This window comes from Bombina bombina, chromosome 7 (assembly GCF_027579735.1).
Source record: "Bombina bombina isolate aBomBom1 chromosome 7, aBomBom1.pri, whole genome shotgun sequence".
Classification (NCBI taxonomy): domain Eukaryota; kingdom Metazoa; phylum Chordata; class Amphibia; order Anura; family Bombinatoridae; genus Bombina; species Bombina bombina.
The window spans coordinates 597409112-597481200 of record NC_069505.1 but is presented as its reverse complement, the minus strand read 5'-3'; the positions used below and the strand labels follow the sequence as shown (position 1 = coordinate 597481200).

Genomic DNA, 72089 nt, shown 5'->3' with positions numbered 1-72089 from the left:
AGCAGGTCATCTATATAACGGACTAATAGCTCGATCTTATTGTGCCATGGGTTCATAGGAGTATAGATGTAGGTCATTTCCCACCATGCAACGAAAATATTTGCAAAAGAAGGCGCAAATTTTGCACCCATGGCGGTGCCACATATTTGTAGAAAAAATTCCTCATTGAACATAAAATAATTATGTGACAACAAGAAGTTTAAGACACTACAAATATACTCAATATGCTCCTGTGAATGATGTGATTCTCTATTGAGAAAAAATGCAACAGCCTGAATACCTAAAGATTGAGGAATAGAGGTGTACAATGAGACTATGTCCATTGTCACCCATGAAAAACCAGGTTTCCACGATATGTGATCGAGTGTTAACAAAAGGTGTGAAGTGTCCCTAAGGTACGACAACTGTGACACAGCTAGCGGCTGTAAAATAGTGTCAATCCATTCTGCCATAGGCTCAAAAAGAGAGCCTATGCCAGCCACAATGGGCTTACCCGGGGGACACTGCACATCCTTATGGATCTTTGGAACGTGATGAAAGATTGGACAAATGGGAAATGCAGGTACCAAAGTGTCAATATCAGTATTTTTAAATAAACCTAAACTTATACCCTCTTCAACAATCTTGGTAAGTTTGCATTGAAAAAGTTTAGTGGGATTACTATCAAGTTTCCTATACACTTTTCTATCATGTAGCTGCCTATAAGCCTCATCCATATAGAATTGTTTGTTCATAATAACAATGCTTCCCCCCTTATCTGAGTTGCGAATAACAATATCCTCTTTTTTAGCCAGATGATTGAGAGCCTGGCGTTCTTTGAAAGACAGATTAAGGGGGGAAGCAGTGTCCCTAACTTTTTCTTCAAGTTCAAAAATATCTTTTTGTACAGATTTTTGAAAGGCATTAATCATAGGACCCCTGAAATGAACAGGGTAAAAATCAGATTTGTGTTTTTTAGGAGCAGGTATTGCTGTAGATGTATCAGGATTTCCGCTATATAGACTCTCTAAATCTGTGACCGCACAGGCATCTATAAAGTTTAAGTGAGATTTAACCCTATAATTATCTTTGGTAGAAGAAATGGCATCAGAGTTAGACAAAATAGCATTGTCCTTGAAGCTAGAAAAATATTTTTTCAGGGACAATTTCCTAACAAACTTATTTATGTCAAGGAGAGTGTTGAAACAAGAGAATTTCCTGGTGGGTGCAAACCCTAAACCTTTTGATAATACTTTAATTTCATCTGGTGTAGGATTATAGTCAGAAATGTTAACTACATTATTTTCAGTTATCCTATTCTCAGTATCAATAGGAATTTCAATATTATCAATCAATGTCCCTTCTTCTTTTTGTTCTTTCCTTCTCCTTTTATTCTTCCATCTTTTTCTTCTTCTCTTTCTTTTTGCAATGTTCTTCTTGTTTTTGGACGAATATCCGGCTGTTTATCTTCCATCGTCAGTTCCCCTAAAAAAGAAGCAGAGGAGGGAGAAGGAGAGACAGGAGGAGAAGAAGAGGGAGTAGAAAGAGGCGAGATAGAGGAGGTAGAGGATAAGGAGGACAAAGATGTAGAAAGAGTAGACCCTCCTGGGGTATTAGAAATCGCTTCTGAGTCTGAGGAATTCCCATCATCAGTGCTAAAGATGACTCTTTTTTCTTGTTTTCGTTTGTTTTTTAGAATAGATTTGGGCACATCACTTGTACTTCCTTTGGCTTTGTTCTCTTTTACCGTTGGTTGTTGCTGTTTTAAATTTTTGTCTGAATTTTTGTTTTTCTTCATACTGTTTTGTCTTCTTTGTTGTCTAAGTGTGGCCCAGTTATAAACTCTGCCCTCCTCATAGTCCTCTTTATCTCTAATAAATGTGTTACTTTTTCTAACTGCCTGCTCATCATCCAATTTCTTCATATTGGCATCCATGTTGGATTTATATTTTAAATAAATCTCATCTTTCTTTATAGTTTTAAGTTCCTCTTTGACCTGTGTGATTGTGGGTTTTAGTTTGTCTCTTTTTTTTGTTTTCACTCTTATTAGGATGTTGATCAGTTTAAGGGAGCATTCAGTTAATGCTTCATTCCATTCATCCTGATCTTCAACATCTTCAAATTCAAAGGATGGGTATTTCCTGATACGTAATCCCCTAGGCACACGCTGTGTATCAATGTATTTCTGGAATGCTATTATGTCCCACATGTGTCTCAGATCCATACTAAGATTATGTTGTAGTTTTTTAAAAATCTTTTTTATATCTACTACTTCTTGTTCATCCTGATTTTGTGCATAGATTTGTTCAAAGTATTTGATCTTAGTCCCCATATCAAACAAATCAGATTCCATATCACTGTGCTCTATACATAGATCATTTCCAGTATGGTTATAGTCTGCATCTGCAGTCTGGACGCAAGGAGTCTCATCCACATCCAAGCCTCCTGTATCTATCCCTGCCATGTCTGAGTAAAAGTAGTAAAAGTTACTGAAATACGTGCATGCAAGTTGCTATATTATGACCTCGGTATAATGAAAAGGAAAAAAGTGTATTTGATTTATACACACTAGTCAAAGAGAAAGGTGAAACAATTAACAGGGGTATTTTTCAAACCTCCCTGTACTTTTCAATTGTAATTTGCGGAGAATCTATATGCTGGTGACTGCAGAGTTATAAAGCATTGCAATGAAACAGCTCTTTCACCAAACAAAACATTAGAACTCCAAATACATGAATAACTTCAGCGTACTTACTAATCAGTAGTAAGAAATCACCTTCCCCGGTTGTTGTTTTCCCAAGCGGTGACAGCGGGCCAAGCGTAATAGAGATGATCCAAAGTAGCAGAGAAACAAACAGTGAACACAGCCAGCCGGTCATCCGAAAAACCGGAAGTCAATCCATAGATCAAACCGCGGAGCAAAGCGGCATGGAAAAGAGTCCCAAAAGCAACTGCATGCACGGAGAGCCGTAGCCGGAGAGCAGAGGATCAGGTGCCAATAGTAAAGTGGAAAAAGGATGGCAGGCTCTCAGTTCAGAAACTTGAATAAAAACTGAAAATTTATTAGGCAGTTTAAAAAGGGTATACAACAGACATGGCAGATAAAACAATGCAGGGTATCTTACATGTTTCGCGCCCCCTACAGGCGCTTACTCATAGATGAGGGACTGTGTGAGAAACCCCATCTATTTATGCAGTGAGAGTCATAGACTTAACTATTTCCTTGCCTCACCGCCATAAGAAAAAAAGGGTTTAAAAACAGTCTGCAAAGTAAGATAGATATACAGGTGGAATCTCAAAAGGCAAGTGAAATAGTTAAGTGGATGAGAACAGACTGCGTTCAGAACAAATTCAGCAGATAGTAATAACAATGTAATGAGACACTAAGGACGTATTTAGTCATAATAAACTAGATAAAAAAAATGATTTTGCTGACTCAGTAGTTTTTTCTACAGAATATAGTCAACAATACAGGGAGTGCAGAATTATTAGGCAAGTTGTATTTTTGAGGATTAATTTTATTATTGAACAACAACCATGTTCTCAATGAACCCAAAAAACTCATTAATATCAAAGCTGAATATTTTTGGAAGTAGTTTTTAGTTTGTATTTAGTTTTAGCTATTTTAGGGGGATATCTGTGTGTGCAGGTGACTATTACTGTGCATAATTATTAGGCAACTTAACAAAAAACAAATATATACCCATTTCAATTATTTATTTTTACCAGTGAAACCAATATAACATCTCAACATTCACAAATATACATTTCTGACATTCAAAAACAAAACAAAAACAAATCAGTGACCAATATAGCCACCTTTTTTTGCAAGGACACTCAAAAGCCTGCCATCCATGGATTCTGTCAGTGTTTTGATCTGTTCACCATCAACATTGCGTGCAGCAGCAACCACAGCCTCCCAGACACTGTTCAGAGAGGTGTACTGTTTTCCCTCCTTGTAAATCTCACATTTGATGATGGACCACAGGTTCTCAATGGGGTTCAGATCAGGTGAACAAGGAGGCCATGTCATTAGATTTTCTTCTTTTATACCCTTTCTTGCCAGCCACGCTGTGGAGTACTTGGACGCGTGTGATGGAGCATTGTCCTGCATGAAAATCATGTTTTTCTTGAAGGATGCAGACTTCTTCCTGTACCACTGCTTGAAGAAGGTGTCTTCCAGAAACTGTCAGTAAGACTGGGAGTTGAGCTTGACTCCATCCTCAACCCGAAAAGGCCCAACAAGCTCATCTTTGATGATACCGGCCCAAACCAGTACTCCACCTCCACCTTGCTGGCGTCTGAGTCGTACTGGAGCTCTCTGCCCTTTACCAATCCAGCCACGGGCCCATCCATCTGGCCCATCAAGACTCACTCTCATTTCATCAGTCCATAAAACCTTAGAAAAATCAGTCTTGAGATATTTCTTGGCCCAGTCTTGACGTTTCAGCTTGTGTGTCTTGTTCAGTGGTGGTCGTCTTTCAGCCTTTCTTACCTTGGCCATGTCTCTGAGTATTGCACACCTTGTGCTTTTGGGCACTCCAGTGATGTTGCAGCTCTGAAATATGGCCAAACTGGTGGCAAGTGGCATCTTGGCAGCTGCACGCTTGACTTTTCTCAGTTCATGGGCAGTTATTTTGCGCCTTGGTTTTTCCACACGCTTCTTGCGACCCTGTTGACTATTTTGAATGAAACGCTTGATTGTTCGATGATCACGCTTCAGAAGCTTTGCAATTTTAAGAGTGCTGCATCCCTCTGCAAGATATCTCACTATTTTTGACTTTTCTGAGCCTGTCAAGTCCTTCTTTTGACCCATTTTGCCAAAGGAAAGGAAGTTGCCTAATAATTATGCACACCTGATATAGGGTGTTGATGTCATTAGACCACACCCCTTCTCATTACAGAGATGCACATCACCTAATATGCTTAATTGGTAGTAGGCTTTCGAGCCTATACAGCTTGGAGTAAGACAACATGCATAAAGAGGATGATGTGGTCAAAATACTCATTTTCAAACCAGGGACCCCGAGGGGAACCTGAGAGCGGGGTGCGCTGAGTGAATCCAACTAACGAAATAAACGAAATTTACCACAACCATATGGCTCCTGTGCAGTCAGGTTAATAGGCTCCTATGAAATTGGACGGATTCTTGCGAGATTATGAAACCAAGCGGTGTCAGCGGCTAAGCTCCTCTGGTTCTTGGAGTGAAGATTTCTGAAATTTAGGAAAAAAGAGGGCGCCACATAGCGTGATACTGTTTTTACAGGCTCAGAGAGACAAGATGTTCTAAAGGCTTATTGGTAAGCTTTGCACCGTTCTGTGACTGGTGCTATCAGGCAGACTAACACTCTCAGTGGTTAGCACACTGGGTGGCCTCAGGTGTAATACAGGCAGGTGGATCTCAGCGTTACTTGATTGGAGTAACTCCGCGGCTATGCAGCACGTATACTGCAAATTCCAATGGGTATTAGAATGTACACCCCTTCAGGTTAGATAAAAGAGCATGAGACAACTTCCGTGTAGTAAAGTTAAAAATCTTTAATCCATAAACAATTTGCTACGCGTTTCTAGACCAATGGTCTTTTCCTCAGGCATAAAAACAAATGGATCATTTGTTTTTATGCCTGAGGAAAAGACCATTGGTCTAGAAACGCGTAGCAAATTGTTTATGGATTAAAGATTTTTAACTTTACTACACGGAAGTTGTCTCATGCTCTTTTATCTAACCTGAAGGGGTGTACATTCTAATACCCATTGGAATTTGCAGTATACGTGCTGCATAGCCGCAGAGTTACTCCAATCAAGTAACGCTGAGATCCACCTGCCTGTATTACACCTGAGGCCACCCAGTGTGCTAACCACTGAGAGTGTTAGTCTGCCTGATAGCACCGGTCACAGAACGGTGCAAAGCTTACCGGTAAGCCTTTAGAACATCTTGTCTCTCTGAGCCTGTAAAATACTCATTTGCCTAATAATTCTGCACTCCCTGTATGATGAAATTATAGGGATCATTAAGAAGCATATGCACATATTGAAGGCAGATAAGACCTTATATCCTTATACTAGCAACTGTAAATTTGTTCCTAAAAAGTCAAGGACACTTTCCCAAATTTTGGCTCCCAGTCAAATTACATCCAGCACACAAAAAAATAGTGGAACTTGGCTTAACAAAAAGGGTACTTTTAAATGTGGACATACAATTTGCTATACATGTCCTAATGTAAAAACAGGTCACCAATTTTGTAGCCATACCACTAGTGACATTTATGACATCAATTTTTATGCAAACTGTAGTTTTCAATTTGTAGTATATCTGTTAACATGCAAATTTTGTAATTGCCAATACGTTGGTAAAACGACTAGAATGCTCAGGACCAGATATAGCGAACACGTCAGAGATGTCAAAAATTACAGTAAAGATTCTGCAGTAGCGAACCATTTTAATAATTACCATTTTACACATATAGCAAACCTCTCAGTCCAAATTATTGATATGGCTGTAGTCCCTACTAGAGGAGGGAATAGGGCTAAGATCCTGGAAAAGAAGGAACTTTATTGGATCTTAAAATTAAAGACCCTTGCCCCCCTAGGTATGAACAGAGAATGTGACCTAGATTATTTTATTGACAATTAATATGGGGGAATGTGGAGTTTTCTATCATATTTCCATTGTTCCAGTGCTGTATTTATCTTTTGCATATGATTGTTTTCAGGAATCCATTTTCACTCTTTGCTTCTTAATAATATTATTCTTATTCTTTTTCTATTGATATATCTCAGTATATTCATGCCCTTATGGTTGAATATGAGTTTGCATTTAGGCTAAAATGAGTTCTTGATATGTTTCATACATTTTGGTCTTTCCTTAAATTTAATATTCAAATATTTATTCTTATAGCATCTTCCTAATGATTATTTGAATGTTCAATGTATGGAGTTTGCTAATACTCTTTTTCATGTACTTGTTTAACATCTAATAATTCTCATTACATTGTTATTACTATCTGCTGAATTTGTTCTGAACGCAGTCTGTTCTCATCCACTTAACTATTTCACTTGCCTTTTGAGATTCCACCTGTATATCTATCTTACTTTGCAGACTGTTTTTAAACCCTTTTTTTCTTATGGCGGAGAGGCAAGGAAATAGTTAAGTCTATGACTCTCACTGCATAAATAGATGGGGTTTCTCACACAGTCCCTCATCTATGAGTAAGCGCCTGTAGGGGGCGCGAAACATGTAAGATACCCTGCATTGTTTTATCTGCCATGTCTGTTGTATACCCTTTTTAAACTGCCTAATACATTTTCAGTTTTTATTCAAGTTTCTGAACTGAGAGCCTGCCATCCTTTTTCCACTATAATAAAAAACTAACCTCCCGCACAAAGTATTAACAAACACAGAAACAGACAACCCCCACATCGCAAAATAATAAAGTAATTAACACCTAATCCGCAAATAGCATAATTAACCTATTATCCCCTAAACCGACAAACCCCCACATCGCAATAAACCCAATTAACCTATTAACCCCTAAACCGACAAACCCCCACATCACAATAAACTTAATCAACCTATTAACCCCTAAACCAACAAACCCCCACATCGCAATAAACCTAAATAACCTATTAACTCCTAAACCGCCAACCCCCCAAAGCAAATAACTAATTTAATTACTAAGCCTCCTAACCTAACACCCCCTAAATTAACCCCAATACTAAGTTACACTTAAATAAAACCTGACATTATATTACAAAAAAAATCTAAAATTACAAAAAATGTAACTCTAAAATTACAGAAAAAAATAAACAAAATTGTAAAAAAAAAATAAAAAATTAAACCTTATCCCTATGAAAATAAAAAAGCCTCCCAAAATAAAAACACCCCCTAAACTACCAAAAGCCCTTAAAATGGCCTTTTGTAGGACATTGCCCTAAGTTAAACAGCTCTTTTACATTTAAAAATTACTAAATCTCCCCTAACAGTAAAAAAACCAAACCCCCCCAAATAAAAAAAAACTAACACAAAAAAAACCTAAACTATCCATTGCCCCTAAAGGGGCATTTGTATGGGCATTGCCCTTAAAAGGGCATTCAGCTCTTTTTCTGCCCTTAAAAGGGCAATCAGCTCTATTCCAGCCCATTAAATCCATAATCTTAAAAAAAAATAAAAAAAAATACTAACACTAAGTCCCAAACAGGTACTCACCGTTCCTGAAGTCCGGCGGGGAAGGTCTTCTTCCAGGCGGCTCCATCATCTTCTATCTTCATCTGGAGCGAAGGCGACGCGGAGCAAGGGTGCGGAGCTGGCTTCCCCGATGCGTGGATCCTCAGCAGCGGTCCTCAACTGCGGCAGTCCTCTGTGCGGTAGTCCTCAGCGGCATGGAGGCTCCTCTACATGCGATCGTCCGTCGCACACTGAAGATTGAGTGCAAGGTAACCCATTGTTATTGGGGTACCTTGCATTCCTATTGGCTGAAATTTTGAAATTAGCCAATAGGATGAGAGCTACTGAAATCTTATTGGCTGATTTGAACATATATGTATGTATATGTGACTTTACAGCCGAGTTTTCCAAAATGTATGCAATATTTGTATTTAATAAAGTGTTATTCCAGCCCATTAAATCCATAATCTTAAAAAAAAATAAAAAAAAATACTAACACTAAGTCCCAAACAGGTACTCACCGTTCCTGAAGTCCAGCGGGGAAGGTCTTCTTCCAGGCGGCTCCATCATCTTCTATCTTCATCTGGAGTGAAGGCGACGCGGAGCAAGGGTGCGGAGCTGGCTTCCCCGATGCGTGGATCCTCAGCAGCGGTCCTCAACTGCGGCAGTCCTCTGTGCGGTAGTCCTCAGCGGCATGGAGGCTCCTCTACATGCGATCGTCCGTCGCACACTGAAGATTGAGTGCAAGGTAACCCATTGTTATTGGGGTACCTTGCATTCCTATTGGCTGAAATTTTGAAATTAGCCAATAGGATGAGAGCTACTGAAATCTTATTGGCTGATTTGAACATATATGTATGTATATGTGACTTTACAGCCGAGTTTTCCAAAATTTAGATACACTGTCTTTACACAATTGTATTAACATCTAGAAGCATAATTACACATAGTATATGCTTGGACATGATTTGAGATTGGACAAAACACCATGCAGCTAGTACAATGTATACATTCAATATGGTTATTGTCCTACTACTTAATAAATAAATAGATATTATTGTTAACTAGACTAATATAATTGAAACAGCTATAATTTTAACGACTATAATCTTAGCATAGTACATCATATAGAGGGTTCATTATATGAATTCCAGACTATATGTAACATATTGTGATATAATTCCCTTGAGCGGAATATAGGTATAGAGACATTAAGACTTTTATGTATCGTGTCTTAGGCATCCTAATCAATAGCCTAGTTTATCTTAGTCTCCTGTATGTATTTGATATCTACATTTAACAAACATGTGGATAAGGTAGTTTTTCTATTCATAAATAAACTATTGAATTATGGTTCAGTATGTTAAGATATAGCAATTGAGTAACACATCTAGAAAGATGTATAGTACTGTTAAATATAGATGTTATTATATAATAAAAGTGTTAATAATAAACAATGTCCTAATCAAAGCTATAAGCGAAGACATTGTTAGTACACTATTTATATCTCATATTACAGGTTTAATAAAATCAATTATATAAATCAATTTGAGATAGTAGCTAGATATATGTACAACATCTTCATAATATAGCTTCAGTATGAAAATAGTAAATATATTCTGCATATACAGATTATTATTGTGTGGAAAGTTTGTTATAACAGATGTACCACTTCAAAATTAGCATTAAGCCCCTTAGGGTAGATACAATCCAGATGGAATATCCACTTGGATTCTACTAAGAGGAGTCTTTTTTCAAGATTCCCCCTTCTCCAAACATTAGACACCTTACATAAACCCATACATGTGAGACTGATGTCATTACTGTTATGTTGTTCCTTAAAATGTTTGTATAAAGGTAGATCTTCCTTTTTCCATTTAATTTGGAGAAGATGTTCTCTAATTCTATCTTTGAGTTTCCTGGAGGTCTGTCCTACATATTGTATTCTGCATCCACACTATATTAGACAATGGACCCCTCTGTCATCACATCTTATTATGTCTTTAACCTTAAATACCTCGCTGGTGACTTTGGATTTAAAGTTGTCTGTTTTTTACTGTGTTTGCATGTTTTACATTTGTGGTATTAGAGGAATTTCTTCGTGTTTGTAAACTAGGGGCCAAGATTATCTTCAAGTTGCATGTTTTTCTATATAGGAATTGTGGTGTTTCTCTCTAGTTTTTCTCCAATTATACTATCTTCTTTAAGTATGTGCCAGTGTTTACTGATTATTCTTTCTATAAAATATTTTCATTGTTTTCAGCTATAAAGGGGCCATTTAGAATTTCAACATTTAGAGTTTTTTATCTTTATTTTTATGATCTTTATTTTTATAAATTAGCATGAATTTTCTGTCCATATTCCTAACCTCTTTGATTCATCATATCCCCGGTCTAGAAACTTCTCTTTTAGAAGTGTTGACTGTTCGAGCCAGTGTGCATCATTTGAGCAGTTTTTTTCTGACACGCATCAATTGGCCTTTTGGAATGTTGGATAGCCATTTCTTATGATGACAGCTAGTCTGGTGTTTGTAATTATTACAGTCTACTTCTTTGAAATAAGTAGACATTTCTATCCACTACTGGTGTTGATATCGAGATCCCGGAAGTGGATGTGGTCATAACTATATTCATATGTGAATTTTAGATTTGCTAAATTGTTATTCATGACATTTATAGTATGTTTTAGATCTTCCACACTTCCTTTCCAGATCATCAAAATGTTATCTATGCATCTTCTATATAGGACCAGGTCCATGCTAGCTGGACAAGAATTCCAAAATATGGTTTCCCATTTTCCTATATATAAGTTAGCATAGCTAGGCACGAACCTGGTCCCCATCACTGTTCCGCATATTTGTTTGTAAAATTTCCCATTAAAGATTAAATAATGATGGTTCAAAATGTTGTCAATGCCAGTTATAAGGAAGTATTTTTGTTCTTGTGACATATCTGATAAAAGTAACTTAGGAAGAATATTATCAGAGGCAAAAAATATAGGGATTATTAATGAAAAATAATTAAAATATTTATCAATAAAATACCCCAAAATACTTGTATTTTATCACCTACCTATGATTCACAAGTCTTTAACACAATCACCAGGTAGACCAATAATTTCTGGTATTGGTTCAATATCAAGCAATTTATTAGAATACATTGACAGAAATCTACAAAGATTTGTTAAGCAATTACCTTTATATCTAAAAAAATCTACAAAAGTTTTAAATATCCTAAATGATACTGTGTGAGTGGCCAACTACATATATGTAACTTGTGATGTTACATCACTTTACACCAGTATCCCCCACCCAGAGAGTTTAAAATCTGTTGAATACTTTTTAGATAAAGATCCAGATATGCCACAAGAACAAAAATACTTCACTATAACTGGCATTGAATACATTTTGGAATATATTTATTTCAGCTTTGGTGGAACACAACTATGCGGAAGAGCAATGGGGACCCATATGTAAGTCCCCAGTGATGGGGATTTATATATAGGAAAATGGGAAACCATATTTTGGGATTCTTGCCCAACTAGCGCGGACCTGGTCCTATATAGAAGATGCATAGAAGACATCTAAAACATACTATAAATGTCATGAATAACAATTTAGCAAATCTAAAATTCACATATGAATATAGTCATGACCACATCCACTTCCTAGATCTCGATGTCAACACCAGTAGTGGTAAGATAGAAATGTCTACTTATTTCAAAGAAGTAGACTGTAATAATTACATACACCAGACTAGCTGTCATCATAAGAAATGGATATCAAACATTCCAAAAGGCCAATTGATGCGTGTCAGAAAAAAATGCTCAAATGATGCACACTGTTTCTAACAGTCAACACTTATAAAAGAGAAGTTTCTACAATGGGGATATGATGAATCTGAAATAGACAAAACGGTCAAAGAGGTTGGGAATATGGGCAGAAAATCCATGGTAGTTTATAAAAATAAAGATCATAAAAATAAAGATGAAAAAACCCTAAATGTTGAAATTCTAAATGTCCCCTTCATAGAGATTTAGAATTGTATCTGGTTCTCTAAGAATATTAGAAAAATCTTCATCAGAATCATAAATTCCACCATGAATATTGAGTACTGATCATACAATCAGACCATGATTTTGCATTTCTTTAGTCTGTGTCTCAGAGCTGTCTTCACGTCTTTATTTTTTAAGCTGTATATCAGCGGATTAAGCACAGGGACCGCTGCTGTGTTAAATAATGCAAACATTTTGTTCCCCTGGACGTCCTCTGATGAAGTGGGTCTTAAATATTGACAAGCAAGAGTGACGTAGAGCAGAGCAACCACTGTAAGGTGGGAAGAACAAGTTTGAAAGGCTTTACGCCTTCCAGTACTGGAATTTATTTGTAAGATAGTGATAATTATAAAAACATAAGGGATAAAGGTGAGAAGGGAAGAAAAACATGAAAAAAATGTTGAAATAACAAAAATCAAGAGATCCAGACGGGAAGTGTCACTGCAGATAAGTTTAATAAGTGGAATAATATCACAGAAAAAGTGATTGATTTCTGTAGACAAATAGCAAGTAAACCTTGATAATATCACAGCAAGTGGTACAATTTCTATAACACCTAAAAACCAGCAAGTAGCGGCCAACAGAACACAAACTCTACAGTTCATGATCATGTGATAATGTAGCGGTTTACAGATGGCCACATATCGATCATAACTCATGACTGTGAGTATAAACAATTCACCGCCTGTTGCAGATGCAAAAATATAAAACTGTGTAATGCAGCCAACAAAGGACATAGTGTTATCCCTTAATATAAAACCACTAAGTGCCTTATATAGAGAGGCAGTTGTGGATGTCATGTCCATAACAGCTAAATTCCCCAAGAAAAAATACATGGGAGTGTGTAACTGGGCTTCTAGACAGACTAGCGAAAAAATGGACAAGTTAAAACCAAGTGTAACAAGATAGATGGACAAAAAAAGGAGGAAAATAGGAGCTTGAAGCTTTGGCGCATCTGATATTCCCTTAATGATGAAGTATATTGGGGTGCTCTGGTTTCTACGGTTCATGTTTGGTGATTATATTTGTGTATCTGAAAAAAAATTTTGGATCACATTATTATTATAATTGCTATTTATAATAAACCAAATACAATAAAAATGTTAAAGCATATTTATGCAATATTCGTATTTAATAAAGTGTTATACTTTGTATTTACTGTAAATATTTCCCATTCCAATGTTCTATGTATTTATAAATAGATATTTTTATACATATCTATATATATCTATACCTATATATAATTTTATATATATATATATATATATATATATATATAAATATCCCAAACAAGCCCAGCCCACTTCAGCATAATACAGCCACCGGGAAGCTTTTCAAAACAATAATATATATATAAGTCCAAAGGTGGAAAGCACTCAACTGGATTTATAAACCAAGTTTCTTTTATTGTATACAATACAATAACATAAACTTGGTTTACAAATCCGGGTGAGTGCTTTCCACCTTTGGACTTATATATATATATATTTATGCACACAGAGAGAAGCAAATCACCATAAAACAGGCTAACAATGGTATTGAGCTGGTTGTGTGTGCTTAGAGGAATATGGCTACACCTCACTGACGAGGCCCAATGAAGGCCGAAACTATCGTCTGGGGTTGCTGTGTTCCTTGTTCAGAGAGGAATTGCCTGGTATTTCGGCGCTGGACTGACCGTAATAGGCGGGATCAGACTGATATACTACAGGAAAGTTCTACTCTGTGAAAAGAATTACTGGGCTAAAAGAAGTTGCACCGAGGTGGTAAATCGCCATAGAACAGGCTAACAATGGTTTGAGCTGGTTGTTCGTTCCTGTGAGCGCATTTCTCTCTGTGTCAATGGTTGGTCTGATGAAGGGGTGAACACCCCAAAAACATCACTATGGAATAAAGTTTGTATCACTTGATAAGATCAGTGAGTGCTTCGTTTATATACTTTGTGAATCTCTCTGAGCACCCTGGCATTTGATCAAACTGTTAGTGAAAGTGCACCTATCTCAGGATTTATTTATATATAAGTATAGATATATATTATACCAAAAAAAATCATATATATGTAGAAATATGTATTTAGGAATAAATAAAACATATTCTATTATGTGAATAACATTGGAATGTGAAATAGACATATTCTCATGTTGTGTTAGCGCACGTGAATATGCGATCATGTTTGCGTGAGGGTGGGGTGTTAGGTTTTTTCATCTTTCCACTTCTATGGGGGGAATACGTGAACGTGCATTCGAAATTCTAACTTTGGCTTTTTGCGCTTGTTGGTTAAGCACAGAGCGGAAGTGTTAATTTGCGCTTCACTTGTAATCTGTCCCCTAATTGCCTGTCTTCCGTACTTAAAAAGTTCAAAATAAATACATACAAACCATATTAAATATAAATGCACAATTTGCATCAGGAATCTAAAGACTTTGCTAATTTGCTAAACTGTACTTGCTATCACTTACAAAGATATAGAGGATTCAAACAGCACATTTCACAAATAAATCTTTTAGACTTTCAGAATGTTTAGCTTTAGGGAACTGAGCCCATAAGCATAATCTCTTAAAGGGACTGTGCACTTTGTAATTAAACACATTTCTGTTATGCTGTTCTAGTATAACATATCAGCCAAGCAGGGCCGCCATCAGGGGGTGACAGGGGTGACTCCTGTCAGGGGCCCAATGGGCCAGGGGGGCCCCATGAGGCAAGAACTAAAAAAAAATAAAAAATTTTTTTTACATTTTGGCAGCCACCAGTGGGTACTACAGCAGAGTGCTAATTGAGCATGGGAAATGTTATTACAAGGAGTAAAGTATTAGCATTTGAGAGGATTTCTGAGTGTGCACTAAACCACTAGGCACAGTGTGACTTGGCACTTTATTTATACAGTGTGTGCCTGAGTCAGACGGCAGATCACTTTCATTTGCAGAGGAGGTAGGACTTACTTAGCAAATGTTTTTGTGCAATTTCGGATTGTAACTTCAGTTTGGTAGTAGTTGTATGGTGGGGCCAGGGGTCCATAAAAACAATTTTTTAGCAGCAGTGTATTTATGATTATTTGACAATGCTGTAGAAATTCTATATTTAAAACCATGCAGAAATGTTTCCTCCTCAATACACAAATGGTAGGTGCCCTTTTGGCAGATATGCATTTGTATATATATATATATATATATATATATATATATATATATATATATATATATATATATATATATATATATATATATATATATATATATATATATTACATTCCAGTTTACTGCCCCTTTATGCAAGGACTTTCCAGATGCAAGGAGGAATTTTATCTAAGATTTTGACATCTGCATAAAATGTTATACTCTCAGACTAAGATTGCTCAGTGTTTAAAATGAGACAGGTTAACTTAAAACTGTTCAGTTTACACTACAGCTGACTTAATTTTGAAATACATACCAACAAGCCTAAATCCTGCATTTAACCAGATCTAATGGTATGAGTACCACAGTTTATGGTTCCACCAAGACTATATAGAGTACAGCATTTTCAAAATCCATAAGTACAGCTGACAGATGGTAACATTTGTACACTATATTTGAAGTGGTGCTCTTGGTTGGGGAAAATGGGGAAAAAACAAACAAACATATGTCAACCTTTTAAAAGTACTTTTCTTCATCTAACCATCTACCCAGATCATTAATGTACAATTTTGAATTCACAGAATTATTTTTGTTTACACATTTACAAATATGATTCTTTAAAAAGTGATCTATTAATTTCTGCAATTTTTTTTATCATGCATGTCACACACTGTTGATTTAGGGGATGCAAGGTGCATAAATGTTTCCTCCTGTGAGTGTTTCTGTGGGTGTCTGTGTTTATGTCTTTGTGCTTTGGTTTATGTCTCTATGAGTGTGTATGTATTTTTTTTCTGTGGGTCTCTCTGTGAGGGTGGGTGCGTATGTCTTTGTGCATTTTCTGTGGACGTCTGTGAGGGTGTGTGCATATGTCTTTGAGCTTTTTCTATGGGTGTCTCTGCGAGGGTGTGTGTATGTTTGCCTTTGTGTATTTTCTCTGGATGCCTCTGTGAGGGTGGGTGTGTATGTCTGTGTTTTCTGTGGATGTCTCTGTAAGGGTGTGTGTTTTCTGTGGGTGTCTCTGTGAGGGTGTGTGTATGTATGTCTTTCTGTGTTTTATGTAGCTGTTTCTCTGTGTGTGTATGTCTTTCTGTGTTTTCTGTGGGTGTCTCTGTGTGTGTGTGTATGTCTTTGTGTGTTTTCTGAGGTTGTCTCTGTCGGTGTTTCCTTGGGTGTATGTGCAAGTTTGAGTTTGTGTGTATGTGTGTGTCCATTGTCTGTTCCTTTTTATGACATTTTGACCTTACTACTGATTATTCACATCTTTCTACAGGCTTTGAGACTAATGAGACCTTTCCGGAAGTCACCGAATCCACAATTTAACCTTTAAATTATTGCTTAGGCAGTTCAGGGCCCTTCCTTTCAGCCACTGCATGCTGTTGTCATCATTTAGTTGGCATCTTCCTTTACAAAAAGATAATCAGAACTCCATATTTTGTTTTCTAAAACTCCTTTTTTTACAAAACTGTAGTTTACCTCATTACTTGTCAGGTCAATGTAATCAAGTGCTGAGTGTCTGTTTGGGTGTCTGTGTCTGAGTGTGTTTCTTTACGTGTCTGCTAGAGTGTCTATATGTGAATCCTTATGTGTGAGTGTTTCAGTGTATAAGTGTGTCTGTGTGTTTGTATGTTACTACCTTTACAACATTTCCAAGTTTAAATAGATACTTAAGAATACAGTGCATATACGTTTTAGTCACTTGGTCAAAAATTGCACATGTTAAAGGGGGGGCCCTGATCATTGGTTAAGTCAGGGGCCCCAAAATTTCTAGTGGCGGCCCTGCAGCCAAGTCCAAACTTCTTTTTTTTAAAACAACTTTTGTATTGTGATTGTTTTGATTGTCAAATCCCACACAACATTTGCCTGCTATATATATATATATATATATATATATATATATATATATATATATATATATATATATATATATATATATACAGTATATATTAGCAATTAAAATGAGTAGTAAATTAATGAGATAAAAACATTTACCAGGCAGGAAGCAGAGTCTATCATGTATATAGTGTATCACCTTGTAGAGGGATATATGTGTTATAAGCAGTGACTGGGGGGGGGGTTATAGTTTTCTTTATGAGGGCAGCTGCATTAATATTCTTATTGAGCGTGTATATAAAGTTAGTCACTTACACAAGTGAAGTGTGAGCCAATAGGAAGACGTCTCCATAAAAAATAAAGAAAGAGTTAACATGGACAAAAAGGTGCAATAATAAAATAAAGTTATGCATTAGAGCATTTTCTTATTGTATTATTACTGGTCTGTGCTTATGTATTTAACACCTGCTAGTCAGAGTGGTAATATACTGGCTATTCAGAGCAATCAGCCAATGAAGGGTGGCATATGTGCATAGCAGCCAATCACTAACCTGGAGAAGAAGTGAATTGCTGCCCCATACACATAGCTGTATGCAAGTAATGTTATGATAAGAAAATATACATTACAGAAGCTTCTTTTATGGACCTTTGATTAAAGTAAGAATAATATTTGTTAGTTTCAGGGTTTTTAGAAAATAATAATATCCATAAAACAATATTTATATTAATTAAACAAAAGGGTTACCTTTATAAATATTTAAAGAGACAGTAAAGTTAATATTAAACTTTCATGATTCAGATACAGCATACAATTTTATGCTTTAACATATATTATTAAATGTGTTTCACTCTCTTGGTATCCTTTGTTAAAGAGTAAATTTAGGTAGACTCATAGGACCTCAGGAGCGTGCATGTCAATTAGTACTATATGGCAGCTGTGTTGCAACAATATTTTTAGCAATGTTACAAAAACTGCTGACATAAAATGCTAAAGACTCATGCACGCTCCTGAGCCCCCAATGAAAACCACCTAGGTTTACTCTTCAACAAGAGATATCAGTAGAACAAAAGCAATTTAAAAATGTAAATAAAATTGATTTTTTTTTTTAAATAATACACTCTATTTCAGTGAAGAAAGTTTAATTTTGACTTTACTGTCCCTTTAATAATCCTATAATAATGGTATATTTGCTGTATACATAGGACTAATGCTGCCACATTATCTATAGGGACATTTGAAGTATACAATATTAATAGTATAGACATTAGATGTACAGTTACCGTGCTATACTAATATGTATAAGACATATATAGTAATAATAAAATACTAATAGTATAGACATTAGATGTACAGTTACCGTGCTATACTAATATGTATAAGAGATATATAGTAATAATAAAATACTTATAGTATAGACATTAGATGTACAGTTACCGTGCTATACTAATATGTATAAGACATATATAGTAATAATAAAATACTAATAGTATAGACATTAGATGTACAGTTACCGTGCTATACTAATATGTATAAGAGATATATAGTAATAATAAATACTAACAGTATAGACATTAGATTACAGTTACCGTGCTATACTAATATGTATGAGATATATAGTAATAATAAAATACTAATAGTACAGACATTAGATTACAGTTACCGTGCTATACTAATATGTATAAGAGATATATACATAGTAATAATAAATACTAACAGTATAGACATTAGATTACAGTTACCGTGCTATACTAATATGTATAAGAGATATATACATAGTAATAATAAATACTAACAGTATAGACATTAGATTTACAGTTACCGTGCTATACTAATATGTATAAAAGATATATAGTAGTAATAAAATACTAATAGAATAGACATTAAATTACAGTTACCTGCTATACTAATATGTATAAGAGATATATAGTAATAATAAATACTAACAGTATAGACATTAGATTACAGTTACCGTGCTATACTAATATGTATGAGATATATAGTAATAATAAAATACTAATAGTACAGACATTAGATTACAGTTACCGTGCTATACTAATATGTATAAGAGATATATACATAGTAATAATAAATACTAACAGTATAGACATTAGATTACAGTTACCGTGCTATACTAATATGTATAAGAGATATATACATAGTAATAATAAATACTAACAGTATAGACATTAGATTACAGTTACCGTGCTATACTAATATGTATGAGATATATAGTAATAATAAAATACTAATAGTACAGACATTAGATTACAGTTACCGTGCTATACTAATATGTATGAGATATATAGTAATAATAAAATACTAATAGTACAGACATTAGATTACAGTTACAGTGCTATACTAATATGTATAAGAGATATATACATAGTAATAATAAATACTAACAGTATAGACATTAGATTACAGTTACCGTGCTATACTAATATGTATAAGAGATATATACATAGTAATAATAAATACTAACAGTATAGACATTAGATTACAGTTACCGTGCTATACTAATATGTATAAGAGATATATACATAGTAATAATAAATACTAACAGTATAGACATTAGATTACAGTTACCGTGCTATACTAATATGTATAAGAGATATATAGTAATAATAAAATACTTATAGTATAGACATTAGATGTACAGTTACCGTGCTATACTAATATGTATAAGAGATATATAGTAATAATAAAATACTAATAGTAGACATTAGATTACAGTTACTGTGCTATACTAATATGTATAAGACATATATAGTAATAATAAAATACTAATAGTACAGACATTAGATTACAGTTACTGTGCTATACTAATATGTATAAGAGATATATAGTAATAATAAAATACTAATAGTACAGACATTAGATTACAGTTACCGTGCTATACTAATATGTATAAGAGATATATAGTAATAATAAAATACTAATAGTAGACATTAGATTACAGTTACTGTGCTATACTAATATGTATAAGACATATATAGTAATAATAAAATACTAATAGTATAGACATTAGATTTACAGTTACCTGCTATACTAATATGTATAAAAGATATATAGTAGTAATAAAATACTAATAGAATAGACATTAAATTACAGTTACCTGCTATACTAATATGTATAAGAGATATATACATAGTAATAATAAATACTAACAGTATAGACATTAGATTACAGTTACCGTGCTATACTAATATGTATAAGAGATATATACATAGTAATAATAAATACTAACAGTATAGACATTAGATTACAGTTACCGTGCTATACTAATATGTATAAGAGATATATAGTAATAATAAAATACTTATAGTATAGACATTAGATTTACAGTTACCTTACCTGCTATACTAATATTTATAAGAGATATATAGTAATAATAAATACTAATAGTATAGACATTAGATGTACAGTTACCGTGCTATACTAATATGTATAAGAGATATATAGTAATAATAAAATACTAATAGTAGACATTAGATTACAGTTACTGTGCTATACTAATATGTATAAGACATATATAGTAATAATAAAATACTAATAGTACAGACATTAGATTACAGTTACTGTGCTATACTAATATGTATAAGACATATATAGTAATAATAAAATACTAATAGTATAGACATTAGATTTACAGTTACCTGCTATACTAATATGTATAAGAGATATATAGTAATAATAAATACTAATAGTATAGACATTAGATGTACAGTTACCGTGCTATACTAATATGTATAAAAGATATATAGTAGTAATAAAATACTAATAGAATAGACATTAAATTACAGTTACCTGCTATACTAATATGTATAAGAGATATATACATAGTAATAATAAATACTAACAGTATAGACATTAGATTACAGTTACCGTGCTATACTAATATGTATAAGAGATATATACATAGTAATAATAAATACTAACAGTATAGACATTAGATTACAGTTACCGTGCTATACTAATATGTATAAGAGATATATAGTAATAATAAAATACTTATAGTATAGACATTAGATTTACAGTTACCTGCTATACTAATATTTATAAGAGATATATAGTAATAATAAATACTAATAGTATAGACATTAGATGTACAGTTACCGTGCTATACTAATATGTATAAGAGATATATAGTAATAATAAAATACTAATAGTATAGACATTAGATTACAGTTACCGTGCTATACTAATATGTATGAGATATATAGTAATAATAAAATACTAATAGTACAGACATTAGATTACAGTTACCGTGCTATACTAATATGTATGAGATATATAGTAATAATAAAATACTAATAGTACAGACATTAGATTACAGTTACAGTGCTATACTAATATGTATAAGAGATATATACATAGTAATAATAAAATACTAATAGTATAGACATTAGATTACAGTTACTGTGCCATACTAATATGTATAACAGATATATAGTAATAATAAAATACTAATAGTATAGACATTAGATTTACAGTTACCGTGCTATACTAATATGTATAAGAGATATATAGTAATAATAAAATACTAATAGTACAGACATTAGATTACAGTTACCGTGCTATACTAATATGTATGAGATATATAGTAATAATAAAATACTAATAGTACAGACATTAGATTACAGTTACAGTGCTATACTAATATGTATAAGAGATATATACATAGTAATAATAAAATACTAATAGTATAGACATTAGATTACAGTTACCGTGCTATACTAATATGTATAAGAGATATATAGTAATAATAAAATACTAATAGTATAGACATTAAATTACAGTTACCTGCTATACTAATATGTATAAGAGATATATACATAGTAATAATAAAATACCTTCTATAGGAAATGATTGTACAAAAATGGTATAATATCTAAAGGTGATTTATGTTTATTAATTAAGCATTAAAACTATTTATACAAGTTTAAGGCCTTGATTCACAAATAATTAAAAGGGCTCTCTATTGATATAAAATCTTCATCCAGTGGGCAGATTTCAGAAGATATGGGGTGATATCATAAGATTTATTCATTATATTTTCTTTATAAGCAATTTTTTTCCCTTTGAGTTATTAATGAATATAGACGATTCATTTATTAAATAAGCCAAAATGTGCTAAGCACCATGATCATTTATTTTAAAGGGATATAAAACCAAACATTTTTCTTTGATTATTCAGACAGAGCATACAATTTTAAACAACGTTCAAACGTACCTCAGTTATCAATATTTCTTTGTTCTTTTGTAATCTTTTGTTGAAAAGCAGCGATGTTAGCTCAGGGGCCTGCCCATGTTTTGGCAGCAGTTTTGCAAGAATGTTTTCCATTTGCAAGAGTACTAGATAACAGCACAATTTCCTGCCATGTAATGCTACAGACAATACCTAGGTATCTCTTCAACAAAGAATATCATGAGAACGAAGCAAATTTGATAATAGATAAAGTGGAAACTATTTTAAAACTGTATTATGTGTCTGAATCACAACAGAAAATGTTTGGGTTTCATTTCCGTTTAAGAATAATAAATGACCCAAATAAACCACTTACATTCTGTCTGTGAGCCGCACAACACACGTAACTGTTTATACCTATTCCAGTAGCGTCCAATCTCATATCTCACTAATCAGAATCTGCCACTAATAACAAAGTCTGCATTTTAATTCCAACACAACAGATGTTATATGAGGTTGTACTTAAGTCATTAGGAAACAAGTTGGTACTCAGGAAAAAAAACTCAGTAGTAAAGTCCTTCTCCAATACTTAGTCATAAAGAAAAGTAAAGCTGTTTGGTTCTCCTCTGCCACAGTCACTGACTGAAATCTACAACAGACCGGCAGATATTTTATGTCTTGTAGCAGGTTAGTGAACCTCTGGGGGGTTGGGAACGTTGGTGAATTAAAAGTTGGGAATTTGTTTCTGTAAGTTTATAATGAGATCTGTGCAGATGCCCTTATGTTTGAGAAGTTAAGGGAATTTCTAACAATAGTGAGATATCAGCACTGAATTAAAGGGATGTGATATAGAAATGTTAACTCTTTCATGTGTGTAGTCCATACATTGATCTTGTATATGATATGCCATGCTGCTTTAAATCAAAAATAAAACAATATTTGTATTTAAATTGTTTTTTTCTCTGCCTGCAAGTGGCTAATTAAGAAAAAAAAACAGATTTAGGTTTTATTATCATATAGGCTGCGTTCGGGCAGCGCTCCAAGCGAACTGGAACTCGCTTGGAGCGTTTTTCTCACACTTGCAAGTGAGATGGCTGGCGTTTTTTGAGAGCTCTGGTGATGTAACTCCCAGCGCTTCCAGTGTGCTGGAAAAGCTGGGACTTTTCAGAGCAAGCTCAGACGCTTGGAAACATGGCAGCCTCCACACACGTGTTGCTGTGGAGGCTGCCATGTTATTTATACATATATAATATGATTTTTCGTGTGCTCTAGAGAATGTAGCCCATTTCTTTTCACTTCGTAGCGTATGAAGTGAAAAGAAATGGGCTACATTATCTAGAGCTCACAAAAAATCATATTATATATGTATATAAACACAAAAGCCTGACGTTCAAGCATTATGTGTATTTCCCTTTTATTTTATGTCCATTTTATTTTATGTGTATTTCCCGATCGTTGTGTGGGCGGGTTAGAGATGAGTGGGCGGGGTTCTGGGAATTGCCAATTTTAATCCCCAGAGCCTAGAATGATTTCCCCAGTCTCTCTTGGCAAACATCGCAACTCTGACCCACCTCTATTCAATGCAGGATAAGCTACAGGGGCTGAGCTGAAAGCAGCTGAATGGAGGTGGGTCAGAGTTCCGATGTTTACGAAGAGACTGGGGAACTCATTCTCGGCAGGCAGCTACAATACAAGGGAGCTTAGTAAAAACGTTCGCATGCGCAGTCCATTATTGTGCAGCAGATCTCTTTGCGCATGCGAACGTTTTTTCGAAGCTCCCTTGCTTGTGACGTCACCTAGCGCCATGTCATCGCTGGGAGTGAAGCGCCCCCACTAGCTCCTGAGCGCTGCCCGAACGCGGCCACTATCATTGTTGTATGTGGAGAAAAGGTGTAATGTCTAATGGAGAATATTTCTAACTGAAAAATGACGGAAAAGGTTAATATACAAAAGACCAGATAGGAGAAGAGGCGCAGAAAGTCAGAGGTTGTAGAATGATGATATTTTAGGTATATGTTCAGGATAGAGGAAAATATAGATAGATAGATAGATAGATAGATAGATAGATAGATAGATAGATAGATAGATAGATAGATAGATAGATAGATAGATAGATAGAGGCAGAATGTGAGCAGACTTGATAGACCTTCTCATCCTTAACTGCTATCAAAATCTATGTTTCCATGTTGCTTGTAAAGTTTAAGTATCAGTTGATATAACCTGATGAAACAGTTGTTGTCTATTAAACACTTTTTTTTTTATCTTCAAGTCTTGAACAATAAAAAGGACTTCTATTTGGGACAGACCCACCATACACGAAGTAGACCTGCCTCTTCCCCACACATCTTACAACATCTCCCATTGCTTGTTTATAAACATGTTTGCTCCTGGCTAGTGTTAGATACCAACCAGATAATCATTTATAATTCATCCCCGGAATTTGAGCCAAGGTGGAAGATGCCTTTGGAAATCCTCTGCCAGGACTTAAGATCTATATTAATCCCCAACTCTAGGTACCACCTTCCAGTAAAGGTTGGAAGTGATTTTTTACTCTGTGGTTGGAGACGTTTATAAACAATAAAAATATGGTGCCTATGTGCAGGGCCGTCTTTAGCGCGCAGCAAAAGGCTCCTAGTCTTTGTTGTGGGGCCCAAAATAGCTGCCCCTTGAGCCCACTCAGCAGGGGCGGACTGGGCCTCTCTGATATACACTGGCTGCGTTCGGCAAGCGCTCCAAGCAAACTGGGACTCACTTGGAGCATTTTCTGAATACTTTTCTGAATACTTGTCAGTGAGACGCTGGGCGTTCTCTGAGTGCTCTGATGACGTAAGTCCCAGCGCTTCCAGTGTGCTCAGACTATTGATAACATGGCAGCCTCTATGAGCAACACGTGTGTATATATATATATATATATATATATATATATATACAGTATATTTATAAACACAAGTGTTGCTCGTGGAGGCTGCCATGTTTACAATATATACATATATTCATCACTCTATCACAACCAAAGTTACACTGCGAAATTTACCAGTCTAGTACCGAAACGTCTGGGGTTGTTTTGATCTGTACCAGATAAAATAAAGAAATTGTTTTTGAAAAGTCTGGTGAGTGCAGCGTCTATCATTGGTAGTGATAGAGTGATATGCTTATATATTTGACACGCCGCACCCCGGCAATATGAGTGGGGAATAGTGAGTGCCCCGGACACAGACTGCAATATATATATATAATGTTGTAAACAAGCTACACACATGCTCAACCCTCTACAGCCCATTGGCTGCCGGGTTGCCACTCGCCCATCGCGTGCAAGCACAAAAACAAACATTGTGCGCCGCGGAATGCTTGCCTGTAATGAATCTGCAGAAGAGTTATTTATTAGCCCTATTTATTAGCCCTATTTTTTAGTCCTATTTATTAGCCCTATTTATTACTAGATTAGTGACATTTGTCTGGGTTGTATATATGTGTTCTTTTGCTCTGTTTACAAGGATTTTATTAATTCTATTTTATTATATTTTATTGTATTCCCAGTCTATGTATAGTGTCTATAGACGGGTTGAGTGACAGCAATATACTTAGCCTTTATTATGTGGCATGTGGCCATTTTTATGGGACATGCAGTAATATTTATATTAGCTTTACATTTAGTGTATGGCTAAGGTTACCCTTGCCAAGGGTGCTGGTCTATATTGGGAAATATAGTAGTAATGTGCCTTTTATTTTATGAGGGACACATATGATGGAATATAGTGGTGGAACCTTTTGTGATATAAAGATTATATATATAACATTATTGGGTGACCCTTACAGGTTTACATAAAATAGAGTACACTGAGGTTGTCAAAGTAGTGAGTGCCTAGACTGAATTGAATTTGTTCTCCTACATACACATCTATCTATGCTCCTATGTACGTACAGATAGGTGGCATTTGGGAACTAAAGGAAAGCTGCTAGATCTATATCCTTATTCAGACCATTAGGTACTAGAGTGTTTAATGTATATATCCAAAAGGTTTGCCTTTTCCTTAGTTCCAAAAGTCTACTGCCACCTCTGCTGCCTGTGTTTACTTGCTCTATCACTTTTATATAGAAATCCTTCTTATTTTTGTTATGTACCTTGCAGAAGTGCTGAATTAACGGGGGGTTTTGGGGTCCCTTCCGCTATGTTTTTCATATGTTCGGGGGGACCTAATCTTTAGGCCCCTTTTGGTGCGCCCTATGTACCTCAATGGGTTCTTACAGGTGCACAACATAATCGGATCTGCAAGTTAGAAATTTTTCAATTGGGAATTTTTCTACACCATCTTGTATTTGTGCAAATGTATTATATTTCTTTGTCTTGTGAATATGCTCACAACAGACACAATTTTTTCTGGAGCATTTGTAAAAGCCCTTTAGGGCTGTTATTCCTTCCCTACTGGTTCTCACATGGTTATTTTTCTTCCTCATGGCACTGGGAGCTAGCAGAGCTTTTAAATTTCGATTCTTTTTATAGATGACGTTTGGTGTGTTTCCAATAGCGTCTCTCAACAGAGGGTCTTTTTGTAAAATGGCCCAGTGTTTTTTTAAAATGTTTTTTTATTTTCCAGTGCCCATCATTAAAGGTGGTCACAAATTTGACCTTACTTTTGGTGTTTTTTTTATTTGTCTCCCTATTATCCTTACCTTCTTCCCTAGCCTTAGCTGTTGTGTTATGTACCAGAGTATGTCTATCTAGGGACTTTGCATTTCATATGCCCTCTCTACCACTCAATCTGAATATTTCTTTTCCTTAAACTTCAGTTGTAACTTTTCTGACTCTTTCTCACAATCTAGAAAGAAAGAAAGGGGATATGCCAGTTCGGACCACTCCTAGATAACTTGGGGTCCAGTAAAAAATATACCTTTATATAGCTAAGTATACCTCGCTGTTAGCCTTATGACATAGAAACCATCCGTTCTCACTCCCCACAAACTAGCCAGAAAATACCTGTCCTATGCTGATCCACAGTTCGGGAAGACAGTCTAGGTGGTATGCCTGCTCCCACTGGATGCTACTTGTTCCTATTTTAAATGGTAAATAAATTTTGTTTCTTAACTAAGGACTGTCCAAACTTTCTTTGTTACTTTCTTTCTCAAAATCAACTACATCTGTGCAGTTCCTTCTAATTCTTTGGAACTGCCCGTATGGTATTTTCTCTATCCACTTTGGATAGTGAGCACTTCTGGCATCCTGATATCCATTCGTATCTGTCTCTTTTCTAAAGAGTGCGCTTCGAATTTTGCCATCCAAAGTGGATAGAGAAACATCTAAAAAGTCGATATGAGTACTATTTATTTTATCCGTAAATTTTAGATTCATGTTGTTGACATTTAGACCTTCAACAAAGGAGCCCCATTCCATATCTTCTCCTTCCCTGATTATCAGTATATCGTCTATAAATCTGCACCAGAACTTTACCTGACTATATTTATAGCCCATTCCCTCATAGATCATATTGTCTTTGAACGCCCCCATATAAAGGTTTGCAAAGTTTGGCGCAAATTTAGTACCCATAGCCGTCCTGGTTTTTTGTATGTAGAATTTTTCTTCAAGCTGAAAGTAATTTTTCTCTAGGACAAACCTTCTTGAATCTATGATAAACAACTTTTGATTTTCTGCCATTTTATCAGTTGATTCTATAGAGTGTTTTATGTGCTGTAACATCCAAAGAAGCCCATTTATATGTGGGCTTCCATTCAATTCCTTCTATAATCTGCAGTAAATGGGGTGTATCTCTGAGATAGGATTTCAGGTCTAGTACCATTGGTTTCGGAAATATATCTACATATTCTGATAGACGTGAGGTAAGGGAGTCTATGCCCGAAATGATGGGTCTGCCCGGGGGTTTATCTAGACTTTTATGGATCTTTGGCAGATAGTAATATATAGCCATTTTGGGTTCTTGATTAGATAAATACCTCCATTCACAAAGGTTTATCACATTTTCTTGGTATCCATAATTAATATGCTCCATATATTGGGCAAGAAAATGACTTGTGGGATCTTTTTTCAAGCATGTGTGACAGACCTCTCTGTCAGTACTTGAAGGGTTAACTCTGTTCAGTTTTAAGAAACTATTTTCTGAGACAGGTTTGCTAGCATCAGCTATTGTGTACTGTAATTAAGTTTTAGTGATAAGCATTCACATTGTTTAATCACCTCCAGAGTCAGACTGCTAGGTGATAAGAAGGACTCCATTGTTTTCTTGTGTTTAAATTGTTTATCTGCTTAAGTAATGTAATTCTATTGTATCATGAAAAAGGGTGTCTTCCCTCTATCTAATGTACAATACTGCCAACCCCCCATCTGGTCTCAAACCTGCATAAATACTGGGCATATAGCCCTCAATAAAGTACATTCTGTTTTTACCTTCAATGTGGAGCCTGGTCTCATGTTTGAGGGGGAACTAGCTGGGTTGTGTGTTGCTGATCCCATATTCAGGACATCTTTCATCTGGTATTAACCCTTGATATCTGTTGATACCATAACAATTGGTGGCAAGCGACGGGATGATCCTCATCACCCAGAAGAGCAACTACACAAGCCAGTAACCTCAGGAAGAGGGGGATTATTACAATACTGACCAAGATGGAAGGAGTACCAGGGACCGAAGGAACCAATGGGCCCAGCATATCAGACAGAACCCCCGAAGAAGCAAGCTTTGATCGGGCGGTTAAAATAAGACTGGCACATTATGGCCCCAACCCATCTGCCGAAATTATCAACCGGGTCATAGCAGCTGTGGAGGCCAACCTACTTCGCCAAAGCGGCGCTGCAGCAGCCCAAGTCACAGCAACCCCAGTGGAAAAGAGAAAAGTGCCATAAATTTTGAAGCTTTTAAAAACTTCCTGGAAACATAAGGAGAGATTGATGGGTACCTTGCGGATTTTGAGAGGCAATGTGTACTACACAAGGTACCCGCAGAGGACTGGGTCATGATATTATCCGGAAAATTATCCGGCCGGGCCAGCGAGGCTTTTCGGGCCATTCCAGATGAGGAAGTCGGGGATTATAATGCTGTAAAAGAGGCTCTGCTCTCCAGGTATGCGGTTACACCAGAGGCATACAGGAGGTTGTTCAGAGACACTGTAAAACTAGCTGGAGATTCCTACGTTGAGTGGGCATGTAAGGTGCACCGCACAGCAGCTCACTGGATAGCGGGGTGCCAAGCCGTATCTGGGGAAGAGGTGCTGCAGCTATTCCTGTTGGAACATTGCTTCGACAAGTTACCCGCAGGAGTTCGAGAGTGGGTTCGGGACCGTAAACCCTCCACCCTGCATGAAGCTGCTCGCTTGGCAGATGAGTATACGGATACCCGCAAACTGGACACTGCTACCACTAAGCCCCCTGCCAGAGTGTAGTACCGACCCACAGTCACCCCAGCAGCAACCAGTTACCAACCCCCGGCACACCGCTCTACCACACGGCCTCCAGCCATGAACTATCCTCAGAGAGCCCGGTTCAACTCACGGGACTACTCACAACCTTTTCGGTGCTTTGGATGTAAGCAACTAGGGCACAAAAGACCATAGTGTCCCCTAAACGCAGCGAACCAAGCACAGTCCTGGAGAAGACCCGCCGGCGGAATGCCACGTAACCCTCAGCCTGCGGCCCACTGCGTAGAGGTGGAAGAATGCTGGGGCATCGTACATGAAGCAGACCCCGTGCAAGCTGCCCACTGTAATAACCGGCAACTGGTTAAAGTGAATGGGAAGGAGGTCAGTGGTCTACGGGATACTGGTGCTACCATGACCTTGCTCCAAAAGAACTTGGTGTCTGAGAACCAGCACACCAGAGACACTGTGGCTGTGAGGGTAGCAGGGGGCGCTGTGTTCCGCCTACCTGTTGCCCGGGTACATTTGGATTGGGGAGTGGGCTCTAGACATGTGAATGTGGGGGTCATGAAGGACTTACCAGCTGATGTTCTCCTTGGAAATGACTTGGCCCCCCTTGTTTCTGCCTACGCTCCCATGGGTCCCGCCGATGTTAACCCTGTGACTACCCGTGCCCAGATCCGTGCCACAGAGACTGACCCACCTGCTGCTGAGCCCCAGGACACTGAGCTCAGTAAATCTCTATCTGCCATTGATACGTGGAAGTCCCGTTACAATGCGCTGATGAAGGAGAAGAGTCAAATAGAGGATGAAATGGTCACGTTAAACAATCACGTAACAGTGCTAGCGGGAGAGAAGAGGAGTGCAGAGGAAAAAGCGCGTTTAGAACGGGAATCTCTGCTAGACAAGCTGCACAGACAGACTGCAGAAAACACCAGCTTGAGAGTGGAACATGAAACATTAAAGACAAACTTAGCAACACTGGAGAAAAAGCTGACACTGGCTCATAGTGAGGTGCAGCAACTCAAGGGCACCCTATGTCAGTATGAAGGGATTGTGGATACCTATAAAGAGCAGGTACAAAAAACTCGTAAAGAAGCTGATGAGATTTTGAAAGACTGTTTAGCCCTGGTCTGGGCACTGAAGAAGTTGAACCCTTATTTATAAGGACAGGAATTCTCTCTCATAACGGGAATGGAGATGGATTGTCCCGGCAAACTGACATGCCTACCACCTCCTAGTCCGGTCATCCCCAAGTTGACCCGCCAAAGGGTCAAGCCGGGTCTGCCGGAGTGTCCCACCAGGAGGGAGCCGTGTGACAGACCTCTCTGTCAGTACTTAAAGGGTTAACTCTGTTCAGTTTTGAGAAACTATTTTCTGAGACAGGTTTGCTAGCATCAGCTATTGTGTACTGTAATTAAGTTTTAGTGATAAGAATTCACATTGTTTAATCACCTCCAGAGTCAGACTGCTAGGTGATAAGAAGGACTCCATTGTTTTCTTGTGTTTAAATTGTTTATCTGCTTAAGTAATGTAATTCTATTGTATCATGAAAAAGGGCGTCTTCCCTCTATCTAATGTACAATACTGCCAACCCCCCATCTGGTCTCAAACCTGCATAAATACTGGGCATATAGACCTCAATAAAGTACATTCTGTTTTTACCTTCAATGTGGAGCCTGGTCTCATGTTTGAGGGGGGAATTAGCTGGGTTGTGTGTTGCTGATCCCATATTCAGGACATCTTTCATCTGGTATTAACCCTTGATATCTGTTGATACCATAACAGCATGTATATGTTACAGGGTCAGAGAGTTGTCTATATGCTTCTTCCAGGTAATCTTTCTTGTCTAGAAGTACTATTCCCCCTCCCTTGTCCGCTTCCCTGATTATGACTTGGTCATTATCTACCAGTCTTTTCAATACCTCATTCTCTTTCAAACCTAAATTGTGTTTTTGAACTTTATAATATTTACAGAGGGATGTACACTCTTGTATGATTATATTTTTGAATTGGACAATATGTTTACCCTGAGATTGCACCAGAAAGAAGATAGATTTTGGCCTAAGACCGCTATTTGTAACTCTTTTATCCTCTACTGCATCTGTATCCATATCTGGAAAATCATCTAAAACAAATCCCATTGTTCCATCAGGGTATTACTCTCTAGTTCTAGGTCTATTAAAGCTTCTAGGGTATCTTTGTCTGACTGGGTTAAAGTGTTGGATTCCCTATATTTCTTATCTTTCTTGAAGTGTCTAATTAGCGTTATTTTTCTAATAAATTTGTTAACATCCACAAATAATTCGAATGGATTAGGTTTCTTTGTGGGGGCAAAAGAAAGGCCTCTTTTTAGAGTTCAGTCTCTTTTGAATTGAGAATATGTGTTGAAAAGTTAAATATTTTAATTGTTTCTTTCTTCACATTGGTCTCGCCTCTCTCCTTTTTAAGTTGTAGTGTTCTTCCTGCTGTACATCCCCTTCGTCTTCCAGATACCTTTTTCCTCTTTTCATTTCGCTTAGTGTATCTGGCTGTCTCCATTCTAGATATGTGTGAGACGGTACTGGTTCTTGGTTCGTCTCTCAGGTGTCTGTCCTGAAAATCCCTCATTTGATGTGTACTTCTATCATAGGAGTTCGCCCCCATGTCCCATATATTTTCCTCTTTATTTCTAGCATCTCTAAATAAATTTCTGGACTTGTACTCTATCTGTGTGGAATCTGGAATTTCCTCTATTTCCCAAATTTCTTCCCCTCCTGCCTCTCGTATATGATTCTCTGGGGGCATAAAAGCCTGTGTGTCCTTTATGTGATACCCGCAAACTGGACACTGCTACCACTAAGCCCCCTGCCAGAGTGTAGTACCGACCCACAGTCACCCCAGCAGCAACCAGTTACCAACCCCCGGCACACCGCTCTACCACACGGCCTCCAGCCATGAACTATCCTCAGAGAGCCCGGTTCAACTCACGGGACTACTCACAACCTTTTCGGTGCTTTGGATGTAAGCAACTAGGGCACAAAAGACCATAGTGTCCCCTAAACGCAGCGAACCAAGCACAGTCCTGGAGAAGACCCGCCGGCGGAATGCCACGTAACCCTCAGCCTGCGGCCCACTGCGTAGAGGTGGAAGAATGCTGGGGCATCGTACATGAAGCAGACCCCGTGCAAGCTGCCCACTGTAATAACCGGCAACTGGTTAAAGTGAATGGGAAGGAGGTCAGTGGTCTACGGGATACTGGTGCTACCATGACCTTGCTCCAAAAGAACTTGGTGTCTGAGAACCAGCACACCAGAGACACTGTGGCTGTGAGGGTAGCAGGGGGCGCTGTGTTCCGCCTACCTGTTGCCCGGGTACATTTGGATTGGGGAGTGGGCTCTAGACATGTGAATGTGGGGGTCATGAAGGACTTACCAGCTGATGTTCTCCTTGGAAATGACTTGGCCCCCCTTGTTTCTGCCTACGCTCCCATGGGTCCCGCCGATGTTAACCCTGTGACTACCCGTGCCCAGATCCGTGCCACAGAGACTGACCCACCTGCTGCTGAGCCCCAGGACGCTGAGCTCAGTAAATCTCTATCCGCCATTGATACGTGGAAGTCCCGTTACAATGCGCTGATGAAGGAGAAGAGTCAAATAGAGGATTAAATGGTCACGTTAAACAATCACGTAACAGTGCTAGCGGGAGAGAAGAGGAGTGCAGAGGAAAAAGCGCGTTTAGAATGGGAATCTCTGCTAGACAAGCTGCACCGACAGACTGCAGAAAACACCAGCTTGAGAGTGGAACATGAAACATTAAAGACAAACTTAGCAACACTGGAGAAAAAGCTGACACTGGCTCATAGTGAGGTGCAGCAACTCAAGGGCACCCTATGTCAGTATGAAGGGATTGTGGATACCTATAAAGAGCAGGTACAAAAAACTCGTAAAGAAGCCGATGAGATTTTGAAAGACTGTTTAGCCCTGGTCTGGGCACTGAAGAAGTTGAACCCTTATTTATAAGGACAGGAATTCTCTCTCATAACGGGAATGGAGATGGATTGTCCCGGCAAACTGACATGCCTACCACCTCCTAGTCCGGTCATCCCCAAGTTGACCCGCCAAAGGGTCAAGCCGGGTCTGCCGGAGTGTCCCACCAGGAGGGAGCCGTGTGACAGACCTCTCTGTCAGTACTTGAAGGGTTAACTCTGTTCAGTTTTGAGAAACTATTTTCTGAGACAGGTTTGCTAGCATCAGCTATTGTGTACTGTAATTAAGTTTTAGTGATAAGAATTCACATTGTTTAATCACCTCCAGAGTCAGACTGCTAGGTGATAAGAAGGACTCCATTGTTTTCTTGTGTTTAAATTGTTTATCTGCTTAAGTAATGTAATTCTATTGTATCATGAAAAAGGGCGTCTTCCCTCTATCTAATGTACAATACTGCCAACCCCCCATCTGGTCTCAAACCTGCATAAATACTGGGCATATAGCCCTCAATAAAGTACATTCTGTTTTTACCTTCAATGTGGAGCCTGGTCTCATGTTTGAGGGGGGAATTAGCTGGATTGTGTGTTGCTGATCCCATATTCAGGACATCTTTCATCTGGTATTAACCCTTGATATCTGTTGATACCATAACAGCATGTATATGTTACAGGGTCAGAGAGTTGTCTATATGCTTCTTCCAGGTAATCTTTCTTGTCTAGAAGTACTATTCCCCCTCCCTTCTCCGCTTCCCTGATTATGAATTGGTCATTATCTACCAGTCTTTTCAATACCTCATTCTCTTTCAAACCTAAATTGTGTTTTTGAACTTTATAATATTTACAGAGGGATGTACACTCTTGTATGATTATATTTTTGAATCGGACAATATGTTTACCCTGAGATTGCACCAGAAAGAAGATAGATTTTGGCCTAAGACCGCTATTTGTAACTCTTTTATCCTCTACTGCATCTGTATCCATATCTGGAAAATCATCTAAAACAAATCCCATTGTTCCATCAGGGTATTACTCTCTAGTTCTAGGTCTATTAAAGCTTCTAGGGTATCTTTGTCTGACTGGGTTAAAGTGTTGGATTCCCTATATTTCTTATCTTTCTTGAAGTGTCTAATTAGCGTTATTTTTCTAATAAATTTGTTAACATCCACAAATAATTCGAATGGATTAGGTTTCTTTGTGGGGGCAAAAGAAAGGCCTCTTTTTAGAGTTCAGTCTCTTTTGAATTGAGAATATGTGTTGAAAAGTTAAATATTTTAATTGTTTCTTTCTTCACATTGGTCTCGCCTCTCTCCTTTTTAAGTTGTAGTGTTCTTCCTGCTGTACATCCCCTTCGTCTTCCAGATACCTTTTTCCTCTTTTCATTTCGCTTAGTGTATCTGGCTGTCTCCATTCTAGATATGTGTGAGACGGTACTGGTTCTTGGTTCGTCTCTCAGGTGTCTGTCCTGAAAATCCCTCATTTGATGTGTACTTCTATCATAGGAGTTCGCCCCCATGTCCCATATATTTTCCTCTTTATTTCTAGCATCTCTAAATAAATTTCTGGACTTGTACTCTATCTGTGTGGAATCTGGAATTTCCTCTATTTCCCAAATTTCTTCCCCTCCTGCCTCTCGTATATGATTCTCTGGGGGCATAAAAGCCTGTGTGTCCTTTATGTGCATATGTGTCTTTATGGTTTTCTCGTGAGTAGTTTTGTCTACTGGATCCCCTCTGAGGGGTACTCTTGTGATTAACTTGTGTATAGTTGTTGATATTAGGGGGCCCATTTATCAAGCTGCTCCATAACCCTGTCCGCCTGCTCTGAGCAGACGGACACACATTGCTGGAATTCAACCCGATTGAGTATGATCGGGTTGATTGACACCCCCCTGCTGGAGGCCCATTGGCCGCAAGTCTGCAGGCGGCGGCGTTGCACCAGCAGCTCTTGTGAGCTGCTGGTGCAATGCTGAATACGGAGAGCATATTGCTCCCCACATTCAGCGAGGTCTTGCGGACCTGATCCACACTGTCAGATCAGGTCCGCAAGACCTTTGTTAAATATCCCCCTAAATATTCTAACAGAGGAATTCCTTCTTTCTTTTTGTCCCCCTCTAGCTAGTGGGATACTGATTGCATTGTTGATGTTTATACCAGGAGTGAGGGGTGTGATGGGCACATCTGTCTCTATCTCTATATTTCCAGTGTTTTCTGAGTGTTTTGCTAGAAAATCTCTCTCAAATTTCCTTTTCTATTTTTGTTTTAAATCTCTCTCAAGTTTATTCATCCTCTCTCTAATTTCTCCATCTAGTTTGTCGTAATATGGATCTCCTTTAAAGGGTGTAATCTGAGTCTCTAATTTCTTAACTTCTATTGTGACCTTTTCCAGATTAGATTCCCTAAATGTAATAATAATTTTCATTAGTTTTATTGAGCTTTCTTCTAAAGTGGACTCCCACTCCGTTAGAAGCTCACTGTCTGTGCTATTAAATATAGGGGTTTTTGTCAGTGTAAGTCCTTTAGGGATAATACCTGCCTTTAAATAGGTTTCTAGCCCTATTATGTCGCACCAGTTTTTTATTTGTATTTTGCTAAGTTTTTCAACTTGCTTAAAGAGCTCCGTAGGATTAGTTTGTGTAACCTGACCGTTATTCCCTTCTATAGGACCTAAAGCGGAGTGGGTTGGAAGCAGCGTCCGCTGTCTCATAAATCGACCCCATAGAGAACAAAGCAAGTTTGATAATAGAAGTAAACTGGAAAGTTATTTAAAACTGTATTCTCTGTCTGAATCATGAATGAAACATTTTGGATTTCATGTCCCTTTAAATAAAAATAAATGGAGTTGTGAGACATGAATAAGAGATGATAACAAATATGTATATTAAAGGGACAGTCAATGTTGTTACCGATGTTATATAAATCCCATAACATTGCATTTCCTGCTATATCTGCAGCTTTGTTTAAAGGGCCAGTAAACCTACAAAATAATGTTATATAATTCTGCAGAATTATATAACATCAGCTTAGTGGCATCTTTCTACCTGAAAGGATTTCAGAGAAAAATTCCTATGAAAGTTACTTTTACAGAACGCCGCTCCTGGCTCTACTGAGCGGGTCTGTTTGTTTTCCCTAAGCGCATCAGGCACGCTGTCTATTCACAGCCGGCAAGATAGCGCCATTAAACTAAATGTAGCTCCTGCTTATTTTAAAGGGATATGAAACCTAAAATGTTTTTTTTATGTTTCAGATAGAGCATGCAGTTTTAAACAACGTTACAATTTACTTTTATGACCTAATTTGCTTAGTTCTCTTGCTATCCTTTCTTAAAAAGTATGCCTAGATACTCTCAGGAGCAGTAATGCAATACTGAAAACTTGCTGCTGATTGGCTTATTGGCTCACCTGAAACGTTCAGCTAGCTCCCAGAAGTACACTGTTGCTCCTTCAGCAAATTATACCAAGACAATTTGAATTAAAGGGACAGTAAACACCAGAATGTTTGTTGTTTAAAAAGATAGATAATCCCTTTATTACACATTCCCCAGTTTTGCATAACCAACACAGTTATAATTATATACTTTTTACCTCTGTGATTACCTTGTATCTAAGCCTCTGCCGACTGCCCCCTTATCTCAGTTATATTTATATTATTTTTACCTCTGTGATTACCTTGTATCTAACCCTCTTCAGACTGTCCCTTATCTCAGTTATATTAATATACTTTTTACCTCTGTGATTACCATGTATCTAACCCTCTGCAGACTGCTCCTTATCTCAGTTATATTAATATACTTTTTTACCTCTGTGATTACCTTGTATCTAACCCTCTGCAGACTGTCCCTTATCTCAGTTATATTAATATACTTTTTACCTCTGTGATTACCATGTATCTAACCCTCTGCAGACTGCTCCTTATCTCAGTTATATTAATATACTTTTTACCTCTGTGATTACCTTGTATCTAACCCTCTGCAGACTGCTCCTTATCTGAGTTATATTAATATACTTTTTACCTCTGTGATTACCCTGTATCTAACCCTCTGCAGACTGTCCCTTATCTCAGTTATATTAATATACTTTTTACCTCTGTGATTACCTTGTATCTAACCCTCTGCAGACTGCTCCTTATCTCAGTTATAATAATATACTTTTTACCTCTGTGATTACCCTGTATCTAAGCCTCTGTAGACTGCTCCTTATCTCAGTTATATTAATATACTTTTTACCTCTGTGATTACCTTGTATCTAACCCTCTGCAGACTGTCTCTTATCTCAGTTATATTAATATACTTTTTACCTCTGTGATTACAATGTATCTAACCCTCTGCAGACTGCTCCTTATCTCAGTTATATTAATATACTTTTTACCTCTGTGATTACCTTGTATCTAACCCTCTGCAGACTGTCCCTTATCTCAGTTATATTAATATACTTTTTACCTCTGTGATTACCATTACCATATATCTAACCCTCTGCAGACTGCTCCTTATCTCAGTTATATTAATATACTTTTTACCTCTGTGATTACCTTGTATCTAACCGTCTGCAGACTGCTCCTTATCTCAGTTATATTAATATACTTTTTACCTCTGTGATTACCCTGTATCTAACCCTCTGCAGACTGTCCCTTATCTCAGTTATATTAATATACTTTTTACCTCTGTGATTACCTTGTATCTAACCCTCTGCAGACTGCTCCTTATCTCAGTTATATTAATATACTTTTTACCTCTGTGATTACCCTGTATCTAAGCCTCTGTAGACTGCTCCTCATCTCAGTTATATTAATATACTTTATACCTCTGTGATTACCTTGTATCTAAACCTCTGCAGACTGCTCCTTATTTCAGTTATATTAATATACTTTTTACCTCTGTGATTACCTTGTATCTAAGCCTCTTCAGACAGCCCCCTTATCTCAGTTATATTAATATACTTTTTACCTCTGTGATTACCTTGTATCTAAACCTCTGCAGACTGATCCTTATCTCAGTTATATAAATGTACTTTTAACCTCTGTGATTACCTTGTATCTAAGCCTCTGCAGACTGCTCCTTATCTCAGTTATATTCATATATTTTTTACCTCTGTGATTACCTTGTATCTAAGCCTCTTCAGACTGCTCCTTATCTCAGTTATATTAATATACTTTTTACCTCTGTGATTACCTTGTTTTTAAGCCTCTGCAGACTGCTCCTTATCTCAGCTATATTAATATACTTTTTACCTCTGTGATTACCTTGTATCTAAGCCTCTGCAGACTGCTCCTTATCTCAGTTATATTAATATACTTTTTACCTCTGTGATTACCTTGTATCTAAGCCTGTGCACACTGCTCCTTATCTCAGTTATATTAATACACTTTTTACCTCTGTGATTACCTTGTATCTAACCCTCTGCAGACTGCCCCTTATGTCAGTTATATGAATACACTTTTTACCTCTGTGATTACCTTGTATCTAAGCCTCTTCAGACTGCTCCTTATCTCAGTTATATTAATATACTTTTTACCTCTGTGATTACCTTGTATCTAAGCCTCTGCAGACTGCTCCTTATCTCAGTTATATTAATATACTTTTTACCTTTGTGATTACCTTGTATCTAAGCCTCTGCAGACTGCTCCTTATCTCAGTTATATTAATATACTTTTTACCTCTGTGATTACCTTGTAGCTAAGCCTCTGCAGACTGCTCCTTATCTCAGTTATATTAATACACTTTTTATCTCTGTGATTACCTTGTATCTAACCCTCTGCAGACTGCCCCTTATGTCAGTTATATTAATATACTTTTTACCTCTGTGATTACCTTGTATCTAAGCCTCTGCAGACTGCTCCTTATCTCAGTTATATTAATATACTTTTTACCTCTGTGATTACCTTGTATCTAAGCCTCTGCAGACTGCTACTTATCTCAGTTATATTAATATACTTTTTACCTCTGTGATTACCTTGTATCTAAGCCTCTGCAAACTGCCCCCTTTTTTTAGTTTTCTTTTGACAGACTTGCATTTTTAGCCAATCAGTGCTGACTCCTAGGAGCGTCATGTGCCTGAGTTCAATGTTATCTATATGAAACACATGAACTAACACCCGCTAGTGGTGAAAAACTGTCAAAATGCTTTCAGATTAGAGGTGGCCTTCAAGGTCTAGAAAATTAGCATATGAAACTCCTAGGTTTAGCTTTCAGCTAAGAATACCAAGAGAACAAAGCAAAATTGGTAATAAAAGTAAATTGGAAAGTTGTTTAAAATTGCATGTCCTATTTAAATCATGAAAGTTTTTTTTTTTACTTGATTGTCCCTTTAAGAAGTTATTTTAAACTGTATGTTGTATCTTAATCGTAAATGAAAAAAATTGAGTTTCACGTCCCTTTAACTCATTACAGAATATAGTTGATAAAGTTCTGCATTTTCTGCTGAGCACCGCTATCTTGTAGCAGCGTATTGCTGAATACTGTGATAGAAGCAGCGCACTTTCACAGATCTGTGATGTTAAAGGGACAGTCTGCTCCAGAATTGTTTTTGTTTACTAGATAGCTAATCCCTTTTTTTACCCATTCCCCAGTTTTGCATAACCAACACGGTTATATTAATACACTGTTTACCTCTGTAATTACCTTGTATCTAAGCCTCTGCAGACTGCCCCCTTATGTCAGTGCTTTTAACAGACTTGCATTTAGCCAATCAATGCTGACTCATAAATAACTCCACGAACGTGAGCACAATGTTTATCTAATATAAGGCACTTATTGGCTTTTTATTAAGGGATAAAACTATGTCCTTTGTTGGCTGCATTACACAGTTTTATTTTTTTGCATCTGTAACAGGTGGGGAATTATTTATACTCACAGTCATGAGCTACGATCGCTATGTGGCCATCTGTAACCCGCTACATTATCACATGATAATGAACGGTAGAGTTTGTGTTCTATTGGCCGTTACTTGCTGGTTCCTGGCCCTAATGGAAGTTGTACCAATAGTTGTGATTTTATCAGATTTTACTTGCTATTTTTCTACAGAAATCAACCACTTTTTCTGCGACGTTATTCCGCTGATTAAACTTATTTGCAGTGACACTTCCCGTTTGGATCTCGCAGTTTTTGTGATTGCAGCCTTTCTTTCAACGTTACCATCTGTTTTCACCTTTACGCCTTACATTTTCATTATTATCACTATCTTAAGAATAAATTCCAGCACAGGAAGACGTAAAGCCTTTCACACGTGTTCCTCGCACCTCACGGTGGTCATTATGTTTTACGTTACTCTTATCTGTCAATACTTGAGACCAGCCTCGTCAGAAAATGTGCAGGCAAACAAACTTATTGCCTTATTTAATACCTCTGCCACCCCTGTACTAAATCCTCTGATATACAGCCTGAATAATAAAGATGTGAAGATAGCTCTGAGACACAGACTAAAGAAATGCAAAATGGTGGTCTGATTGCATGATTAGTACTTAATATTCAGCTCTGATGATCAGCATCAATTTGTTTTCAAATAATCTGAGAGAACTGGGTATAATCTACGTTGATATATTATAAAAATGAAATTAATATTTGCAAGACTATGTACAGAATATATATATATATATATATAACATGTAATGGACATATATATATATATATATATATATATATATATATATATATATATATATGTGAAAGAGAAAGAGGTCACCTGCGCTAAAATCTAGGATGTGTGGATTTTTATGTAATTTCAAGGGAAACGGTTCTCAGATATATAGAAAATTGTCCCAAATATAGTGTCTCTGGGTACTGTGAGTTTGAACAAAACTCAGTATGCGTCTAGCGTGCTGCCTCTATATTGAAACAGAGTACCCCTGACTCTGTAAAAAGTGTATAGAAAGAGAAAAATCAATATAAGAGTAGAGGCGCTCAGCTTTACAATGTATATTATAAGTATATGTATATCAAATGTTAGTCTTTGTTGGTGAATTTCATCACAGTTGTTGAATCAATTGAGAAATTACTGCTTACCAGCTGTTACCTCAATCATATGAGGTAAGGTGAGTGCCCAGGTTTAAAGGTGATTCACTGTAGAGGAACTTCTATGTCCTGGTGATGTCCCTGGAAACCTGATGTTCAGAATTGGTCCCTCCGTTAGAATTCTTTATAGGAATGAAGATCCTGGACTCTCTTTAGGTAGAAAAATGTAGACTGTAATCCGTCTTTTATATCTTTCTTCAATGGTGGTAGGAATACTTGATTCTTATTTGTACTATCCTTTAGAGAGAGGTGCCTTTTGGTGGTGAGAATCCCCGTTCTCTCAGCATGCAGTCAGATTGTTGTTCATAGAAAGAAAACAGAAGCACATAGCATAATATTGTTTTGACACAATGGAAATATTTATTCAATAATAATATGCGCTTACATTAAAACCCCTCAATCAGTATGAGGTAAGTTACAGACACATATACAGCATGAAGGGCCGTGTCCTTAGTTGTAGTAGAACTGGCAGTGGTATAAGGATCCTGGTGCTTGATGGTTATATACTAGTCCAAACTTAGTCAGATGTACTGTGTGCCGTCACAGACTGTTATATGGACTGTGTATATAACGGTGGTAGGGCTAAAAGGTAGGCCCACAATGTTCCCAGATTGCACTGATGTAATTTGAGCTGCTGTTTTTAAATGTTAATGCGACCTATGGTCTGAGGTACAAGAGAATTAAGTGTCTGAGGCTTGTTTCTAGGAAGCGTATACTTTGCACTGTTATTCTCTCCAAACTCTTATACAGGCAACGTGGAAATTACTGTTATAATATGACCGCTATGAAGTCCCAAATGTGTTGGACTTAAGTTAGGGCTATTTGTCAAACCGCTGTGTTAATACAGAGGAGTGAGGGATGTGTGCCCTGTTTGAATAGCTGCGGTGATGGTTGTAACAGTAAATGAATGTGTCAATGGGATAAGCGCAATGTCAATTTTAGATCCTGAGCGCATTAGATTCCCAAGCACATTATAAAACACAGGCGTGATAAAATATCATATATCAGAATAAAAAAGTAACACGTTAAAAATTAGACATAAAATGTTATAAAAAGTAGTTAGGCCCTGTCCGCCCACTGTAAGAAACCTTACGCGTTTCGAAGTCTATCGTGACTTCTTCTTCAGAGTTGAAGAAGAATTTGAATATTATATTTTGAATTCGAATGTGAAATATAGATATCGAATTCGAATATAATATAATGCAAAGCCAAACATTCTATTATTAGAACGAATATTTTCGAAGGTAATCGAGAAATTCGAAAACGAACATTCGAAAATCGAATGTTAGAATGTTAGGTAAACATTCGAAATTCGATTTGAACGAACAAATGTATATAAATTAGTTTTAAAATTTGAATGTTTAGAAACATACGCCCATCCCTAATATACAGTCCACTGTAGTCTATATAGAAAAGATGTTCAAATCATCTCGCAGTTCCTAAAATAGACTACAAAAATCATTAGGAAGGGAAGTAAAGGATTATTTTGTGACTGAAACCTATGTTACATCAAACAGCTTCTTGCAGTATCTGTCAAACAACTGTGAAATGGGAGCTAAAAGCAGTTGTTTGTTCGGTTTTTCCTAATTTAGCATCAGAAGTATTTCTCAGGTTAGCAAAATCAGTCTTATATTTTTCAGTAGCAGTTTTAACAAAAGTCAATTCTTGAGATAAAGATTGCAATTTACATTCTACGGGCCGAATTATCAGGCTTGCCGCAAACAGCAGTTATGAAGCAGCGGTCTAAAGACCGCTGCTCCATAACTTGTCTGCCTGCTCTGAGGCCGCGGACATCAACCCGCCCAATACTATACGATCAGGCTGATTGACATCCCCTGCTAGCGGCTGATTGGCCGCGAATCTGCAGGGGGCGGCATTCCACCAGCAGTTCACAAGAACTGCTTGTGCAATGATAAATGCCAACAGCGTTTATCGATGTGCAGCGGACATGATTTGCTATATCGGATCATGTCCGCTCGCACCTTAATAAATAGGTCCCTAAATCTTTTTTAACATTTATTTCCTTACACAATGTCCCTTTTGCCTTATGCAAAGCAATCTCCATATCATCAAATTCTTTAGATCTTGATGGGCCATTTTAAGGGAAGCAAGGCAAAGGGGCATATTTACCAATGTGCGAGCGGACATGATACAAAGTAGCGTATCATGTCCGCCGCACATCGATAAATGCCCACAGCATACGCTGTCGGCATTTATCATTGCACCAGCAGTTCTTGTGAACTGCTGGTGCAATGCCACCCCTTGTAGATTCACAACCAATTGGCCGCTAGCAGGGGTGTCAATTAACCCAATCGTATTCGACAAGTTATGGAGCAGCGGTCTTTAGACTGTTGCTTCATAACTACTGTTTCCGGTGAGCCTGAAGGCTCGCCAGAAACAAGGCCCCAATAAATTGACCGTTGCTTCATAACTACTGTTTACGGTAAGCCTGAAGGCTCGCCGGAAACAAGGCCCCAATAAATTGACCGTTGCTTCATAACTACTGTTTCCGGTAAGCCTGAAGGCTCGCCGGAAACAAGGCCCCAATAAATTGACCGTTGCTTCATAACTACTGTTTCCGGTAAGCCTGAAGGCACACCGGAAACAAGGCCCCAATAAATTGGCCCCAAAGTCTCAGTACTTTGTAAGTCAGGATACATATTCTGGTATATTGGAGGTGCAGATGGCATAACAGATACGGGAGTTTTAAAAGAATCATTCACATCCAAAGGGTCTAAAAATAAATCCTAATTATGTAGTAACTCATGAGGAAAATCATTATTTAAAGTGCCAATCTAAACTATTTAATTTAGTACAATTCATAAGAATACCACTGCCACATGTACTATTATTTCATTTAACATTTACAGTGTATTTTCACAAATTTTTCAAAGATTCAACCACTTGGTCGATGTGCGGCGGACATGATACGCTACTTTGTATCATGTCCGCTCGCACATTGGTAAATATTGGTGAAACGATCGTTTGAGTAATGACGTCACAAAAGGGGTGGAGCCTTGTTCCTTAACAGACTAACAGAGCATTCATTGGACATTGTGATACACAATCTTTTGCTTGTAGTAGTCTATGATTGGGACAGTCTCATTATATGCCTTGTGACTTGTTTTTAATAAATTTGTTATACTTTTTAACCACTTCTGATTCATCCTTTGGAGCTGGAACATCCTTCTTTGCCTTGCCTCCTATTAGGAGCTTCCTGTGCCTATATCTAGAGCTTGATTTTGAAGTTCTAGACAATGTGAGTACCTTTTCTAGGTTCTGCTGTAAATTTCACATAACCACAGAACTTCACTATGAGGCCTATGTATTAAGCCGTCAACTTTGTTAGATTCGCCGGGACCAATACGCTCGCCTAACCTCGCCTAACATTGCGGCTGCGGACCTGAATATGCTCTCCATATTTATTTATATGACACCCACACTATACTAAACTGTTTAACCCCTATCCCGCCACTCCCGGACCCCGCCGCAACTAAATAAAGTTAATAACCGATATCCCGCCACTCCTAGAGCCCACCGCAACTCTAATAAAGTTATTAACCCCTATCCTGCCACTCCAGGAGCGAACCGCAACTCTAATAAAGTTATTAACCCCTATCCCGCCGCTCCCGGAGCCCACCGCAACTCTAATAAAGTTATTAACCCCTATCCTACCGCTCCCGGAGCCCACCGCAACTCTAATAAAGTTATTAACCCTTATCCTGCCGCTCCCGTACCCCGCCGCAACTAATTAAATGTATTAACCCCTAAACCTCTTGCCTCCCACATCACTAGCACTTACTAAACCTATTAACCCCTAAACCGCCAGCCTCCCACATCGCCATAAACTAAATTAAACTATTAACCCCTAAACCTAACAACCTGCTAACTTTATATTAAATATTAACACATCCCTATCGTATAATAAATTTAAACTTACCATTAGATTTAAATTAAACTATATTAAACTATTAATTAACCTACCCTAACTATTATACTAAATTACATTAAACTATATTAAACTAATAATTAACCTACCCTAACTATTATACTAAATTACATTAAACTACAAATTAAAATAACTATATTATCTATTTAAACACCTAACCCTACTCAAATAATTTAAATATACACTAAAAAATTACAAAGTTAAAAAAAACTAAGTTACAAAAAATAACAAACACTAAATTACAAAAACAAACAAACACTAAGTTACACAAAATAAAAAAGAAATTATGAAATATTTAAACTAATTACACCTAATCTACTAGCCCTATGAAAATAAAAAAGCCCCCCCCAAAAAAAAAATTAAAAAAAAACTAACCTACAATAAACTGCCAATGGCCCTTAAGGGCCTTTTGCGGGGCATTGCCCCAAAGAAATCAGCTCTTTTACCTGTAAATAAAAAATACAAACACCCCCCCAACAGTAAAACCCACCACCCACACAACCAACCCCCCCAAATAAACACCTAACTAAAAAAACCTAAACTCTCCATTGCCCTGAAAAGGGCATTTGGATGGGCATTGCCCTTAAAAGGGCATTTAGCTCTTTTGCAGCCCAAACCCTAATCTAAAACCCACCCAATAAACCCTTAAAAAACCTAACACTAACCCCTGAAGATCCACTTACAGTTTTGAAGATCCGACATCCATCCTCAAAGAAGCGGGGAGAAGTCCTCAGCGAAGCGGCAAGAAGTCCTCAACGAAGCCGGGAGGAGTCCTCATTGAATCCGGCAGAAGTCTTCATCCAAGCTGCCGAAGTCTTCATCCAAGCCCGCAGAAGTCTTCATCCATCCGGCTCGAAGAGGCTCTATATTCAAGCCATCCGGCACGGAGCATCCTCTTCTTCCGACGACTCCCAATGAATGAAGGTTACTTTAGGTGACGTCATCCAAGATGGCATCCCTTAGATTCCGATTGGCTTATAGAATTTTATCAGCCAATCGGAATTAGGGTAGAAAAAAATCCTATTGGCTGATGCAATCAGCCAATAGGAATGAACTTCAATCCTATTGGCTGATTCAATCAGCCAATAGGATTGAGCTCGCATTCTATTGGCTATTCCAATCAGCCAATAGAATGCAAGCTCAATCCTATTGACTGATTGGATCAGCCAATAGGATTGAAGTTCATTCCTATTGGCTGATTGCATCAGCCAATAGGATTTTTTTCTACCCTAATTCCGATTGGCTGATAGAATTCTATCAGCCAATCGGAATCTAAGGGATGCCATCTTGGATGATGTCACTTAAAGGAACCTTCATTCGTCAGGAGTCGTCGGAAGAAGAGGATGCTCCGCTCCAGATGTCTTGAAGATGGAGCCGCTCTGCGCCAGATGGATGAAGATAGAAGATGCCGTCTGGGTGAAGACTTCTGCTGGCTTGGATGAAGACTTCGGGTGGATTCGATAAGGACTTCTCCCGGATTCGTTGAGGACTTCTTGCCGCTTCGATGAGGACTTCTCCCGGCTTCTTTGAGGATGGATGTCGGATGTTCAAAACTGTAAGTGGATCTTCAGGGGTTAGTGTTAGGATTTTGTAAGGTTTTATTGGGTGGGTTTTAGTTTTAGAGTAGGGTTTGGTCTGCAAAATAGCTAAATGCCCTTTTAAGGGCAATGCCCATCCAAATGCCCTTTTAAGGGCAATGGGGAGCTTAGGTTTTTTTAGTTAGGTGTTTATTTGGGGGAGTTGGTTGTGTGGGTGGTGGGTTTTACTGTTGGGGGATGTTTGTATTTTTTATAAATTACAGGTAAAAGAGCTGATTACTTTTGGGAAATGCCCTGCTAAAGGCCCTTTTAAGGGCCATTGGTAGTTTATTGTAGGTTAGGGGTTTTTTTTTATTTTGGGGGGCTTTTTTATTTTCATAGGGCTATTAGATTAGGTGTAATTAGTTTAAAAATATTTCATAATTTATTTTTTATTTTGTGTAACTTAGTGGTTTTTTTTGTAATTTAGTGTTTGTTATTTTTTGTAACTTAGTTGTTATTTTTTTTTTTACTTTGTAATTTTTTAGTGTATATTTAAATTATTTGAGTAGGGTTAGGTGTTTAAATATATAATATATTTAATTTAATTTGTAGTTTAATGTAATTTAGTATAACAGTTAGGGTAGATTAATTATAAGTTTAAAGGGACAGTCAACACTTCCGTGAACATTATTTCATATTGAAAATTAAAACTCGACGATCCGCCTGCACTATACCCCTTCTGCCTCGCCGCCTTGCTTCTGTACTAATCAGAGTCACTAACTTCTCTAATACCGGGTAAATATGGCAGCCAAACTCCCCCCACCATTACGTAGCTGCCTTCTTCAAATGATCAGCAAATCAGAATTCAATCCTCGGTCAGAAATTGCACGCGCTTGCAATTTGTGACCGAGGATTAAATTCTGATTTTCTGATCATTTGAAGAAGAAGGCAGCTACATAACGGTGGGGGGAGTTCGGCTTCCATATTTACCCTGTATTAGAGAAGTTAGCGACTCTGATTAGTACAGAAGCAAGTCGGCAAGGCAGAAGGGGTATAGTGCAGGCGGATCGTCAGGTTTTAATTTTCAATATGAAATAATGTTCACAGAAGTGTTGACTGTCCCTTTAATGTGGTTTAATGTAATTTAGTATAATAGGGTAGATTAATTAATAGTTTAATATAATTTAATGTAATTTAATATAATAGTTAGGGTAGGTTAATTAATAGTTTAATATACTTAAATTTAAATCTAAAGTTAAGTTTAACTTTTAAGGATAGGGATGAGTTAATATTTAATATAAAGTTAGCGGGTTGTTAGGTTTAGGGGTTAATAGTTTAAATTAGTTTATGGCGATGTGGGGGGCTGGTGGTTTAGGGGATATGATACAAATTAATTGTTACATATCACACACAATCTTACGGCTAGATTTGGAGTTTGGCGGTAAAAGGGCTGTTAACGCTCCGCGGGTTTTTTTCTGGCCGCACCATAAATTTAACTCTGGTATCGAGAGTTCAAACAAATGCTGCGTTAGGCTCCAAAAAAGGAGCGTAGAGCATATTTAGCGCAAATGCAACTCTCGATACCAGAGTTGCTTACGGACGCGGCCGGCCTCAAAAACGTGCTCGTGCACGATTCTCCCATAGGAAACAATGGGGCTGTTTGAGCTGAAAAAAAACCTAACACCTGCAAAAAAGCAGCGTTCAGCTCCTAACGCAGCCCCATTGTTTCCTATGGGGAAACACTTCCTACGTCTGCACCTAACACTCTAACATGTACCCCCGAGTCTAAACACCCCAAGCCTTACACTTATTAACCCCTAATCTGCCGCCCCCGCTATCGCTGACCCCTGCATTACACTTTTAAACCCCTAATCTGCCGCTCCGTAAACCGCCGCCACCTACGTTATCCCTATGTACCCCTAATCTGCTGCCCTAACATCGCCGACCCCTATGTTATATTTATTAACCCCTAATCTGCCCCCCACAACGTCGCCGACACCTACCTACACTTATTAACCCCTAATCTGCCGAGCGGACCTGAGCGCTACTATAATAAAGTTATTAACCCCTAATCCGCCTCACTAACCCTATCATAAATAGTATTAACCCCTAATCTGCCCTCCCTAACATCGCCGACACCTACCTTCAATTATTAACCCCTAATCTGCCGACCGGAGCTCACCGCTATTCTAATAAATGTATTAACCCCTAAAGCTAAGTCTAACCCTAACACTAACACCCCCCTAAGTTAAATATAATTTTTATCTAACGAAATAAATTAACTCTTATTAAATAAATGATTCCTATTTAAAGCTAAATACTTTACCTGTAAAATAAATCCTAATATAGCTACAATATAAATTACATTTATATTATAGCTATTTTAGGATTAATATTTATTTTACAGGTAACTTTGTATTTATTTTAACCAGGTACAATAGCTATTAAATAGTTAAGAACTATTTAATAGTTACCTAGTTAAAATAATTACAAATTTACCTGTAAAATAAATCCTAACCTAAGATATAATTAAACCTAACACTACCCTATCAATAAAATAATTAAATAAACTACCTACAATTACCTACAATTAACCTAACACTACACTATCAATAAATTAATTAAACACAATTGCTACAAATAAATACAATTAAATAAACTATCTAAAGTACAAAAAATAAAAAAGAACTAAGTTACAGAAAATAAAAAAAATATTTACAAACATAAGAAAAATCTTACAACAATTTTAAACTAATTACACCTACTCTAAGCCCCCTAATAAAATAACAAAGACCCCCAAAATAAAAAATTCCCTACCCTATTCTAAAATACAAAAATTACAAGCTCTTTTACCTTACCAGCCCTGAACAGGGCCCTTTGCGGGGCATGCCCCAAGAATTTCAGCTCTTTTGCCTGTAAAAAAAAACATACAATACCCCCCCCCCCAACATTACAACCCACCACCCACATACCCCTAATCTAACCCAAACCCCCTTAAATAAACCTAACACTAATCCCCTGAAGATCTTCCTACCTTGTCTTCACCATCCAGGTATCACCGATCCGTCCTGGCTCCAAGATCTTCATCCAACCCAAGCGGGGGTTGGCGATCCATAATCCGGTGCTCCAAAGTCTTCCTCCTATCCGGCAAGAAGAGGACATCCGGACCGGCAAACATCTTCTCCAAGCGGCATCTTCTATGTTCTTCCATCCGATGACGACCGGCTCCATCTTGAAGACCTCCAGCGCGGATCCATCCTCTTCTTCCGACGACTAGACGACGAATGACGGTTCCTTTAAGGGACGTCATCCAAGATGGCGTCCCTCGAATTCCGATTGGCTGATAGGATTCTATCAGCCAATCGGAATTAAGGTAGGAATTTTCTGATTGGCTGATGGAATCAGCCAATCAGAATCAAGTTCAATCCGATTGGCTGATCCAATCAGCCAATCAGATTGAGCTCGCATTCTATTGGCTGATCGGAACAGCCAATAGAATGCGAGCTCAATCTGATTGGCTGATTGGATCAGCCAATCGGATTGAACTTGATTCTGATTGGCTGATTCCATCAGCCAATCAGAAAATTCCTACCTTAATTCCGATTGGCTGATAGAATCCTATCAGCCAATCGGAATTCGAGGGACGCCATCTTGGATGACGTCCCTTAAAGGAACCGTCATTCGTCGTCTAGTCGTCGGAAGAAGAGGATGGATCCGCGCTGGAGGTCTTCAAGATGGAGCCGGTCGTCATCGGATGGAAGAACATAGAAGATGCCGCTTGGAGAAGATGTTTGCCGGTCCGGATGTCCTCTTCTTGCCGGATAGGAGGAAGACTTTGGAGCACCGGATTATGGATCGCCAACCCCCGCTTGGGTTGGATGAAGATCTTGGAGCCAGGACGGATCGGTGATACCTGGATGGTGAAGACAAGGTAGGAAGATCTTCAGGGGATTAGTGTTAGGTTTATTTAAGGGGGTTTGGGTTAGATTAGGGGTATGTGGGTGGTGGGTTGTAATGTTGGGGGGGGGGGGTATTGTATGTTTTTTTTTACAGGCAAAAGAGCTGAAATTCTTGGGGCATGCCCCGCAAAGGGCCCTGTTCAGGGCTGGTAAGGTAAAAGAGCTTGTAATTTTTGTATTTTAGAATAGGGTAGGGAATTTTTTATTTTGGGGGTCTTTGTTATTTTATTAGGGGGCTTAGAGTAGGTGTAATTAGTTTAAAATTGTTGTAAGATTTTTCTTATGTTTGTAAATATTTTTTTATTTTCTGTAACTTAGTTCTTTTTTATTTTTTGTACTTTAGATAGTTTATTTAATTGTATTTATTTGTAGCAATTGTGTTTAATTAATTTATTGATAGTGTAGTGTTAGGTTAATTGTAGGTAATTGTAGGTAGTTTATTTAATTATTTTATTGATAGGGTAGTGTTAGGTTTAATTATATCTTAGGTTAGGATTTATTTTACAGGTAAATTTGTAATTATTTTAACTAGGTAACTATTAAATAGTTCTTAACTATTTAATAGCTATTGTACCTGGTTAAAATAAATACAAAGTTACCTGTAAAATAAATATTAATCCTAAAATAGCTATAATATAAATGTAATTTATATTGTAGCTATATTAGGATTTATTTTACAGGTAAGTATTTAGCTTTAAATAGGAATCATTTATTTAATAAGAGTTAATTTATTTCGTTAGATAAAAATTATATTTAACTTAGGGGGGTGTTAGTGTTAGGGTTAGACTTAGCTTTAGGGGTTTAATACATTTATTAGAATAGCGGTGAGCTCCGGTCGGCAGATTAGGGGTTAATAATTGAAGGTAGGTGTCGGCGACGTTGTGGGGGGCAGATTAGGGGTTAATAAATATAACATAGGGGTCGGCGATGTTAGGGGCAGAAGATTAGGGGTACATAGGGATAACGTAGGTGGCGGCGCTTTGCGGTCGGAAGATTAGGGGTTAATTATTTTAAGTAGCTTGCGGCGACGTTGTGGGGGGCAAGTTAGGGGTTAATAAATATAATATAGGGGTCGGCGGGGTTAGGGGCAGCAGATTAGGGGTACATAAGTATAACGTAGGTGGCGGTCGGCAGATTAGGGGTTAAAAATTTTAATCGAGTGGCGGCGATGTGGGGGGACCTCGGTTTAGGGGTACATAGGTAGTTTATGGGTGTTAGTGTACTTTAGGGTACAGTAGTTAAGAGCTTTATAAACCGGCGTTAGCCAGAAAGCTCTTAACTCCTGCTTTTTTCAGGCGGCTGGAATCTTGTCGTTAGAGCTCTAACGCTCACTGCAGAAACGACTCTAAATACCAGCGTTAGAAAGATCCCATTGAAAAGATAGGCTACGCAAATGGCGTAGGGGGATCTGCGGTATGGAAAAGTCGCGGCTGTAAAGTGAGCGTTAGACCCTTTAATCACTGACTCCAAATACCAGCGGGCGGCCAAAACCAGCGTTAGGAGCCTCTAACGCTGGTTTTGACGGCTACCGCCGAACTCTAAATCTAGGCCTTAATGACTACTACTAGGAGTAGTGCTCGAACTTTGCAAATTATTTTCTAGCACATTGTGAGATTTGAATGTTATACATATGTGACAGATTATAATTTATTAATACAAAATACTTGCTATCTGAGGTAATAAACAAAACGTAGCATATAGCTTAGCAAACATTTATATTACTTTCTTTAACATTAAATCATAGTCTTATTATCTGCTTCAAGGCATGCACACAGTCTTATAATCTACTGGTCAGCACTTAGAGGCCTATAAGTGGACAATGTTATACTCTTTGGCTTATGAAAAATATTGCTGAAAAACATTGTCCAGTGTGGCGAAACAGAATTTTTAAAAAAACTAATACGGAAGCATTTAAAAAAATGTTACCTATTGTGATAAAAAAACAAAACAAAAAGAGATAAAAAATAAAAACGTGCTTAAAAATACAAAAATGGTAGTGAATAAAAAATGTCCTTAAAAATACAAAAATGTCCTTAAAATACAAAAATGGTAGTGAATAAAAAATGTCCTTAAAAATACAAAAATGTTAGTGAAGGGATCCCCTGTTTGGTTCCTTGATAGAAAAGGAACCATATTACAAAAAATAACAACAATTCATTTTACACATATAAAACAGAGACAACACAGAACAAACACAACATAAAAACAGTACGCCACACAAAACATGTTGCTGTTCTCTTTAAATATAACAGCGTTCTTAAATAACTAAATTTGGATTTTGCATTAAATTATCCAATTTAAAATATCTAGTCTTCTCTACAGTAAATGATTTGTGCTTCTTTGGGTGATGGTATAGGTTGCTTCTGTAAGTAATCAGATTTGTTAGTTCATGACATTAATAACACAAACAAAATAACATAGACATATAAAACAGTACCATGACTTTTAAAATAAACTGGTTATGATCAATTGTTTGCAAACAATTCATTGTAGCTATATTACATTTATGTAACTTATGAGCTCATCATAAAGTTCCAACGTGGTCTTTAAGAAAAAGGGGGAAATGCATTTCTTTATACTATAAACATTTTATTCATGGATAGCAACAACCTGTGAATAAAAATAAACAATTACAAAATTCTTAATTTCTAGAAGTAGACTGTACAAAGTTCACTTCTCTTCAAGTAATAGCCCTAAAAAAAAAAGAAACATAGCATTAATATAGACATACTGTATATACAAAGTAAATAAATGAAACAAAATAAATCTCTACTTGCCTATAGTAAAATTCTACCATCACTATACATGGAATACAGGGTAATAGAATGTAGAGAATAGAGACAGATTTCTGCAATCAATTGGCAATATACACAGGCTGAGCTAAATTGTATATCAATAGATGCATTGCCAATTGTGTATAATTAAACAGTGCCCAAAATGGCCAGTTTATGTAAGGCATCTGAAATGGAACATTTGTCCCTTCTTTTTTAGATGGGGGCTCTTTGCAGTTTTGTTGAGATGGGGGCTCTTTGCAAGTTTCCTCCCTAGTAGGTTCTTCTATTATTACTTTCTTTGTTAAATAAGATATATTCTGTTCCTTTTCACCTTCAAATATAGCACTGTATTTTCCTTCCTTACTTAAATATGATATTTTGTTCTGCCTCCTAATGTAATTTTTATCCCTGATATCTCTCATTGATGTCACACATTCCCTTATGATGTGCCCAAACTTTCCACATTTAAAACAACGTCTCAAAAATCTCTGCTTTCCCTGACTCTCAGTTAGCATAGATATATTATTATGAGTAGCATTCTTATGCTTTGAGTCTTTAAACCAGTCTTTAAGTATGTTAACAAAGTTGGTATAGGAGCTGGCATTTCTAAGAGTGATTCTTGTACTACTGTCAATTAATGTGCATTTATTTGCCATAGAATACAGAAAATCTGCATCATCTGGGGACATGTTAGGGCAGTCATAAGTTATCTTATACAGTGCAAGGTACTCAGTGCAAAACAAAATCGGGTCATCTCCTTCCTGTAAAATTGCATTTGCTATGGCACTGGTACCTCTGGCATCACAACAACACATAACATACTGTAATTCCTTTAATCTGTCCCCTGAATTTCCCCAGTTTGCATCAATATCAGGAGACACTCCTTTATGGGTGCCTACTGGTGCCCTTAGCTGTGCAGCTAATTGTGATGGCAACCAGGCCCTGAGCAAAGCACAGGCATCTCTGTTGCCTAAATTATACTGAGTAGTAACAGCCTCTAACTTATTAGAAAGGATTACAGGTGATGTGGAGGTGTCAAAGTGACCTAAAATATGGCACAAATGATTACGGTCTTGTATTGTAAGGGGGGTAGAGTTACTATGATTATTTACTTTAGTCTGTAATTGAGGGTTACTTTGTCTGCATTCTATTTGAGGAGTTAGAATAGAGGGGATCTGGTTTAAAATTAACAAAGAACTGTCAGGAATGTTAGGGGTTTGTCCATACCATCCACTTCTAAAGGACAAACATATGCTAGACTACTCCTGTAATGGTTACATTTGTCTTGTATCCCATGTGCTTTTAGAGACAAGATACATTGTTCTTTATTTAACAGCTGTGATTCAGACTCCCATAAGTCTGCCTTAAGTGATGCAATAACATTCTCTCTCTGCATTTCCTTTTCTTCCATACATGTTACTAATTGCTCTCCCATTCCACACCTCACTTCACATTCATTAAGCCTCTCTTGTAGCTCAGCATTCAGTTTAGTAAGTTTGTCTATCTCTTCACTCAGTGTATCACACTCACATCTCTTTTCAGAGTGACTAGCAACAGCCATAATAGATTGACCAAGTTTATCCAGCTGTTCTATGATATCAGTTCTTTCTGCCTTCCATTCTAACTCTTTCTGTTCAGCAATCTCTTTTATTCTTAGAAACATACTCAGTAAATTACTTAGCTCTCTTTTTTCTTTGTCTTTCTGAAACAGTTTTCTACTTAGTTCATTATTGTGCTTTTCACATTGTTTAATTACATTATAAAACTGACGTGTCAATGGATCTTCTGCACATGTAATAAATGTGACAGATGTATATTTCTTAATGTATTTCTAAACCAGTTCCATTCTTACTAACAATACACACACCAGATTCACACAACACACTATACACAGTACAGATCTACACAATGATCACACAACAAACTATACACAGTGCAGATGTACACATCGATCACACAACACACTATACACAGTACAGATGTACACAATGATCACACAACACACTATACACAGTACATATGTACACAATGATCACACAACACACTATACACAGTACAGATGTACACAATGATCACACAACAAACTATACACAGTACAGATGTACACACTGATCACACAACACACTATACACAGTACAGATGTACACACTGATCACACAACACACTATACACAGTACAGATGTACACAGTACACATCTAACATCAACAAACCTTTTGCATTATTAGCCTAAAATCTAGACCTAGAGGGATCTCCTTTTGAGCTGCATGTAAAACTGGGCTATGCCTATTACACTTTACCCTCAGAGATGTCTGTTTACTCTCTTGTTTTCAGATTTTAGTAAACTTAATTCAGCAAGAAACAATTAATACATTTACATTTCTGTAGCATACAGAGACATATCATAAACACAAGGAAACATATACTTACAGTACTTGCAGCTTTCTCTTTACACAGTGTCTTGTAGATCTGCACACTTCCCACACAGATAAGTCCGGTTCGGCCTCTATTCACAAGGAATTCTTGCAGCTCCAGTACTTCAGTTTAGCAAATTCAGCTGTAGTTCAACGTGGAATTATTATCCACGTCCCATCTGGGGTGCCAAATGTAGAATCTGCTAACTTTTAGTTACTATTTCCACACTAATATTACCTTTAGCTTAGGAAATCAGGACGCTGCTTGATGAAATTATTTCTTTTATTAGACAGAAAATAAGTATTTACATAGAAACAAGTTACTGACTAATGTAAGGGAAGGAAAGGGAAGGTGGAAAAGGGGAGAGAGAGAGAAAGAAGGGGAGAGGTGAGTGAGAAGAGAGCTTACCCTAGCCTACAATGGCAACTAACTTCTATAGTCATTTATTCTTTTCACACAGTCCAGCCCACACTCATCTATAAATTCTTCAGTCAGAGACCAGATGACATCATTATTTGAATGGGGGTAGAAGTCACTTCCTTAGGCTATTGGTGAAAGAGATAAAATCAGGGCCTTATAGTTTATGACACCACCTGTGCTGAAATGCTAAAATGTTTGTAAGGGTTGTAAAATGTCTTAGTGAATCCTGTGGTATCCTCCTGATCTATTGTTTACATGCAGTGGTTCATCAGATTTCCAACTGGTTTCCACTTGTCTTGTCACCTCTGAACTGGAACTGTAGGTCAGTGTGCATTTAACCCTTTGTATAGACAAATGTCCCTTAGCATTTCATTATTCAATATTGTCCATGGAAATAACAGTCTGATATTAAAGATAGGTGTGTTCATTAAATACAACAGGGGTTAATAGGTTTAGTAAGTGTATGTGTATATGTTTGTGTATATGTGTAAAAGGTGAATATATGTGTGAGTGTTTCTGTATATGTGTGTATGTGTGTGTGTTTGTGTATATATGTGTGAGTGTTTTTGTATTTGTATGTGTGTTTGGGCATATGTACATGTGTATATGTTTGTGTATATGTGTAAAAAGGTGTATATATGTGTGAGTGTTTCTGTATATGTGTTTGTGCATATGTACATGTGTGTGTATATGTGTATACATCTCAATGGGTGATGATGCTGGCGATATATTCCAACCAGCATCGCCACCAACATTGATGATGTATAGTAAAGGATTCCTTTGAAATATAGCACCAAGCCCAATAACCCCTACTCTACTTAACCCCTAAACTGCCAAAAGCAGACCGCAATCACCACCTAACCTATTAACCCCTAAACCCCTACACTGCCACAAGTCCACTGCAATCACACCCTAACCTATTAACCCCTAAACCCCTACACTGCCACAAGCCCACCGCAAACACCTATACTCTACTTAACCACCAAGACCCTTAACCAAACACCCCCTAAGTTACAAAAAATAAAAAAGACTAATATTACAAAAAAACACTACTTAAAATAAAAATACAAGCAGTAAGGACTATCATAAAACTAAAGTCCCCTTAAAAAAAGCCCACCCCAAAATTGAAAAACCTTATGCTAACACTAAAACCTACTCTAAAAAAGGGCATTTTGTAGGGCATTACTTGGTCAAAAAAAATCCCTATTCTAAAAACAAAGTAACCCCCACCCCCCCAAATAAAAAGCCTATCTTTAAAAACCTAAACTAAAGTTTGCCCTTATAAGGGCATTTGGTAGGGCAGTGTCCTAAAGTAATTATAGCTCTTTTGTAATAAGAGTGCATTGCAATAGAAGCAGCATCAGCCTTGTGCAGACGATTGTCTCCATCAATGGTGGTTGATATATGTTACATACAAAGCCAAAATTGTTAATCCAGCACACAGCGACCCTTGCACGCCACTCCAGAGGCCCACTCACGTCTCTGAATACTCAAATATATCCACAATGAGTAGCAGCAAAAAAATGTATTTATTGTTTTAACACAACAACATCAGCAGCGAAATTTCGGTATTGCTACCTTAATCATGCTAAATATAACACTGAATTGATTCTATTTATACTTGTTCACCACAAAGTGGCACTACAGTGTCAACATCATATTAACTCTTTTCATACCATTATATCAAATGTGATTACAAACACACATAACCATTAATTTTTAAAACACCATATATATACATAGCTCTAGAATATATCTAGAGACATAGAATCTTAGTAGAAAACTCTCTTATACAGATATTATTATACAATAATCAGAACAATCATTTTATAAGAATACAGACATATCCAAATCTCTATTTAACCCATTAGGCTCCATTGTGCCTAATTTCCAAATCCAGAAACATTCACGTTGTTTTAACAAAAGTTCCCTATCACCTAATCTATGTGGCATTAGCACTTTTTCTATTATCTGAAACCTCAACTGTCCTATTTCATGCCCTCTTTCAATAAAGTGATGAGCTACAGGGGCTTTAATATTCTTAGTTCTAATATTACTTTTATGTTCAATTATCCTGTCCTTGATGACCCTAGTTGTCTCTCCTACATAACTCCGCCCACAGGGACACTTAATTAAATAAATCATGAAAGATGTATGACATGTGTGATAACCTTTAATTTTAAACTTTTTACCAGTAATTGGGTGGAAACAATTAGGCCCTTTAATCATGTTATTACAACACGAACAATTAAAACAAGGATAACACCCCTCATTTTTACAGGTGATATAATTTTGTTTAGATTTAATATTAGAACCAACATCAGCTTTAACTAATTGCTGTTTCAGATTCAAGCCTTGCTTATATGCAGGCATAGGGAAATTTTTGAACTCTTTTATTCTGGATTACAATCTGATAAAACTGACCAATGTTTTTTCACAATACGTTGGATTTGGTCCGATTGTGAGTTAAATTCAGACACAAACACTAAAAGTTCATCCTTCTTATTATTTTTCTTCATAGGACTCAACAGAGTCTCTCTAGAAATGGATAAAGCATGCTTAATTTCTGCATCAATCACTTCAGAGGGATAACCTCTCTTTAAAAATCTGTCTGCCATTTCTTTAAATCTTAATCTTAATAAATTATCATCAGTGATAATTCTGCGTGCTCTTAAAAATTGACTCCGAGAAAGGGCCTTTAGAAGAGATACAGGATGAGCACTCTCAAAATGCAGTAAACTATTCATATCTGTTTCTTTCCTAAAAAGATCAACTTTTAGGCCCCTTCCATTTTTTATTATTTTAGTGTCCAGAAATGTGATATAATTTTCGCTCCAAGTTAATTTAAATTTAATATGCCCAGAGGCTTCATTTAATTCAGTCACAAATGCCAAAAAGGATCCAAAGTCGCCCCACCATATCATAAAGATATCATCGATATAGCGCCACCAACAGGCGCCATACCGATGAAACCCAGGATTGGTAAAAACAAATTTCTCTTCAAACACATTCATGAAAATGTTTGCATAATTGGGGGCGACGTTGGACCCCATGGCAGTGCCCTGAACCTGTAAAAAATACTCATCTTCAAACAGAAAGTAATTGCAGTACAAAATCAGTTCCAACAGTTGGAGTAAGAAATGAGTCTGAGCTTTTGAATGACTTTCATCCATTCTTAACACTCACCTAGATTTAGAGTTCTGCGTTAGCCTTAAAAAGCAGCGTTAAGGGGTCCTAACACTGCTTTTTAACGCCCGCTGGTATTTAGAGTTTGGCAGGTACAGGTGTACCGCTCACTTTTTTTCCGCGACTCGAGGCTACCGCAAATCCCCTTACATCAATTGCGTATCCTATCTTTTCTATGGGATTTGCCTAACGCCGGTATTACGAGTCTTGGAAGAAGTGAGCGGTACAACCTCTACCGCCAAGACTCCTACCGCCTAAAAAAGTCAGTAGTTAAGAGTTTTATGGGCTAACGCCGGAACATAAAGCTCTTAACTACAGTGCTACAAAGTACACTAACACCCATAAACTACCTATGAACCCCTAAACCGAGGCCCCCCACATTGCAAACAATATAATAAAATTATTTAACCCCTAATCTGCCGACCGGACACCGCCGCCACCTACATTATACCTATGAACCCTTAATCTGCTGTCCCTAACATCGCCAACACCTACATTATATTTATTAACCCCTAATCTGCCCCCCCCAATGTCGCCGCCACCTACCTACACTTATTAACCCCTAATCTGCCGACCGGACATCGCCGCCACTATAATAAATGTATTAACCCCTAAACCGCCGCACTCCCGCCTCGCAAACACTATACTAAATTTTATTAACCCCTAATCTGCTGTCCCTAACATCGCCGCCACCTACCTACAATTATTAACCCCTAATCTCCAGCCCCCAATGTCGCCGATACTATAATAAAGTTATTAACCCCTAAACCGAAGTCTAACCCTAACCCTAACACCCCCCTAACTTAAATATAATTTAAATAAAAAGAAATAAATGTACTGTCATTAACTAAATTATTCCTATTTAAAACTAATTACTTACCTATAAAATAAACCCTAATATAGCTACAATATAACTAATAGTTACATTGTAGCTATTTTAGGATTTATATTTATTTTACAGGCAACTTTGTATTTATTTTAACTAGGTACAATAGCTATTAAATAGTTTATAACTATTTAATAGCTACCTAGTTAAAATAATTACAAAATTACCTGTAAAATAAATCCTAACCTAAGTTACAATTACACCTAACACTACACTATCAATAAATTAATTAAATAAATTACCTACAATTATCTAAACTAAAATACAATTAAATTAACGAAACTATAGTACAAAAAAAACAAACACTAAATTACAAAAAATAAAAAAAATTACAAGAATTTTAATCTAATTACACCTAATCTAAGCCCCCTAATAAAATAAAAAAGCCCCCCAAAATAATAAAATTCCCTACCCTATACTAAATTACAAAAGTAATCAGCTCTTTTACCAGCCCTTAAAAGGGCTTTTTGTGGGGCATTGCCCCAAAGTAATCGGCTCTTTTACCTGTAAAAAAAAATACAAGACCCCCCCAACATTACAACCCACCACCCACACACCCCTACTCTAAAACCCACCCGATACCCCCTTAAATAAACCTAACACTACCCCATTGAAGATCACCCTACCTTGAGCCGTCTTCATCCAACCGGGCCGAACTCTTCATCCGATGCAGGCACAAGTGGTCCTCCAGCCGGGCAGAAGTCTTCATCCGATCGGGGCAGAAGAGGTCTTCCATCCAGCAGAAGTTTTCATCCAAGCAGAATCTTCTATCTTCATCCTTCCGGCGATGAGCGGCTCCATCTTGAAGACCTCCAGCGCGGAACATCCAGCTCTACCGACGACTACCCGACGAATGACTGGTCCTTTAAATGACGTCATCCAAGATGGCGTCCCTCGAATTCCGATTAACTGATAGGATTCTATCAGCCAATCAGAATTAAGGTAGGAAAAATCCGATTGGCTGATGTAATCAGCCAATCGATTGAAGTTCAATCCGATTGGCTGATTGGATCAGCCAATAGAATTGACCTTGCATTCTATTGGCTGATCCAATCAGCTAATCGGATTGAACTTCAATCCGATTGGCTGATTAAATCAACCAATCAGATTTTTCCTACCTTAATTCCAATTGGCTGATAGAATCCTATCAGCCAATCGGAATTTGAGGGATGCCATCTTGGATGACGTCATTTAAAGGACCAGTCACTCGTCGGGTAGTCGTCGGTAGAGCTGGATGTTCCGCACAGGAGGTCTTCAAGATGGAGCCGCTCATTGCCGGAAGGCTAAAGATAGAAGATTCCGCTTGGATGAAGACTGCTGGATGGAGGACCTCTTCTGCCCCGATCGGATGAAGACTTCTGCCTGGCTGGAGCACCACTTGTGCCCGCATCGGATGAAGAGTTCAGCCTGGTTGGGTGAAGATGGCTCAAAGTAGGGTGATCTTCAATGGGGTATTGTTAGGTTTATTTAAGGGGGGATCGGGTGGGTTTTAGAGTAGGGGTGTGTGGGTGGTGGGTTGTAATGTTGGGGGGGGTCTTGTATTTTTTTTACAGGTAAAAGAACTGATTACTTTGGGGCAATGCCCCGCAAAAAGCCCTTTTAAGGGCTGGTAAAAGAGCTGATTACTTTTGTAATTTAGTATAGGGTAGGGAATTTTATTATTTTGGGGGGCTTTTTTATTTTATTAGGGGGCTTAGATTAGGTGTAATTAGATTAAAATTCTTGTAATATTTTTTTATTTTTTGTAATTTAGTGGGGGTTTTTTGTACTATAGTTTCGTTAATTTAATTGTATTTTAGTTTAGATAATTGTAGGTAATTTATTTAATTAATGTATTGATAGTGTAGTGTTAGGTGTAATTGTAACTTAGGTTAGGATTTATTTTACAGGTAATTTTGTAATTATTTTAACTAGGTAGCTATTTAATAGTTATTAACTATTTAATAGCTATTGTACCTAGTTAAAATAAATACAAAGTTGCCTGTAAAATATATATAAATCCTAAAATAGTTACAATGTAACTATTAGTTATATTGTAGCTATATTAGGGTTTATTTTATAGGTAAGTATTTAGTTTTAAATAGGATTCATTTATTTAATTATAGTAAATTTATTTAGATTTATTTAAATTATATTTAACTTAGGGGGGGTGTTAGGGTTAGGGTTAGACTTAGGTTTAGGGGTTAATAACTTTATTATAGTAGCGGCGACGTTGGGGGCGGCAGATTAGGGGTTAATAATTGTAGGTAGGTGGCGGCGATGTTAGGGAGGGCAGATTAGGGGTTAATAAAATTTAGTATAGTGTTTGCGAGGCGGGAGTGCGGCGGTTTAGGGGTTAATACATTTATTATAGTGGCGGCGATGTCCGGTCGGCAGATTAGGGGTTAATAAGTGTAGGTAGGTGGCAGCGACGTTGGGGGGGGGGCAGATTAGGGGTTAATAAATATAATGTAGGTGTCGGCGATGTTAGGGACAGCAGATTAGGGGTTCATAGGGATAATGTAGGTGGCGGGTAATAATAAAATGCAGGTGTCAGCAATAGCGGGGGCGGCAGATTAGGGGTTAATAAGTGTATGGTTAGGGGTGTTTAGAGTCGGGGTTCATGTTAGGGTGTTATGTGTAGACTTAGAAAGTTTTTTTCCCATAGGAAACAATGGGGCTGCGTTAAGAGCTGAACGCTGCTTTTTTGCAGGTGTTAGGTTTTTTTCAGCCAGCTCAGCCCCATTGTTTCCTATGGGGAAATCGTGCACGAGCACGTTTTTCCAGCTTACCGCTACCGTAAGCAACGCTGGTATTGAGGGTTGAAGTGGAGCTAAATTTGGCTCAACGCTCACTTTTCTGAGGCTAACGCAGCCATTCAGAAAACTCGTAATACCAGCGTTGGCTTAAGGGAGTGCTGGAAAAAAAAGGAGCGTTAGAGCCGCAGGTTTTTACCGACAAAACTCTAAATCTACAGCTCCCATTCCACTTTCGTGGGTAATGGAGGTGTATAGACTATCCATGTCTAAACTGAATAAAATATACTTTTCTGTTACCATATCCAATCTGTCAACCTTTCTAAGGAAATCACTAGTATCTTTTATAAATCAATTAGACATTTCTACATATGGTCTCAAAATCCGATCCAGAAAGATAGATACATTAGTTAAAACTGACTGAGTACTAGCAACAATTGTGCGACCTGGGGGGGCCTGCAAATTTTTATGAACTTTTGGTAAAGTATATAGCACCGGAGTGCAAGGATGTTCTATATACAAAAAATTATACAGATCCCTATCAATTAGACCATATTGTAAAGCTTTCTGACATACATTACTTAATTCTTTCTGAATAGAGAATACAGGGTTACATGGCAATTTCTTATAAACCTGAGGAGCATTTAATTGCTGTTTAATTTCTTCTACATAATAGCTTTTATCTAAAGCAATAATAGCTCCGCCCTTATCGGCTCTCTTCAAAATAATATCATTTCTAGACTTTAAAGATTTAACAGCAGCTACATCATTCAAGGTAAAATTACTTTTTTGGTTTTTATTATGCTTATTTTTATTCACTTTGCATGATGACATTTCCTTTCCACCATATTTACCCTTAATGACTTTTTCCTGTAATTTAGCAATATAATTTTTTACTAAATTAATATATGTTTCCACACTGTGGTTACTCTGTGGAGGTAAAAATTTACTTTTTTCTTTAACCCCAATTGTGCTAAATTAAAGGCAGCTTTCTCTTTCTTAACAGCTTCACCATAAATTGGGTTACACATAAAGCTTTTCAACCTCAGATTACTAAAAAATCTAAACAGATCCTTACTCAATAGAAAAAAATCACAGTCTCTCCTAGGGCAAAAGGAAAGCCCTTTATTAAGGGTACTGAGTTTGTCTTGTGAGAGTTCAACATTAGAAATATTAATAACCGTGTCTTCCACATCAATGTTAAAGCCAGACTTACTAGTTGCTGGGACTTCAATCACACCCTTTACGTTCAATTCTGTTTGCCCCTTGTAGACCGCAACTGCCTCTGCTGTTTCCCTTTTGGTGCCGTGGTGCTTAAGTCCACCTCTATGTGGTCGGCCTCTGAGTCCCCCGGGGATGCATCCGAAGATCGGGAGCTGCTTCCACTTCTTGCGGGGTAACGGTTACATCGTCTCTGGAAACTGGAAGTAGATCTACGTCCTGCTCCTTCCGGGTCATACTTCCAACGATAGACCTGATTCTGCAGGTAATCATTTTCGTCTCTAGAGAATTTAGTTCGCTTACGCTCTTCAATCACTTTTTTGAGATCACCCACCTTCATATTCACATCTTTCAATACTTTCGTAGATTCATCAGTTGACAATACATTTGTTCAAATTTCTCACAGTATGCAATGTTATCCTTCATTAAAGTGGGGCGTGCACTCATGCGAAGTCCTCTTGGTATTCTTTTAACCCTGTGGTACTCGGCCAGGTTGGTTGCATGCAAATCATAAGCAACCCTTTTCTTGTGTAGCTTTTCAAAATCTTTTGAAACTGTTTCAGTAGGAGCTGTTTTTAGAAAGTCTCTAGTCCCTTTTGTTAAGGTTGTAATGCGAGCAGCTTCCATATCTGTATATGAAAAAGGTTTCAAAACTTGTTGTGTAGCTTCCATTCTGTATCTTTGGGTAAACTCCCTTTGGGGTCTAGGTGCACGGATTACAAGTGGAGAACTTCAATACAAAGCCAAAAACGTTAATCCAGCACACAGCGACCCTTGCACGCCACTCCAGAGGCCCACTCACGTCTCTGAATACTCAAATATATCCACAATGAGTAGCAGCAAAAAAATGTATTTATAGTTTATTGTGGTGAACAAGTATAAATAGAATCAATTCAGTGTTATATTTAGCATGATTAAGGTAGCAATATTGAAACGTCGCTGCTGATGTTGTTGTGTTAAAACAATAAATACGGGGGGCGTGTCCAGGCAGCGCCGAGAGAGGACGCAAAACCAGAGACCTCCTATCTGAGATTTAAATCTCTCAAATTTTATAAGGAACCAAATAGCAAATTGTGTTTAAAACTGTGCATTTACCTAAATGAATATGTGATGAACACGAAAATATCAAGCTCTGGGATACTCATCTTGTTTATACCCTGATCTGCAGTATGGAGGCCTAAAGGCGCAGAACCCTCATCACCCTCTCCGGGCGCGGCAAATACAGCAACTACTACTGAACAATTTAACAACCCATACATGGATTAGCAAATAGTGGTATACGGCTACTCAAGTATCATATATTTGGTGAACAGAAGTGAAGCACTTCCAAACACGCACCTAACATTAAACTAAGATGGAGGCAGAAGTCATTGCGGCACTCGCAGCACTGGAGCATACCATGGATATGCAATTCGATGATCTGAGGCAACATGTTCTCCTTTTACAAAATGGAGAGCTTGAATCACTTACTTATGAAGCTAGTCAGCCAACTACTCACCCTAGGATGAAGGAGGGCAGGTGTGATACTTTGCTGCTGCACCCGGCAAAAATTCCTGAAGCCCGGTCTTCCTCTGCGCTTAGTGAGTGCCTTGATGAATATTCTAAATGGACTAAGGAGGTCCTAGTTTGAGCGATCCTCTGGATACATATAAATGGACAATTGTACGAGTGCTCTGAGGCTGCTACAGCACCCCTGGATTCCATGGCGAGGCGGCCGATCGTCACAGGTCCAGAGATTACAGATGAGTATACTTTTCAGCACCTCATACCAGCTCCACCTCATATACAGCACCGGACCCCATTTATGAGCAGCGATTATTCCCTAAAAGCCACTTACAATGACTGCCCACTGTCCCTGATAATCGCTCCCTCATGTTGCCTTATTTACGGTTATAAGCCTGAGGATCTTTACAGGGAGAGTACTTCTAAGCTTCATCAAGGTCCACATATGGGGCTCTGGAAAACCACATTTGCGAGACTCCTTTATAGATTTAACAACAAAGTTGGAGTTGGCTAGTTGAGATATGTTTGCCCTGTGTGATACAATGTTTGATGCACTCATGGCCTGGAAATACTTCACATATTCTTTGCAGGACATATTTAGGAGGACAGTATCATTCTAGGATATCAACTGAAAGTTTGAGATACACCTTCATTCTTATCCTATGTTAATTTAAGAATGTATGTTCATATTCCTGGATGACTAGGCTGCTGCCATATTAACATGTTTGCCCATTCACATCATGTTAGCTAGCAGCTCTTTTATATCACTCTTACCTATGTTTAACTCTTTTTGTGGATAATCTTAGACAAGAGGTATGTTATGATAGAAGTTATAGACATCAAGCAATTTCCAAGGAGGTTTTATATATTTTAATACTATGTGTTTATAAAGATATCTTGGGGATGTACCAGTAGTAGATGCCCTAGCTCTCTTTATTATATTCTCCAACTTTTAATCCCCAACCTGAGATCCTTACCAAAATTATGCTGTTACGCTGGCCCTGCAAACGTTTGCATAGGTGGGTTTAAACCTGGGCCTCGAGCTTGATTCAGCTAAGGGACTGTACATAAATCCCCTTGAACGCTTCTTGGTTGTTCATGATGCATCTTTTTATCCAACAGTCTCTCATAACAACTACCATAAAATCCTAAAAGCTCATACAGCAAATCTAATCTGTTAGCCTCTCCCCACTTCACTTGACATTAATTTTGAATAAGATCCTTTTATTATATAAACTCGTTAAAATCCTTATTCAAAGTAGCCAAGTTTTGCATTTTATAATATGAGGCACAAATAACCAGTTTAAGGTTACTTCAAATTTTCAGCCGTGAGGTATTGATTTATTTTCCCATCGCCTATTTAATATTCACGGTCATGTTGTATCGGCAGCTCTGCCTCACTAGAGGCATACAACCCCCTCACAATATTATAAGCTGTAGTAATTGTCTGAAAGTGACATTCACATCTGCTATTTTATCTCATTACCCTCACTAGGCAATTTTTACCTGGTTTATATGGTTACACCTTTATTTGAACTCTAGTGGTTTGACACATATATTTTGTTGTATGTTTACCAGAATCTAGTTCGTAAACACTATATACCGCTTACTATATATTCTGCTCAATTATCTTAGTAACTAATCTCTAGCCAATCCCTCCCTGGTCTACATAATGACCTCTTCATACGCTAAGCCCCCCTCATTTAGTTCATAAGTTTGGTAAGACCTAAGAGTGTCCTTAGATACTTTAGGAGGAATTTATGCTTTAGCTGTCCTTCAGCCCATCCCATTAAGTTTATAATTAGCTCAATAGAGATCCTACTAAACCATATCATAGAGACAATTCTATACCCCCCTTAACACCCGGACACGTCTCCCTCTTTCCCCTTTTTCTTTTAACCAGAGCGGCTCTCGCCCGCTGAATCCCCCCCCCCAAAATAAAACCAAGATACTAACCCCCATCTTACCACAATACACTCTGAATAGATAAATTGCTATATGGTTTACACAGTAAGTTGGGGACCATTCTTACCTGTATTAAGTTTAAGGTTATAAAAAGAGGTTATTCTAATATATGTTCCAGTAAGTTATCTTTACCATACGCAAGTCTTTTCTTTTCACTTTCAACCATATATATTATACATTTTATAATTCACATCCCAGATATACTTCTATAATCTCTGCCAGAACCTATATTCTCATTGCTAGAATTGCTGTTTTGTTACTTTGTACAGTTCAAGCTCTCATTCGCAGGTACTTAGTATAGTTCTGGGTTGGACATGGCATTTATGACTATACTACTGGCACCTTATGGCTTTAGACCGTGGAGTTAGCTCGCTGGGCAGCTATTAATAGTCCAGCCTGTTGACCGTGGAGTTAGCTCGCTGGGCAGCTATTAATAGTCCAGCCTGTACCTGTGGCACTTCTCAAGTGCTATATATCTAGTAAGTGATTTTCACTGTTTGCGTGGGGACGTTATACCACGGATTTCAAACTATTGTGGCGCCTTCTCTTATTTTCTTCTAGTTATTACTCATCATTCTGGTGGCCTATCAGTTCCGGGAGAAGTCTAGCATACCATATCACCTGTGGACTCACTATCCTATGGGACCCTGGAGATCTTTGGGTTCGATTTGAACTTGATTATATGACCTTTTTGCTCATATTTAATAGGTTTTGTTCCTATAAGTCACAGATATCGATTTCACTATAGACACTTTTTGCATTCACTGTGTCTCTTTTTATATTTGATACACTTGAAATTGTTTGTGTGTACACGCAGTGTTACAATTTTATACATATTGGTATACACGTATATACTATTGTCTTATGTTTGTCTGGTATATATATTTATTAATAAGGTCATCTGATACACGTATAATTGTTTAGATTTGTTTGTCACATGTCCACTGATAGAGAATGTGATATAGTAATAGTTAGCATTTATTTATAATAATAGTCAGCATTTATTTATAATTTAATTGTTTGCACTTTATATATTATTTATTTTGTGTGATTCACAATTGGATCTCACTGCTCTCAGGCGCCTTCAATATTTTTCACTTTTTGGCTTTAGACGTAGCCTATCTACTACGTTAGGATGGTAAAGATGTTTTTTTCTTTTTTTCAAATTTGATCTGTATCTGGAAATATGTACTGTTGCTATGTTATTGTTTATTACCTCAATAAAAAAACTTATTAAAAAAAAAAAAAAAAAACAATAAATACATTTTTTTGCTGCTACTCATTGTGGATATATTTGATATATGTTAGACACAGTACCAGAGAATAAATCTTAATTGCCTATGGGTAAGAATGGGTTCTTCAGAGTTACTGTATACTATATTTTTCAAAGAATTATATCATCTAATGTTATTACTTTTGAAGCTTATTAAATAGAGATTCAAGACTCTCTGTCCACGCAGGATCAAGTGAAACACCAAAAAATACTTTTGTCAAAATAATTAAGAAAAATGGAACAATATCATAAATGTTAATTACATGTTAATAAGTCTATGAAACCTGGAGAAACTTAAACTAAATATATTATATGTTATTGGTAAAGATATTGCTAACTTTATTGATACATTTTAAAAGTAAATACTATCCGTAAATCCCCTCACCCCCCCCCCCAGCAAAAAGTATTAATAATCTGAACAGAAGAGGTTTACTCAGATTACATGTAAAGTTTTAGAACCAGAGTATAACAAACTTTTTTAATTGTCGTCTTAGAGCTGACTTAACATCTCTGTTTTTCAAGCTGTAAATCAAAGGGTTTAGCATAGGCAAAGCAGCTGTGTTAAGGAGAGAGAAAAGTTTGTTGGACTCAAAATTATCCTTTGAATTTGGTCCCAAGTATTGACAGGCAAGGGTCATGTAGAGGAGACCCAAGAGAGTTAGATATGAGGAGCACGTGTAGAAGGCTTTACGCCTCCCTACGCTAGAACGGATTCTCAGGATGGTATCAATAATAAACATGTAAGGCATAATGATGAGAAGAGTAGCAAAAGTTGCAAAAAATATCATAATAGCAAAACGTGCAGTATCTAAGTATGAAGTGTCTCCACATGTAATTTTCAAAAGAGGGAAAATGTCACAGAAATAATGGTTGATATGTCTTGATCTATAGCAAGTGAAAGCTGCTAATATGACAAAATGAGGTAAATATTGCAAAAAACCCCAGACCCAACACACACCAGCCAATAGGAGACAGACTTTCTGATTCATGATTAATGTATAGAGCAATGGTTTACATATTGCTACATATCTGTCAAAACTCATGACTACCAACACAAATATCTGAACTCCCATTAAAGAGATGAATAAATAATACTGTATCATGCAGCCCAGAAAAGAAATAGTTCTGTTTCCTGATATCAAGCTGCCAAGCAATATAGGTAGTGTGTCAGAGGTAGAAGATATATCAATAATAGACAAATTTATCAGAAAGAAGTACATAGGCGTATGTAGATTGTGATCCAAGCAAACAAGTACAAGGATAGTCAAGTTGCCACCAAGTGTGAAAAGATAAAGGAAAAGAACCAGAAGAAATATTGGAGCCTGTAGAGCAGGAATATTGGAAATCCCTTCAGTTATGAAATAAGTAATCACAGTTTGGTTTAAATAGTTCATAATAATAATAACATACATCTGGAACCTGAAAAAGATACAAAATGGTAAAACTTAGCGATCAAGTGCTATTTATAGACAATAAAACATTAATATGATATACAAGCACTTACCAAAAAATTGAATCTAATCCCTTTCTCAGGACTACTCTACTACTACTTTTATTTCTAGAAACGTTTCTACTAAAAATAACAGATTAACAAACTTTGCTTGTTCTTGCTGTTTTATAAAAAAAAAAATAACATCTAGTCCTTTTATAAAAACATCTACTGAATTTGCTAAGACAACCTCACAAGGTAGAGAATTTCATATCCTTAGTGTTCTTAATGTAAAAAAGCCCTTACACTGTTGTAGGTGAAATCTCTTTCCTCTCGTCCCAGTAGATGACCTCTTGTCCTACCGATAAACAGGTTACTTGAGAGTTGCTTATATGGGACCGATATATATTTGTATAATTTATTCAAATTACCCTTTCCAAGCTTTTCTTCCAAGCCTGTCTTATAACAGTTTTAAAATAAAGTAAAGTAAACCAGTGTACCAGTTATTAAATGATACAATAAACCTGGCTTACACTTGCTTTTTGGTGGCCACCAATAAGCAAGCGCTACCCAGGGTTCTGAACCTAAAATGGGCTGGCTCCTAAAGCTTTGCATTCCTGCTTTTGTTTTTTATATGTACTGTATGTATCTGTATGTTAAAGCCCCTTGTCTGCCTTTTTTTTCTTATTTTTTTATTTAAGCTTTTTATTGAGTTTCCATAACAACATTACAATGCAAAATTACATAAGTGTCGGAAATACAAGAGGAGCTTTGCTAGCCTGAGGAACAGGATGTCCAGTACATTTGTGTTGATCCATAAGAGTACAAAGAAAAGAAAAAAACAAATGTATTACCCAACAAAAAGTAGTAACAAAAGGTACTAATGTTTGACCTACTAAGTTTGATCTACTAGAATGTACCTGAATATAATCTCTGATTATCATCTATGATTATGGCTCTAAAAAGCTGAAACGCGTCAGACTCTTGATCTGTGCTAATCCTGTCTTTTTACTATGCTATACTATGCATGTATCAATGCTTTTAAGAAGATAAAATAAAGATGGACTTTTATTGGTATCTCTGGGATCTATTTGTGCCTTTGTTCTTGGATATAATCTCTGAAAGACACTCAATTTCTGTATAGACCTAATTTTTGTTAGATTTTTGAAAAGCCAAAAGACCTCCTCAATCCTTAAAGACC

General features: G+C 37.2%; 1 protein-coding gene across 1 annotated transcript; it reads left to right on the top strand.

The window, feature by feature from the left end:
- Window positions 1-35345: 35345 nt before the first annotated feature.
- On the top strand, window positions 35346-41090 carry LOC128636645 (olfactory receptor 2T10-like). The gene is made up of 2 exons (XM_053689637.1): window positions 35346-35356; window positions 40415-41090. The coding sequence occupies exons 1-2, from the start codon at window positions 35346-35348 to the stop codon at window positions 41088-41090; spliced, it is 687 nt and encodes a 228-aa protein (XP_053545612.1).
- The last annotated feature ends 30999 nt before the right edge of the window (window positions 41091-72089 follow it).